The sequence below is a fragment of the Nicotiana tomentosiformis genome, chromosome 3 (genome assembly GCF_000390325.3).
Source record: "Nicotiana tomentosiformis chromosome 3, ASM39032v3, whole genome shotgun sequence".
Lineage (NCBI taxonomy): Eukaryota > Viridiplantae > Streptophyta > Magnoliopsida > Solanales > Solanaceae > Nicotiana > Nicotiana tomentosiformis.
Window position 1 is genome coordinate 105,357,474 of NC_090814.1, and position 72,089 is coordinate 105,429,562.

Genomic DNA, 72,089 nt, shown 5'->3' on the forward strand with positions numbered 1-72,089 from the left:
GTTGTGCCTTCTCTAGATTCTTCTTCAAAACTTTGATCAAATTTGTGTTGTGTCATAATTTGTCTTTCTTGTAGCCATTAATCAACTGCAGCAACTTTAGACTGAGACACCAGCTCAAATGTCAATTGAGGAGGGTCGTACCCACATAAAACCTTGAAGGGAGTCATCTGAGTGGTTGTATGATAATTAGAATTGTACTAGAACTCAACTAGAGAGAGCCATTTGTTCCAATCACTAGATATATGACTAGTCATGTACTTCAAGTAATTCTCTAGACATTGATTCACCCTCTCAAATTGTCCGTCTGTTTGGGGATGATATGCAGAACTGGACTTCAATTCAGCCTTTAATCCTTTAAAGAGTTCCTTCTAGAATACACTTAAGAATACCTTATCTCTATCACTGACAATACTGGTAGGTAATCCATGCAATTTGTAAACCTAATCCATGAAGACCCTAGCGACTTATATAACAGTAAAAGGATGTGCAAGAGATAAAAAATGCGCATACTTGTTGAATTTGTCTACTATGACAAAGATAGTGTTCTTTCCTTCGGACTTGGGTAGACCTTCAATAAAGTCCATTGTTATGTATTTCCAAGGTCTTGAGGGAAATGGTAGTGGTTGCAATAGCCCTATGTAGGCTACATGCTCTCCTTTACACCTCTGACAAGTATCACATTCTAAAACCACTTTCTTAACATCAATTATCATTGAAGGCCAATAGAAAATAGACTTAATCCTCTGCAAAGTAACAGTGACTCCAGAGTGACCTCCAAGCATGTGGTGTGAATTTGTTGTACTAGTTGTTGTCTCAACTTAGTACCACTTCCAACCCAAACCTTACCTTTATATTTCAATATCCCATTTTGCAAGGCCACATTCTCTACAACTACATGGTCAATAAGGATTTGAGTAAAAATCTGAGTTACTCCTAGATCTCCTTCGTAGCTGCTAATTATCTCCTCCACCCACTTAGGTTGTACTTCAAAAAGGATATTATAATCAACACTTGTCTCATGCATTCTAGAGAGTGCATCGGCTACCGTATATTCAGTACCCTTCTTATATTGTATGTTGTAATTAAGGCCCATCAATTTAGTCAAGCCTTTATTTTGCAGAGTAGTAGAGATCCCATGGTCCTTGAGGAACTTAAGACTAAAATGATTAGTCTTAATGATGAAGTGATTAGGGTGTAGATAATGTCTCCATTTATCAACTGCCATCAATAAGGCCATCAACTCTTTTCATAAGTTGATAAACCTTGGTGTTTCAGGATCAATACTTGGCTCAAATAAGCTATAGGTTGCTTATCTTGTAACAACACAACACCAATACCTGTACCACATTCATCCACTTCCCAAAATAAAAGTTTTACTGAAATTTGGCAATGCTAACAAAGGAGTAGAAGTCAATGCCCTCTTCAACTATTGAAAAGCCTTATCTGCTTCTTCACCCCCATTCAAAAATACCCCTTTATAAAGAGATGTCAAAGGTTTACTAAGCTGAACATAACCCTTAACAAACTTCATGTAATAGCCAGTGAGACCTAGAAATCCTCTCAGGTCCTTGATGGTTTTTGGCTGAGGCCAATCCAACACTGTAGCCACCTTGCTAGGATATGTCCCTACCCCTTCTCCAAATATAACATGCCCCAAGTACTCCACCTTATTCTGAGCAAAATCACATTTAGATCTCTTAGCAAATAACTGATTCTCCCTCAATAATTATAGAACAATTTGCAAATATTTCAAATGATCCTTCAAAGACACACTATAAATAAGTATGTCATCAAAGAACACAAGTATAAACTTTCTAAGATAAGAACCAAAAACTTGGTGCATCAGAGACTGAAAACTTACAGGTGCATTAGTGAGCCCAAAAGGCATTACCCTGAACTGCCATAAGCCATGGTGAGTTTTGAAAGCAGTTTTGTGCTCATCTTCTGTCTTCATCCGGACTTTGTGGTATCCTGATCTCAAATCCACCTTCGAAAATACTTTGGAACGATTTAGCTCATCCAATAGGTCTTCCACCATTGGAATATGGTATTTGTTCTTAACTGTCAATGAATTGAGTCTCCTGTAATCCACACATAGCCTCTAGGTATTGTCTTTCTTCTTTACTAGTAAGGTAGGAGAAGCAAAACATGAATGACTAGGAACAACAGTTTTGGATTTCAGCATCTCTTCAATGGTGTTTTCAATGGTATTGTTTTGATCAAATGAGTATCTATATGGCCTCAAATTGAAGGGTTGTGCTCCTGGGACTAATGGTATTGAATGATCACAAGTTCTTGGTAGAGATAGCCCTTTAGGTACAACAAACACATCCTGGTACTTCAGCAATACTGATTCCTCCCTCCTTAGGCAACTCAATCTTAGTTTTTGTTTCATGATTGGACTTCAAGATATGGATTGCAGCCACATTTCCACATAAGTTTTTACTAATAAGCTTTTCTAACTTATCTCCCTCATTGTGAACAAGAAAAGAATCTTCCTGGTGTCCCATCAAGGTGACTAATCTATCCTCCAAATAGAAGGACAAACTAGGTGTAACGACCCGGCCAGTATTTTGAGAATTGTAGCGTTGTTCCCCTACTTAGTACTCATTTTTTACTTTATAGATGTTATATGACTTGCCGGGGTAGTCAGTTCGAGTTCGGTGAGGTTTTAGAATGAATTGAGACACTTAGTCTCAAGGAGGAAAAACTTAAGTTGAAAAGGTTGATCGGATATTGACTTATGTGTAAACGACCACAAAATAGAGTTTTGATGATTACAATGGCTCTGTATGGTGATTTTGGACTTAGGAGAATTTTCAAAAAATTCTTTGGAAGTCCGTAGTTAAATTATGCTTGAAATGACAAAAATAAAAATTTAAGTTTGAAAGTTTGACCGGGGAGTTGACTTTTTAATATCGCGGTCGGAATTCGATTCTAAAAATTTGAATAGGTTTGTTATGGCATTTATGACTTGTGTGTAAAATTTGAGGTCAATCGGACTTGATTTGATAGGTTTCGACATTGAATGTAGAAATTGGAATTTCTTAGTTTCATTAGGCTTGAATTGAGGTATGATTCATGTTATTAGCATTGGTTGATGTGATTTTAGGCTTCGACTAACTTCGTATGATGTTTTAGGACTTGTTGGTGTATTTGGTTGTGGTCCCAGGGGCCTCTGGTGAGCTTTGGATGGTTAACGGATCGAAATTTGGACTTAGAATAAAGCTAGAAACTTTCTGTCATCTGATGCAATCGCACTTGCGAAATTTGGCTCGTAGGTGCGAGCTCGCAGAAGCGAGCGTGGGAGCATAGAAGCGAAAAAGGGAGAATGAAGCAGTGGCCGCAGGTGCAGAGGAAAATTCTGCATCTACGCTTGGGACTGCAGATCGACGAAGGATCGCAGGTGCGCTTGGGACCGCAGAAGCGGACGCTTCATCGCAGAAGCGGACTCCTTCTTCACAGAAGTGGACTCCTTCTCCACAGAAGCAAAAGCTGTCGCAGAAGTGGCAGATTTACCGCAAAAGCAGAACCGCATATGCGGTTAAAAATTCCGCAGAAGGGGAACCTCTGGGAAGTGTACAAAAACAGAGAGTTCTGAGTTTTTGTCATTTTTGGTCATTTCCAACACGGTTTTTGGGAGATTTTCAGAGAATTCATGAGAAAACTTGAGGTAAGTCACTTGTGATCATTGTTAGTCAATAATATTGGATTATCGTTGAGTATTTCGATTAGATTACGTATTTTTGAGGTGAAATTAGAGGATTTGGGCCTAGGGATTTCAAAATAAGAATTTGAGATTTGGAGGTCGAGTTGATGTCGTAATTTGGTAAAATTTATATGGTTGGACTCGTGGTTGAATGGGAGTTCATATTTTGTAACCTTTGTCGGGTTCCGAGACGTGGTCCCCATGGGCAATTTTTAAGTTAAATTTTGGATATTATTTTCATATGGAATTAATTCCTATAATTTGTATTGACTGAATCAAATTAATTGTGACTAGATTCGATCCGATCAGAGTCAAAAAATTGAGGGAAAGGCATTCCTATTGACTGATTGAGCTTGGCTTGAGGTAAGTGCCTTGTTTAACCCTGTGTGGGGAAAATCCCCTTAGGATTTGATACTGTTGTAACATTTTGTGATATGTGAGCGTCGTGTACGCGAAGTGACGAGTACGTACACGAGCTAAAATTTGGAAATATCGGTTCTTGCTGAGTAGTCTTATTTTAAATTCTTTAACTGAGTGGCTTTAGTATATGTAGTGATCATGTTTAGTCTAGTATCACATGTCTACGTGCCCTAACTCTTTCTTGCAATATGTGCAACATGCTTAGCTGAATTACCTGCATATTTGATTTGATTTAAATCTTTAACTGTGAGATTCTTGTTGTAAATTCGTTGTTTTCTTCGGATATCATATTTACTTAGGGACTACGAGGCGGTTCCTCGGGAGATCCCCCTGTATTGCATATTTACTTTTGGGACTACGAGGCGGTTCCTTGGGAGATCCCCTATACTGCATATTTACTTTTAGGACTACAAGACGGTTCCTCTGGATATCCGCATGTACTGCATATTTACTTTTGGGACTATGAGGCGGTACCTCGGGAGCGCCCCTGTTGTTTACCTCTATTTGCTGTGTTGTTCACTTCTCAGTCATTTTGCTATATTACTTCATCCTCTGTCATACTTTTCTATTATTTCCAGTAGGGCTTGACCTAATCTCGTCAATACTCTACCGAGGTTAGGCTTGGCACTTACTAGGTACTGCTGTGGTGTACTCATACTACACTTCTGCACATCTTTTTGTGCAAATCCAGGTACTTTTTACCAGCCCAGATATCAGTGAGCTACCTGTGTGCGGAGACTTCAAGGTACATCTGCCAGCGTCCGCAGACCTCGGAGTCCCCCTCTATCCTTATCATGTTGTTTTCCTTATTTTAGTAGACTCTGATGTATAGAGACATTAGTATTTCTCTTAGAAGTATGTGACTTATTTCTACCAGATTTTGTGAGATTGTAGTTCTTTGACTTGCAATTTTCATTTATTACAACTATTGAGGTTTGAGTTTCAGACTCTTTTTATGTTATTCCATAATTTGTTAGGCTTACTTAGTCTTAGAGACTAGGTGCTATCACGACATCCTACGGAGGGTGAATTGGGGTCGTGACAAGTTGGTATCAGAGCTGTAGGTTCATAGGTATTATGAGTCACAAGCAGGTTTAGTAGAGTCTCGCGGATCGGCACGGAGACGTCAGTACTTATCTTCGGGAGGCTATGGAACTATTAGAAAAATGTTCATTTCTTTGATTCCTTATTGTGAGCATTTCTTGACTTCGAAATTCTAAACTCTTGTCTTTCTATTCTCTTACTGATGGTGAGGATACGCACAACTGGATCCGATGATCAGATAACCCACGCCCCATGTTGGAGCCGTAAGAGGCCAGGGCCATGGCAAAGGCCGAGCAAGAGGCCGAGGAAGATCACGTGGTACAACCGGAGCACCCGAGATGCCTGTTACTACCCCTGCACTTCAGGAAACTCTTGCTCAGTTTTAGAATATTCGGCACTCTAACTCAAGCAGGGTTGATTCCACTTGCTCCTGCCAAATCTCAGGTCGGGGGAGGAGCACAGACTCCCGACACCCGTGCCCCAGAGCCACGGGCCTAGGTTGACCATGCCCCAGAGGTTATACTATTGCAACCAATTGTCCCAGTTCGGCCCGAGGTTAAGGCAGTAGTTTCAGAGGGGGAGCAGCTTAGGCTCGTGAGGTACAAGAAGTACCACCCTCCCACTTTCAGCGGCTTGGCTTCAGAAGATGCTCAGGGTTTTCTTGAGGAATGGCACCGTATCCTTCATGCTATGGGTATTGTGGATTCTAGTGGGGTTTCTTTCACGGCATTCCAGCTTAGAGGAGCAGCCTACCAGTGGTGGCGGGCATATGAGCTAGATAGTCCGGCTGAGGCAACTTCACTCACCTGGACTGAGTTTTCAGATATGTTCTTGAGGGAATATGTTCCTCAGAGTCTTAGAGATGCATGGCGTGCAGAGTTGGAGCAGTTGCGCCGGAGTTCTATGACCGTGTCAGAGTATGTGGTCCAATTCAGTGATTTGGCTAGGCATGCACCAGCCTTGGTTGCTACTGTTCGAGAGCGGGTTCGCCGATTTATTGAGGGGCTCCACCCTATTATCAGATTCAGTATGGCCCGAGAGTTGGAGATGGACATCGCATACCAGCAGGTGGTGTCAATTGCTATGAGATTGGAGGGTATGCGGATCCGGGAGAGAGAAGAGAGGGAAGCTAAGTGACCCAGAGATTCTGGCATGTATAACAGTTCTCGTGCCCCATCTACAACTTGTCAGGGTAGGGGTTATAGGAATCGTCCTGTTTATTCAGCACTTCCAGCCGCTAGCGGTACTCCGACAATTCCTAGGCCCCAGGATCCTTATTATGCACCGCCAGTATCTAATGTACGTCCTATATGGGGTGCTTCCAGCGGTCATTCCAGTCGATCATGCCTGAGCCAGTCACAACAGACAAGTCCTCCGAGAGCTTGTTTTGAGTGTGGTGACACTCGTCATATGGTGAGGGATTGGCCCAGATTCAGGAGGGGTGCACCTTCACAGATTTCTCAGGCCCGACTTATTCCACAGGGCCCTCAGATTTCTCAGGTCATGATTACTGCACCAGTTGCCACTCCACCTGCACAGCCAGCTAGAGGTGGAGGTCGGACAGGTAGAGGTCAAACTAGAGGGGAAGGCCAGGCCAGATATTATGCCCTTCCTGCTAGGACAGAGGCAGTCGCATCCTATTCTGTTATCACATGTATTGTTCCGGTCTGTCATAGAGATGCATATGTCTTATTTGATCCAGGCTCCACTTATTCTTATGTGTCATCTTATTTTGCCCCGTGTTTGGGCGCATCCCATAATTCTTTGAGTTCTTTTGTTTATGTATCTACACCCGTGGGTGATTCTATTATTGTTGACCGCGTGTATCGGTCGTTTTTGATTGCTATCAGCTATTTTGAGACCATAGCTGATTTATTATTACTCAATATGGTGGATTTCGATATTATTTTAGGCATGGACTGGTTGTCGCCCTATCACGCTATCCTTGATTGTTACACCAAGACGGTGATGTTGGCTATGCCAGATCTACTACGTCTAGAGTGGAGAGGTACCTTAGATTATGTTCCTAGTAGGGTTCTTTCATTTCTTAAGGCTCAACGAATAATTGAGAAGGGATGTGATACGTATCTGGCCTATGTGAGAGATGTTAGTGTTGATACTCCTACCGTGTAGTCAGTTCCAGTGGTAAGGGATTTTTCAGATGTATTCCCAGCGGATCTTCCGGGTATGCCACCCGACAGGGATATTGACTTTGGCATTGATTTGTTATCGGGCACTCAACCCATTTCTATTCTACCATATCGTATGGCCCCAACAGAATTGAAAAAATTAAAAGAGCAGTTACAGGAGCTGCTTGATAAGGATTTTGTTTGGCCCAGTGTATCGCCTTGAGGTGATCCTGTCTTATTTGTGAAGAAGAAGGATGGTTCTATGTGGATGTGTATTGATTACCGCCAGTTAAACAAGGTTACAGTGAAGAACAAGTATCCATTGCCACGTATTGATGACCTATTTGATCAGGTTCAGGGTGCCAGGGTGTTCTCTAAAATTGACTTGCGTTCAGGCTATCACCAGTTGAAGATTCGGGAGCCAGATATTCTGAAGACTGCTTTCAGGACTCGGTATGGTCATTACGATTTCCTTGTGATGTCTTATGGGCTGACCAATGCCCCAGCAACATTTATTCACTTGATGAATAGTGTATTTCAGCCCTATCTCGATTCTTTCATCATTGTGTTTATTGACGACATTTTGGTGTATTCCTGGAGTCGGGAGGATCATAAGCAGTACCTGAGGACTATGCTTCAGACTTTGAGAGAAAAGAGGTTATACACAAAATTTTCAAAGTGTGAATTCTGGCTTGATTCAGTGGGATTCTTGGGTCATATAGTTTCGTACGAAGGGATCAAGGTAGATTCGAAGAAGATTGAGGCAGTGCAGGGTTGGTCCAGGCCGTCCTCAATTACGGATATCCAGAGTTTTCCTTGGTTTGGCAGGGTATTATCGCTAATTTGTAGAGGGTTTCTATTCTATTGCTGCATCTATGACCAAATTGACCTAGAAGAGTGCTCCGTTCAGGTGGACCGAGGAATGTGAGGAGAGCTTTCAAAAGCTCAAGACAACTTTGACTACAACCCCAGTATTGGTGTTGCCTACACGTTCAGGGTCTTATACTGTGTATTATGATGCATCGCGTATTGGTCTCGATGCAGTGTTGATGCAAGACAGTAGGGTGATTGCCTATGTGTCCAGATAGTTAAAGGTACATGAGAAGAATTACCCTATCCACGACCTTAAGTGAGCAGCTATTGTTCATGCTTTAAAGATTTGGCGGCATTATTTGTACGGTGCCCATTGTGAGGTTTATACCGATCACTAGAGTCTATAACTTCTATTTAAACAGAAGGATCTTAATTTGTGGCAGCGGAGGTGGTTGGAGTTGCTTAAGGTTTATAATATCACCATTCTCTATCATCCCGGGAAGGCCAATGTGGTGGCCAGTGCCTTGAGTCATAAGCCGGAGAGTTTGGAAAGCTTAGCATATTTATCGGTAGCAGAAAGGCCTTTAGCCTTGGATGTTCAGGCCTTGGCCAACCAGCTTGTTAGATTGGATGTTTCCGAGCCGATCCGAGTTTTGGCTTGTCTGGTTTCTCAGTCTTCTCTTTATGATCATATCAGAGAGCGTCATTATGATGACCCCCATTTGCTAGTCCTTAAGGACACAGTTCAGCACGGTGATGCCAAGGAAGTCACTATTAGAGATAACGGTGTATTACGGATGCAAGTTAGGCTTTGTGTGCTCAATGTATATGGTTTGCATGAGTTGATTCTCCAGGAGGCTCACAGTTCGCGATACTCCATTCATCCGGGTGCTTCAAAGATGTATCAGGACTTGAGACAACACTATTGGTAGAGGCGGATGAAGAAAGACATAGTGGAATATATAGCTCGGTGCCTAAATTGCCAGCAGGTGAAGTATGAGCATCAGCGACCGGGTGAATTGCTTCAGAAGTTAGAGATTCCAGAATGGAAATGGGAGCGAATCACTATGGATTTCGCTGTTGGACTCCCACAGACTCAGAGGAAGTTCGATGCAGTTTGGGTGATTGTGGATAGATTGACAAAGTCAGCGCATTTCATCCATGTGGTTACTACTTACTCTTCGGAGCGACTGGCTCAGGTTTATTTTCACGAGATTGGCAGGTTTCATGGCGTACCGATATCTATTATCTCTGACTGGGGTACGTAGTTTACATCATGGTTCTGGAGGGTCGTGCAGTGTGAGCTAGATACTCGAGTAGAGTTGAGTACAACATTTCACCCTCAAACGAACGGACAGTCCGAGCGCACTATTCAAATATTGGAGGATATGCTTCGTGCGTGTGTGATAGATTTTGGGGGTGATTGGGATCAGTTCTTTCCACTTGCAGAGTTTGCTTACATGAACAACTATCAATCGAGCATTCAGATGGCTCCATACGAGGCTTTATATGGGAGACGGTGCCAATCTCCGGTGGGTTGGTTTGAGCTGGGTGAGGCTAGGCTATTGGGTACTGACTTGGTTCAGGATGCTTTGGAGAAGGTTAAATTGATTCAGAACGGCTTCACACGGTACAGTCTAGACATAAGAGTTATGCGGATCGGAAGGTTCGTGATGTTGCATTCATGGTTGGTGAGCGGGTCTTGCTCCGGGTTTCACCTATGAAGGGTGTTATGAGGTTCGGGAAGAAGGGCAAGTTGAGCCCTAGGTATATTGGGCCTTTTGAGATTCTTGAGAGAGTTGGAGAGGTGGCTTACAGACTTACACTACCACCTAGTCTCTCTGCAGTTCATCCAGTGTTCCATGTTTCCATGCTCCGGGAGTATCACGACAATTCGTCTCACATGTTAGACTTCAGCACAGTCCAGTTGGACAAGGATCTATCTTATGTTGAGGAACCAGTGGCCATTTTGGACAGACAAGTTAGAAAGTTGAGATCGAAGAGCATTGCTTCAGTGAAAGTATAGTAGAGGGGTCATCTGGTCGAGGAGGCGACCTAGGAGACCGATCATGATATGTGCAGTCGTTATCCGTTATCCTCATCTTTTCACCACTCCAGGTATAATTCTAAACCCGTTCGAGGACGAACATTTGTTTAAGAGGAGGAGGATGTAACGACCCGGTCGGTCGTTTTAAGAATTGTAGCCCCGTTCCCCCACTTACTACTCATTTTTGTACTTTATAGCTATTATATGACTTGTCGGGGTAGTCAGTTCTGGTCCGGTGAGGTTTAGGAATGAATTGAGACACTTAGTCTCAAGGAGGAAAAACTTAAGTTGAAAAGGTTGACCGGATATTTACTTATGTGTAAACGACTCCAGAATAGAGTTTTGATAATTACAATGGCTCTGTATGGTGATTTTGGACTTATAAGCGTGTCCGGAAAATTATTTGGAAGTCCGTAGTTAAATTATGCTTGAAATGGCAAAAATAAAAATTTAAGTTAAAAGTTTGACCGGGGAGTTGACTTTTTTATATCGAGGTCGGAATCCGATTCTGAAAATTTGAATAGGTCCGTTATGTCATTTATGACTTGTGTGCAAAATTTGAGGTCAATCGGACTTGATTTGATAGGTTTCGACATCGAATGTAGAAGTTGGAATTTCTTAGATTCATTAGGCTTGAATTGAGGTATGATTAGTGTTTTTAGCATTGGTTGATGTGATTTGAGGCTTCGACCAACTTCGTATTATGTTTTAGGACTTGTTGGTGTATTTGGTTGAGGTCCCGGGAGCCTCGGGTGAGTTTCGTATGGTTAACGGATCGAAATTTGGACTTAGAACAAAGTTGGAAACTTTCTGTCATCTGATGCAATCGCACTTGCGGAATTTGGCTCGCAGAAGCGAGTGTGGGAGCAGAGAAGCGGAAAAGGGAGAATGAAGCAGTGGCCGCAGGTGCAGAGGAAATTTTTGCATCTGCGCGACCGCAGATCGGACGAAGGATCGTAGGTGCGCTTGGGACCGCAGAAGCGGACGCTTCATCGCAGAAGCGGACTCCTTGTCCGCATAAGCGAAGGCTGTCACAGAAGCAGGAGACTTACCGCAAAGCAGAACCACAGATGCGGTTAAATATTCCGTAGAAGCGGAACCTCTAGGAAGTGTACAAAAACAGAGGGTTCCGAGTTTTTGTCATTTTTGGTCATTTCCAACACGGTTTTGGGGCGATTTTCAGAGAGAATTCACGGGAAAACTTGAGGTAAGTCACTTGTGATAATTGTTAGTCAATAATATTGGATTATCATTGAGTATTTCGATTAGATTACATGCTTTTTTAGGTGAAATTAGAGGATTTGGGCCTAGGGATTTCAAAATAAAAATTTGAGATTTGGAGGTCGAGTTGATGTCGGAATTTGATAAAATTGATATGGTTGGACTCATGGTTGAATGGGAGTTCATATTTTGTAACCTTTGTCGGGTTCCGATATGTGGGCCCCACGGGTGATTTTTGAGTTAAATTTTGGATTTTTATTGAAAAATCTGTATTTTCATATGGAATTAATTCCTATAATTTGTATTCACTGAATCGAATTAATTGTGACTTGATTCGAGCCGATCGGAGTCGGAAAATCGAGGGAAAGCCATTCTTATTGACTGAGTGAGCTTGACTTGAGGTAAGTGGCTTGTCTAACCCTGTGTGGAGAAAAGCCCCTTAGGATTTGAACCTGTTATAATATTTTATGATATGTACGTGCCATGTATGCGAGGTGACGAGTGCGTACACGGGCTAAATTTGAAAATATAGGTTCTTGCTGAGTAGTCTTCTTTTAAATTCTTTAACTGAGTTGCTTTAGTATATGTAGTGATCATGTTGAGTCTAGTATCATATGTCTACGTGCCCTAACTCTTACTTGCAATATGTGTAACATGCTTAGCTGAATTACCTGCTTATTTGATTTGATTTAAATCTTTAACTGTGAGATTCTTGCTGTAAATTTGTTATTTTCTTCGGATATCTGTTGCATATTTACTTTGGGACTATGAGGCGGTTCCTCGGGAGATTCCCATGTGCTACATATTTACTTTTGGGACTACGAGGCGGATCCTCAAGAGATCCCCCTATACTGCATATTTACTTTTGGGACTACGAGGCGGTTCCTCGGGAGATCCTCATGTACTGCATATTTACTTTTGGGACTACGAGACATTTTCTCGGGAGATTCACCTGTATTGCATATTTACTTTTGGGACTAAGAGGCGGTTCCTTGGGAGATCCCCCCGCACTGCATATTTACTTTTTGGGACTACGAGGCGGTACCTCGGGAGCGCCCCTGTTGTTTACCTTTATTTGCTGTGTTGTTCACTTCTCGGTCATTTAGTTATATTATTACGTCCTCTGCCTTACATTTCTATTATTTCCAGTAGGGCCTGACCTGACCTCGTCACTACTTTATCGATGTTAGGCTTGACACTTACTAGGTATCGTTGTGGTGTACTCATACTACGCTTATGCACATCGTTTTGGACAGATCCAGGTACTTCTTACCAGCCAGATATCAGTGAGCTACCTGTGTGCGGAGACTTCAAGGTACATCTGTCAGCGTCCGCAGACCTCGGAGTCCCGCTTTATCCTTATTATGTTGTTTTTCTTATTTTAGTAGACTCTAATGTATAGAGACATTAGTATTTCTCTTAGAAACTTGTGACTTGTTTCTACCAGATTTTGGGAGATTGTAGTTCTTTGACTTGCAGTTTTCATTTATTACAACTATTGAGGTTTGAGTTTCAGACTCTTATTATGTTATTCCGTAATTTGTTAGGCTTGCCTAGTCTTAGAGACTAGGTGCCATCACGACATCCTACGAAGGGTAAATTGGGATCGTGACATTAGGGGGCCTGGTATTTAGGATAAGAGGTGAAAACATATCCAACCAGTTCATCCCAAGAACCAAGCCACAACCTCCCACTCTCAGTACTCCCATATCAAAACAAAAATATTCATCTTGTATTTACCACCATAATTGAGGACAAACTTTATTACACTACATTGTTTTCTCATTTGCTACATTTACTTTCATAGCACAGGGCATCACCTCTAATTTGAGACTCTTAACCACTTGGGGATCTACAAAACTGTGAGTTAACCCGGAGTCGATCAAAATAGATAAGGGAATCTTCTTTCCATAACCTAAAATTTTGACTGTAGAGGGAGAACTGGGCCTCCCCATAGCCACACAAAGAGATATTTCAGCTTGCACTTCCTCCTGAACTTTCTCTCCTGCATATCATTCTTGTTTCTACTAGCTTCACACTCTTCTTGCAGAGCCTGCACTTATTCCATAACTTGCATCTGGGCCTCTGAAATCTCACCTTCCCAAGTGATGGTATTAACTGTTTTGGGCTTACATTGGTGGTCAGGGAAATACTTTTCATGACATTTATAGCAAAGACTTTTATCTCTAGTGGCATCAAAATAAGTGTTTGGTTTGAATGGAACTCTTGGTCTAGGAACAAGCGCCTTATTGTTGGATATTTTGAGGTTGGTTATAGGTTCCCTGGTAAGACACAATGGCTCTAAAATTAGTTTGAGGGTGATTTGGGTAATGAAAAATTCTAGGAGTAGTGTTTCTAGTCAAGGCTTCGAAAGATGCTTCATAGGATTTAGCTATTTCGTATGCATCCATTAGAGATGCAGGATTGGCTAAACCTACTAAGGGCTTATACTAAGGGTTTCAACTCAGGTTTTAATCCGCTAATGTAACTAGCAATAAAATGAGTTTTATTCAAAAGAGGGTTTACTAGTAATATGTAGGATTTGAGTTCATCAAACCTTTCTTGATAGCTATCCACACTTCCAGTTTGTTTGTTATTGTTGAACTTATCAACAATATCAATGGGTCTGACATTTCCAAATCTGTGACACACCTCACACAAAACATAGGCCAGTTGGTACCCCCTTTTCTCCAAGATGTAGCTCTGATTCACGAGCTGAGCTATAGAAGAGCTCAGTCATGAAGAAACATAATTTGAGAGAAGAGAAGAGAGGAAGAAAAAGATAGAGAAAAATTGGATAATATTTCTGATGATTCTGAAAATGAGTACATTGTCAACATATAACGAAGCCAACCTAGGATTCCCTATTCTAACGGCATACTAACCACGTGTCTCTAATATCCAGTAATTGCAAAAGGGACCAACTACAAATACAGAAATTAAAATGGACTGAATTAAAAATAGTACTAAACTTAGGACTTTAAAGTTTGCTTAACCCTTTGGGCGGTTTCGTAATGTTCAGCACCAACGATCCGAGGTTGAAGCATGGTTGGCGTTGAATCTAAAGGATCTACTGCTGGATAAATATCTTTGGCAGCCAATCCTCTTGATAGTATGGTAGTAACATCTAAATGTGCAAATGTCGTAGCAGGAACAGGGTCAGACGATTGCGGGTACATAAACTGCTTGAATAGAGGTTATGGACAACTAATTACAACATTAGCTATCTTAATTCTTGACAGAAATAGAGCTTTGGAATTGGAGAACTGGACAAGATTATATCACATGAATTTATACGACAGGAGCAGGGTCACACGATTGCGGGTACATAAACTGCTTGAATAGAGGTTATGGACAACTAATTACAATATTAGCTATCTTAATTCTTGACAGAAATAGAGCTTTGGAATTGGAGAATTGGACAAGATTATATCACATGAATTTATAGTCTTTCGCGCCGAAATAAGGCCAACTTGGAAATATAAATTTTTTACTCGTAGCCATATAAAGAACCAAGTTCGAGACAGCATTATTTGGCCTTTCTTCTGCTCAACATATTCATGATGTTACTCCTCTGGAAACTGCATTTTTTATATACTTCATTTTAAGAAAGAAAAAGAAATATTAGATTTATAGTGTAAATAGAATAGACGTACAGAAGAATGTATATAATTCCAATGCAACTGATTATAAGAAAGTAAAAGATTCACGGGTAAGACTTTTGTTGTCATGAATTCCCTACATTATAATATTCACTAGGAAATTTGCCGCGCTTTGCGCGACTATGAAAAACAACAATAAATAGATTTTTTTTAAAAATTTAGTCAATATTTTTCAGCTATTTTAAGAAATTAATTGTATATATTGATAAAATCACAATAAATGTTTTTATTATAATTAAGCTTAAACAAATTACATTTGTTTGGTCTAATATTCTTCAAAAATGGAAAATGAATCTTTTAGAAAAATTCTCATATTGTGGGGGTGGGGTTGGGGGTTTGGGGGAGGTTAAATACACATTCTCTTAGTGTAATATATTTATATATGTATCTAACGACTTGATTAACTTTTTCTACTTTAATTATATAGTTGTATTACTTTTTTTTAGGAAACCGAAAGAAGAAGTAATGAAACCAAAAATAAGAAAAAGGAAAAGGAAAAAAATTCCTTTCATTGTTTTCTATTTATTTCCTTAATTCTCAATTTCTGGTCATCTGAATAAACTGCTATTGCCTACTTCCTCTCTATCCTCCATTATTTCTTGCTCTAATTATTTCCTTCTTTTTGTTTGCTCTTCATTTGTTAATTTTCTTCCTTTTTTTTTTCTTCTCCGACGGTTACCTTTTAAAAAAAAAAAATCTAACCTTTCCTCTCTTCTTCAAATTTAGAAATCCCTTTGTCCTTCTCCTAATTCTCTCAAAATATACCATAAATTTTGCTTCTATTTTAATATTTGCGTCACTCATCTTATAAATAGAGAAAAGTAACTTTTAAAAAGAGGGAGGGAGAAGCAAACAGCAAAAAAAACAAAATTCTATTTAAGATAATTTTTTTTAGTTCCAGAAATGGACTAACAATAATCTTTTGGGAGCTTTTCCAAGAGCAATTGATTCTCACTGCTTTCCTGGGAGCAACAGAGACATAGTTAATATTTAAACCTTATGAGTTCGAGATTATAATCATTGTAAGTTATTGGATTTTAAATCAATAATTTATACAAATTCATTGGATTTTTTAATACAAATAAAGAGTTTGAACTAAAACTATTCGGTTCGCCGAATCCGCAACCAACATTGTGGGGAGCAATGCTATTTGACACCAAGATATTAAGTTTTTATGTTTTTTTATTTGGCATAGTGAGGTAAATTATTTAGAAATTATAATTATGTATTGTCTTCGCGGGTAATGAAACACGAAGTAATGAAAATTTAGAAAAGGAAGAAAGTAGATGAAAACCAAAGAAAGGGAGTTAGAAAACTGGACTAAGAATATCAATCCGAAGAAAGGAAGAAGATAATTATTGACTCTTATACTATTACTATGTCTCTTTGTTATCCTTATTTATTACAAATTTTTATAATGCTCACAGCTTTACATTGTCTTCTCTATCACGATTACAACAATATATAGACAATAGATAAATAGAAAAGAGCCATCAGTGAGATAAGAAACATAAAAGAAAATGAAAAAATAACTATTTGGTCTTAGAGATGTGCCAAACTTATTAACTCGACTCTTGTGGTAGTATAGTGTCAGCTTCCAACGACTTGTACGAATTTGTAACAATTTGGCTCCTTTAAAAGTGAATATTAGAAAATATGGGTAGACATACTGTTCTGATAAATCAAATGAATTAGGAAAATTTTGAAATAAAAAATTAGCCATCTAAATAAATAAGAAGTAATTAATCTATTTATTTACACACACATATACACACAAAGAAAAATATGGTGAGAGGCAACAAACATGCTTTGACCTAAAGAAAACTCAAACCCATTAGAGAACAGAATAGGAAGTTCCACTTCCAAAATTACAGGTTAAATTAAAGGACATAGTGGTTTGGTAGACGGGAAACCAATTTCAATATTGGTACAATACAAGCATTTATTCGATTAAACCAACTATTTAGAAGTTATATTTTCACATCAAAGTAAACGGATAATACCTGGATCTGCCTCTTGAACTCTGCCTAAATAAGCCAGGTAGAACTCCACACAAGAAAGATGCATCAAATTTTATAAGTTTTATAAATTTGATTTCCAGAATTAAGCACCTTTTCATTATTCTACCATATCTGCTGACTCTTTTGACATCATACATAAATATTTGACAAAATAATCTGTAAGAAAAGAATTCAACACGTGAGTAAGAAAATATAAGAAATCAGTATTAATATAAAACAAAGAAAAGAAACGGCGATGTACCATTTAGAGGATGCAAAGCTGAGATGTCACCCATTTATCTTTTAGTTAAGTTTTGTTGTGCAAGTATTCCTTTTATTTAAAATATAAGAGAAGAAAAGGAGAACTAAAAAGGAAAAGATTTAAAAATCAAAAGAAATCAGATCTCCTCTACTTCCTTTTCTATCGTTTTTGCTTTCTCCCTTTGTTGTTCTTCAGTAATTACTCTTTACTTTTCTGTTCATTTTGTTTTTCTTTATATTTCTTTTCATAATACTCCGTTTTCTTACCATCTGTCTTCCTACTTCTCTAATCAGAAAACAAATCCCTCCCTTTTCTCCTCATGATCTACTGCAAAATCTCAAAATATATGTTCTATGCTCCAAAGTTCATCCTACCATTTATATTCTCATACTCATTTCAATAAATTGAAAGATTTTTGTAAAGGAAAGATCCGACATATGGTTATATATAAAGAGATTCCGAAGTGCATCATAAAAGAAAAATCAGATGCTAAGTTTCTCCTTTGTAGACCAAAGGGGCGCGAAGTTTAAAAAAAAAAGGAAGATTTCAAGATGATATGTACCAAAATTATATCGAAGTAGCACTTCCAGGGAACACAATTGATACATGGTAACATCATAATTTCGCTGTGAAAGAAGAAAATATTACAAAGGAAACAATGAAGAGTAAAATAGAAAATAGATGAAAATAGTAGCATAAAAATTAATACACCTCATGACTCATGAGTAATGCGGAGCAGTTGTGAAAGATCCCATTGAAATTTTGAAGCAGAAAGCAGTATCTGAAAGCCTTGTGAGTAAGGACTTCTAGTAAGTAGAAAGGAACGTTTCTTTCTCTGATTGTGATGTGACTTTTGCATTCATGAAATGTTTTGTTGCTAAAGGACTTATAAGAATTAAAACGGATCGGTTATTCAGTATAACCTTTATAAGTGGGAAGGTGGCTTTTCAAAAAGGACGTCTAACAATTGATATAGGAGAAAAATTTTAATAAAATGAGAAAAAGATAAATGTGATTCCTAAGTATTGAGAAATGTCACGTCAGCCTGTCAAGTCCCTTATATATATATATATATATATATATATATATATATATATATATATATATATATATATATATATATATAGAGAGAGAGAGAGAGAGAGATTATCCCGTGACTCTTGTTGATAATAAAATAATGAACGAGATAGCTTGGCATCAGTAAAGACAAAACAAGATCTGAGAATTTCTTTTACAAATGTAGAGCTTATCAATCTCAGAAACTAAACTAGTCAATGCACACTTCTGCATAACAATACAAGTTCTTCAATTCCGGTCTAATTTGCCGTCACAACTTGTACATTCACATGTCTAAAGTTACAAACATTTCCCAAAAATCAAGGTTCTTGTAAAAAGCCAAACCATTTGGGGAAGCTCCAGATCTTTAAGAAATTAAACAAGGAAAACTATAGGAATTAAGCAGATTCTCTGAACCCTAAACTATTTTATCTACCTTATATCACATTGCTGACCAAAAAAAAAAAGTATGACATTACTAAAGGCTACTAAAACCTCTACTACATTTTCTTCTTTCTGGGGATTCAAGCGACGAATCTAGGAAGAACACGAACTATATGGACGTCAAAATCCACAAATAATATAACTAAACTTTTAAATACTCTTTTTTCAAATTTCAACCAAATATTGACCAAACGCCTAGTGAAGGGTTTGCTCGTTAACTAGTGATGGACTGAGGATCTAGTGGTGAGAGAGGACCTCATATCTACAATGGTAGACTCATCTGCTCCTAACTTAGTAGCTTCTTTGCTTGCACTAATAAATCTTGAAGCTGCACCTGTTACGTAATTATGAGCTTCTTTCACGTTCATTTTCTTCCCCATTTCATGTGGGAAACTGCTCAAGAAATGGTCTCCATTCAACACGGCTGCTAACTGTACTATTTCACTCTGAAACTCAGACAACCCTCGAGTTTCATCCGCTTTTGCGCTCCTCAATGGAGCTACATCAGGCAGAACCTCTGCAAATTTTTACACTATCAGATCATATACAGAACAATTACTAAGTAACTGTCCAAAAAAAAGCTAATAATAGTAACCTAAAAAATATGACAGATCACATTTAAGCTACAAAGTGTTAAAATACACTGAGAGTGTAACAGTTCTTCATGTTGCCATTGTAATGGAGTTAAAATCATATCAGTATACTTTAATTTGTTGTTGTTTTTAAGTTACAAATCTCACTGTTTACGATGATTACCTATAAACTATAGTAATCACTTAATAGTATAAAGTTATTTTACACTATTATAATATAAAAATCTAAAAAAGGAAAATCTTGGAGCAATGTCAAGCTGTCTTCATGTGACCTATAGGTCACGGGTTCGAACCTAAGCATCGGTCTGCCCCTTTTACTATATAAAATCTATTCTGAATTTGTAGTACTTCACGAAAACACTGGTTACATAAACTGAAGTGGAATGGAGGCGAATTGTTAAAATTAAAATAGCCAGCGAGGAAGCATTAAAAAAATGAACAAACCCTCGTGACAAGATTGATCATTTATGAATATTCTAAGACTATCTAAAGACTTCCTACAGTATATTAATACAATATATTCTCATAAATTAATTAAGAATATTTTTGTGGCTTTGTGCAAAATACTATAATCACTATAGTTATCTTACCAGGGCAATCAGACCTTGGAGATGACAATTGACCTACAACCTGCTCAAAAGTGCCAGCCCAAGCATCTCTATGAGTTAAAAAGCTGGATGTGAGATTGAATATTCTCTTTATAGTTGCAGGGATTGATGAGTGCTCGAACTCCGAATTTGGTTTTGGTCCCTTCGGTTTGCTTATCACTGTAATACAGAAACCAAAAGGGATAGTATTATATTATTACTTAATCACACTATCTACACAGAAAAATACAAACAAGAGTTAATTAATCCCGTGACTATCTTCGATAAGAGTACAGTACAGATAGATCTGCACATCTTGACGTATTGAAAAATATTTTAGTTTATCCCTCTGAAAGTAGCACGTAGAAATTTGGATCAATATTTTCTTACTCTATGACAACCTACTAAAAGAAGGTGCATCAACTATCAAAAATCAGTGGTGCAATGAGAATTTAAATTCTATGAGTTCTAAATTAGGATAACGACATTAGTTGTTAGTAATCAGGTTCAAAATCAAGGAGCATCACCATCGAAATTGGATCCTGGCAGCGCAGTACAAGTCAAGTTGTGCGCCCAAAATTGACCAATGTAACTACCTAAGATTTGAGTCTTAGGGTGCTAATAGAAATACATACATGTTAGTTAAGATATATACATATATCTTTTTTGAATTTACCAGAGGCCGGTCTGCCCTAAGGATAAGTCCGCCTCTGTTCAAAATAGTATAACTCGAGGCGGTCAAAATGCAACCCAAATCTAAACATATGAATTTAAATTTGAAGATCGAAAATTATGTAAATTTGAAAGAACTAAAGTTAATAATTTAAGTTGGGCCATATCAAAATGCAACCCACCTAAGCAGGCGAGTTGAGCAATAATCCATTTATTGATTCGATCAGTTTTGACCGTCCAAGTTTGACCCAACCCGCTCCTATAACAAAGCAAATAGTGAAAGAAAGTTGTAAGCTTACCGGTTCCTTTCTTGATCCAAGGAGAAACCATAATGGTTGGTACACGAACACCAAGCCTATCAAACTTAAAGAAATTAGGTGCAGGTCCAGTATTTCCATCTGGGTTTGGAACATCACCGTATGGAGTTTGGACATGATCATAAAATCCGCCATGTTCATCATATGTAATAATAAAAAGTGTCTCATTCCACTGTGGACTACTTCTTAATGTCTCATAAATCTCCTTCACTAATTTCTGCCCATTAGCAACATCATGTGATGGGTGATCATCATTTGCTGGATAACCCGTAATATCAAAATACCTTGGCTCAATCACTGTCAAATTCGGCAAATTCCCATTTTTAGCATCTTTCTTGAACTTCAAATCATATGAATGGTACTTGAATACATACTTCAACATCCTCAGATTTCTAAAGAACAGAGTTGCTGGTAATGTTTGGTGATATATGCCAAAATCTATTCCATTTTCGTGAAGTGAATCGAATATGGTCTTTTGTGGATATCCAGTAGCCAACAGCTTCTTTACATGGCTAGTGGAACCATGAGAAGTGGCAGAGTATAGAAATAACCTGTTTGGTTGAGTTGGACCAGGAATTGAACAGAACCATCTATCAAATACTGCAAATTCACGAACTAATGTCGCGTAAATTGGGACATTTTCTGGCTTAAATCCTCTCATGACTGTTCTTGATAGGTTCTGAGACATACTGAGTGCTTGTTCCACAAAGCCTGACATTGAAGGAATGGACCCTGAGCCGAATACCTGTTGAGACAACTTAAATTTTTAGACAGATAGTCACACAATTTAATATGGTATCAAAACGGACAAGAGGATCCTGAACCAAAAAGAAAAAAAGGTATTTCTACGTGTTTGGCTCATGAAAACGAATGTTAGTCATACGGGAAGGGGCGTGTTTTGAAACATAAAGTTAAAGCTTTTAGATGAGATCAATTCAATATAGTATCAGAATAGGCAAGAGACTCTGGATTCAAATCTCGTTGTGATCCAAAAAGCAAAAAAAATTAAAAAAAACCAAGTGCTTGGCATATGAAAAACAATCGGGGCCCACGTTAGTGAGTGGTGAGATGTGAGTTTAAGCTTTTTAGACGAGATGGTTACGGACATCAAACAATACCTGTTGCTCGACAGCTTCAAAGGAGTGACCAGGGTCTGGATCCACATACTGAGCATCATCAGTGAAGCATATTGTTTCAGTAAGTTGGGCTTTAGTTGACATTGGGTTGCACTCTTTGCCAGTGACACCATTAATATGTGGATTCACTGATTTTTTCATCCATCCAAGCAAGTGATCAAAAGATCTGTTCTCCAACACCAACACAACAACTGTTTTAATGGGTTGTTTTTGCTGTCCGTAAGTTTTCTGAGAAACCCATGAAAGGGTGAAAAAGAGCAAGAAAACAGTGGCAGATGGTGGAGCTTTGCTTCTCAAGTGGTCCATTCTTGAATCTGAATTGGTACTATACTATCTTTAAAGATATGGGGATGCAAGAATGAGTATAGTGGAGCAAAAGCAAATGAACAGTACTGTATTAAAGAGCCCCCTTTTTATTTTTACACTTTTTCTTAATGATTGATTTAATGCCAGTGAAATAAAATGGGAAGCTGCTAAATAAGCTACTAAAAAAAGAAGAGAGGTATGTGGTTAGGATGAACTAAAAAGAGGAAGGATCTGGTAGTATATTAGAGGTGTAATGAGACAGATGAATGAATGAAATTAAATGTATAGATGTAGTGAAAGCTTTAAATGGATCGGAGATTTGTCCTGATCTGATGTGGGTCTTAGTGGGGTGAATGATAAGTAAGCTGTAAAGTGGGAAAAGGGAGGAGTAAAAGAAGGGGCTTTGGTAGTCAAAATGTGAAATAGGAAAAAAGTTTTTTCACCCCTTATATATATATTTATAACAACTCAATAAATACATAATATTTGTTTTCATATACTAGTTAATTAAATATACATTTTCGCCTTAATTTACCACTATGACATGATCAGTTAATATGATTCGGTTAAATGCCAATTGCAATTAAATTTTTATGGTGAAGTGAGCATATGTTTCACCACCAAAACTTATAGTTTAATGGTACTGGTGGGAGTCTTTCTCATAATAATTGCGTCATTATCACTGTCCTGTCCCCCTTTCCCTCCCTTCTCCTTCCCTATGTAATAAAAAGTTGGCATATGTATCAGAAAATATGAAGTTTCCTTTTAGTACTGTTGCTTAACTTGTTTGTTACCACAGCCAACATGAGGCTTGATGCTTGTCAATTGGAACATATTCTGGGAATGGAACCTTCCTCACTGGTAATGTTTTTAACGTAACTCATAAAGTACCAATCATGATTCATGAGTAGAGGACATGCCATTTCTATTGAGATATCAATGTGTTAAACATTTGAATTGAAGTGGCTTCTGCTATCTACTAATTGGGTCTTCTATACTCCCTACAAGAGAAGACATTAAATCTTTTTATTTCCTTTAAATGTTGTGAACTTCTTCTTTTTCTTTCCAAAATATGGTCATTAGTCAAAGAAGGAAAGCAAACTGACGCAAAAAGATTGACAAAAGAAATCAATAATCTCCAATCTCGCTTGCTATTCTCACGTGAAATCATGCACCGACAAATCTAGAGTTATTCTCTTTCTTCTTTTCTTTTCCTTACTTTTCAAGGTTGGTTTTATTGCAGCCACGTTCTAGTTGGACCCTCTTTATCTTATTTCTCCCGTTGTGCCCCCCTTCTACCAGTAAAAGATTTTAATTTTGCCATTTCTAAAATTAGGTGTCTCAAAAACTAGTACTCCTATTATAATTGATACCAAAAGATTTCTTTGTATGAATTTATTTCAAGATAGTCTTCCAATTTGGTTAAAGAAAAGGAAGTCGGACGAGCAATTGCACAATATAAAAAGCTGAGAATTCACTTCTGGTTATACTGTTTAATTTAAACCATAATTTAGAGACTGCCAACGAATTTGAGTACTGCTATGTGCTGTAAACTTCAATTCAAAGGCCAAAACTTGAAGGTATTGATCTAGTAAACTTTTACCGTTCTATTCCGTTGGATTTCACCAACCCCTTTCTCATCCCAAAGTCCACTGACGTTGTACCCGAGAAAAAATTAATCAAAAGGAAACAAAAGTTTGGACACCGCACTTCAACCAATCTGTTTTGTTTTCTTTTCACTGACATGAACAATAAATGTAAATTTGTCATTACAAGCACAAACAAATTTGCTTCGCCAAATATCTGTATATAAATATCAATGCACATACGATCACCTGAATTCTGTCACTCTCCGGGAATTAAAATTTGCTTAGGTCAGAGAGCTAATTACAAAGGGTGTAGGGGACACAATTCTCAGCACTATAAACCAGTGACACCTGCAAATTCAGCTTCCAGGCAAAATATAAAATGGACTCCAATTTAGAGCTACCGATCCAAATCCTATAGCACAATACAAATCAAACTGACCCCAAACTGCTGCACCCATTGTTAAGGTATATCAAGTGGTGAAACTTCAAAGTGATCAGTCACTAGATCTCCTTAAGAAAGCAAATAAACCTAAACTCGCAGCTAATGCAGCACCAGCTGCTACAGCGGTATAGGCTGAAGCCCATGCTGTTTCTGGATGAGCATAATCCAAACTTTCTGACGTCGAACCTCTCCTACGGCCAGGCGTTCCTGAATAGTCTAAATGCAATCTTAATCCCTGTACAGGTCCATTTCTATTATCAGTCCTTAATTTGTAACATGAAAGACAAAGCAACATCTAATAATTAAAGATCTAAGTCAGTATTCTTTCCCTGTTATTACGTCTCTTATCATTCAAACCAGCAGAATAGAGCTGGTTTTGAACCAAGGACCAGAAAAAGCCAATCATACCTTCCAACCTGACAACCTTGCATGTTCAACTGCCGTTATAAGATCGCTATCTGATGCTAGAATAACCTTGTCATGGTCTTCATCTTCATACTGCAAGAGAGCGATTAAACATGAACATAGAAGTCAACTGGTTATTACAGCACAAGAGAGGACAAAGAGATGTGTACAAGGAAAAATTCATGCATCCTTACCAGAATCTGCGGAAGGTTGTTCCGGTCAATGTCATCGCCCATTCTCTGAATGATTGAAGTTATGAGATCTGTCATGCTCCGTATATCTGAATTATAGAAATATTAGGACCATATGGAAGTCAAATCATTAGCTGTTAATTTGGATGGAGAATAAAAAACGCACTGAGATGAAACCATATTTCATTAAGAGTTGGTTTTGTGGCATAATAGACTATAACATCCGAATTATCCCTAATAACTGGAGAACCACAGTTACAATATTTCTCAGACAACAAAAACTGACAAACTCTGTACTGCTAAATATACAATGCATGATGGAGATTTTCAAGAGTGCCAACACATAGGAAAAGTAAGCCAGCCTTATTAGTTCATCAACTCCCCTTAAGGATCATTCATGTAGAGCCAAAGAAGAAAAGGAGTAACATGGAGAAATCACATGTGAAATGCTACAGCAAAAATTGAAAGGAATCAAGAGCTTCAAGGAGAGCTATTATATCAGAAGTTAAGTCTCAAGATGCCAAAAAGAAGAATAAGGTTCAAAATTTTAGTTTGTGTGGCTGTAATTAACTGCAGATATATACTGCCATGTATGATGCATAGGTAAGATAAGTCAAGTGCTTAGTTTGTTCTTCTTCTTTTTTTCCTTTGGGATCATCAATAGCATACCACAGTTGAATCTGTGCATCCTTCCCTTTCGATCTTGTATCTTGAATGCAAAAGTAATTGGCAGGCTCGCCGGAGGATAGGGAATCGATCTTCCTGTTTCTGCACCTTCAGAAGCTAATTTTTGTGAACCCTCACTGAAATACATAGACAGATGTGAAAGATAAGTAAAAAGGAAAGGAAAATATGATTTAATAGAAAAATATGGAAAACGAGAACTGGAACCTCGGTGTCTCTTCATCATCATCTGGAGTCAATGCCATAGCTGAATCCCAAAATTTTTGCATCATAGTGTTTGCAGCTTCATTATTTGCTCCAGCAGCATTTCCCACCTGGTTAGTGAGGAACAGTTGAGGAATAATTATCTACAAACTTGGGGAACAAGAAAGCTTGGCCTACTAAATATAGAAACTGAGATCTTAAAGCTGTACAATGAAAATATTTCAGTACCCTGCAAGATTGTTAGCCTTATTTAACAATAACGATGTTCTCTAAAACTACTTTATATTCATATTTAAAGAGGGTTGTCGAAAAACAAAAAACAAAAAACAAAAAGAAAAAGAAAACAGAATCATATTATGCATAAGTCAGTTAGGAAACAACATAGATTTTCTTGTAAATCACAAATGTAAATAAAATGTAACTGTAAGTGCTTCCATCATCAATCAAATATGATTTCTAGAGTGAAAATTTCTAAGGACTGGAAGTCTAGACACATATAAAAGGAAACACAGTGCATGGAAGGAAGGTTTGAAACTTCACCAATATGAAAAGCTGAATTCTTAAAACTAGCACCAAGTCAGGAAAGGTCATAATGACGTTCAAGATTTATCATAACATCCTCAATCTGATTTCATTTGTGAATGCTGACCGAAATTTATTTCCAAAATCTAGAGCTGCCTTTCGCATATGGAAATACTGTTTGACCCTTCTGTTAAATGCATAAACTAACAGTCTTAGCAAAGAGACCCAATGATTCCAACTTGAAAGATCCATAAAAGGAATTTATACATTTAAAATGCAAATGGATACACAGGAAGCTCATCACCATGGTGAAGTGGAAACCAAGGAAGCTTCCTGACTTCAATGAGGATAGGTATAACCAAGAAAGCATTAAAAAGGTGATTTGACCAGTGACTTAACCTAAAAGTTTTCAATTACTTATGATGAGCTTCATAGAAAGTGCATATAGGAGATCCATAAAAGACTTGCAAGGAAGACTCTGAAACAAAGTAATTGCTCATTACAGTTCATAGTTGGACTATTTGAGGCTAGTTTTGTCACGATGAATGCCAGAAATAACGTTCAAAGTATTGCTCGTCACAATTCTTAGTTGAGCCGCTTAAGGCTAGTTTTGCCATGACAAGTGCAAGAGATATGCTTCTAAAACAAACTTAGAAAGCATATTTTAAATATTATATTTCTTTGACAAAAGCAATGTCGTCTAAAATCAGTCTATACTAAAGTTTGAATCTTCTCATTTTTCAATAAAATTGCATGATGATTGCTCATCAAGAACTGAAGAATTAAGTGTTCTTATTTACACTCTTTACACAATCGACAGCTGACATGGATGAATTACTGAAAGAATGGCTTGTCCATGATCTGTCAACAGCATCTGGTCCTTCACAAAATGGTCAAAGGAGCTCGGAGCACTACTTTCCTCTTAGGGCTGACAATTTCTTATTTTCTTTGATCAGGACTCTAATATGCAAACATTACTAGGAAGTCATTAATTTCAGAAGCTTGTCAACTTATGGAAAAAGCATGTATATGCATGATAACTAGTGAGTTCTGATAAGTCAATCTATTCAAAATTTAAACATCTGTGTGCATGCTTCATACCGTGGCTACAGCTGCATGAGTGATATGAAGAACATCAAGGACAGCAACTACCATTCCCTCTGCACCACATTAGAATTACAAAAGTTTAAAGGAAATCTGGAAAAGAAAATAGCAGATTCTAAAACTGCATTTAGGAAGATCAAATCTAACCTTTATCAACCACAGGAAGGTGTAAGAATTTGCCATCATGCATTGTATGTAAAGCATCAACAATAGGTGTATCTGTTGTAGCACATTCTGGACTGGGGGTCATTACCTGAACATTAGTGTGTATTAAAACAAAGGTTAACGAAAATAAAATGTCTGTTTTTCCTTAAATTCAATATAGGAAAGAAAATGAAAGAATTTGAGATCTCATTTACTTGCAGAACTATCAGATAACCATTTATTTGGAAATACAAGAAGAGACAGCTAACTTAAGGAGATAGAGATTTACCCTCTCAACGAGAAGGGACTCAGGGGAAAGATCTTGAGCTATGACTCTCATCAACATGTCTTTTGAACTGCAGCAACCACGAGGCAGATCTTTTCATGAGTTGATTAGTGTTCATTACACTATAGCTCATAACTACTGGGTGACATGTGGAAAAAAGGGGAGAAACCTTACGTTAAAATTCCTCGTGGTTTGTTGTCAACCATTACTATTGCAGAGCTTGTTCGAGATTCGAGCATCTTTTTTGCTGCGGCTAAAACAGTATCACTTGGTTCAACTATAACAACCCTGGAAACACAACAAGCAATAGTAATTACATAAAATTTATCTTACAGATTACAAGCTATGAATCACAGATTAAATATTATAAAAAAGTAAGGATATTACCTACTTTGAATTCTCAGAGATGATGGTTGACAGTGAAGGCCTGAACATCCGCTCCTGAAGTGTTTCAATGAATGTATTAGAACCTGAGACAAATAAGAGGGAAAAAAGAGGTTAACAAATGGCACATGCAATGGAAGATCAAATAATGTATTCAACCACAGGGAACTAGGAAAATCAACCCCAAGTAGTCCTAGAAGCCACAAGCTATATCAATGAAATATAGAAACAACGCAAAATTCTCTACCAACCAGAAACAGATGAGCCCCAGTGCTTTTCAACTCCCTCAACAGCAGCTGCAATGGCCTTTCCTTTCTCAGCTGCCCTTTCAAGTCGAGCGATAGCATCATAAAGACATTTTGCTATATCAAGCAAAGCAATGACCTCTCCATTTTCCACAACCGGCAAATGTCTAAATTTTCCTGTGGCCAGGCATGACAGTGAGATGTTGAACATGCTTGAAAGAATCAACCATTTGTGTTATTCAAATATACCAACCTAGCACCATTTTCTGCAAGGCTTCTACAGCTAGTGTATCAGAAAGCACAAAAACTGGATTTTTTGTCATAACCTTTGAAACTGGTGTTTCCTGAGTATTAACTTCACGAGCAATAACCCTTGTTGCTATATCCTTCATTTTTCCCAAAGAAAGAAAAGAAAAGGACGCAAAGAGAAGTCAGTCAAAGATACTCTTTTGGGGTCAAAGGAAAAATCTCGTAACTTGATTTTATTTGGTCAGATTATGATAGTTATGTAAGATTTAGTTAAACCTTATCTGTCAGGATACCGCATAGTAATGCATTTGAGTCAGTTAGCAATAAAGCATCAACTCTGCGAGCAGCCATCCTGCGGCAAGCTTCATAAATACTTGTAGTATCAGGTACTGTTAGGGCTTTAGACAGTCGCAGTCTCTTCACTGTCCGCTCTCCGGTCAATCCCCTGAAAAGAAAATGTTGGAGAACCAAATATTACTAGAAAGTAATGATACATAAATGAACATGTTGACTTGGAGTGATTGTTAACCCCACCCCTAACCTGAAATCATAATTTTAACATTCGGTATGTTCACTAGCAAAAGCATTTCCACCTATGATTGTAACTTAATACATTTGTCACTTTGTGGTCAAGAAGTTATGGATGAAGAGGTGGGTGAATTTTGATGGCTAAGCAAAAGTAGAGATAAGTTGCCCAAACGAAAGAACAGACTAAAGTCAATAAATTGAATAGGCAAGTAACTTAAGCAAACTTGTGCAGCCTAATGAACCACGTAACATGCACTCACTTTTAGTATTGAGCATGGATATGTAGCAGAGAAGGTACATTCAAATTAACACAGCTTTTCCATGTATTTTTAAGGATTGTTATGGACTCCCTACCCCCAGTTTAACATGGATGCATCGATACAGAGGAAATCCAGGTAAACGGGCTGTCACAACCATCTATATGCAACTGCAATTCACTCTATTCCAGCTCTTAATCCAGTTTGCTTTGACTTGGTGTAATATAAGATAGCGACCAATATTTGGATTTCGATTCCAAAAGCTTAATTTCCAGAATGCAAGTGCATTAGGCATGCACTATTCCATCTCCCATTTAGCTTTGGTCCTTGGAGAACCAGCACATAAGTCATAGATATTCCCGCCCCAGAACACAGTTCTAGTTCAAAATTTCCAATACTTAGAATTAGTGAAACAACTAACCAACGAGAGTATCTAGTACGGCAAAACCAACATCGTATCTCACACTTAATTGTTTTGAGTCAATGGCAGGATTGGAGCATATGCACCAAGAGCTCCCCAAAATTCAATCATATATACATTTTTTTTTTATGATGGTGGTGTCCGGGCCAACTTACTTGCACCTCGACTATTCCACCGATACCTGCTACCTCTCACCACCACATACCACATGTACCAGGTAATTCTATGTACCTATACTTGTGTAGACGAGAAGAAACCTAGTGTTTTTTCATCGTGATTTGCATTCCAAGATATTGAGTCTCAATGACAATTTTCGTAATTGATCCTAAGTTAAATCATCTATGTAACGAAAGAGAATGAAATAAGATATTTGTTTTCAAGTCTACAGAAACCATTGCAAGAGACCTTTATTTAATAAAGGATGACGATGATGAAAAAAAGGGAGGCGAACAAAAACGCACATGGAACGAGACGACTTTCGAGGAGCGGAATCAGACTGTCCTCCTCCACCATTAATATCAGCGGGTGGTTTCTTCTTCAAGTTGGATGTCGTGCTCGTCAACGACATCGAGCTCCTCCTCGACGACGGTCCTCCTCCTTGACTCGTTGTCATCTCCACTCCCAATTCCAATCAAAATTATCCACCGCAATTTTCAAATTGAACCTAAGAAAATCACGTAACTACTAAATACACAAAATAGTATCAACAACGATCAAGCAGTAGCAGTGGGCAGTAGCTAGATAATTTTGGAGATAAATGAATTGAGTAAACGATGAAGACGCCTTTTCTCCGGGAAAATTCTTCAGATGAATTTTCCGGGAAACGGCACGGAGGAGAGAGAAGGAACTGTTAGAAATGGGAGAAGAAAAGAGAGGAATGGCAATTGCAATTGAATGTTTTGGGAGGAAGCCGGGTTCTTAGACCAATAATATTATTCCACGTCGACGAATGTCCGCCTCCGGAATATGATCCCCATTTTACTGGAGACGTGCGGCGTTGAATTTTGGACAGTGAAACTCTTTCTGTTTTTTTTTTTTTGGATTTCACAACTTCGCCTTTTGTCTCTTTTATTTCTTTCCTTTTTCTTTTGGTTTTTTACCTTTGTCTTATTAACTCTTTCTTTTAGAGACGTTGAAAATTTCTATCTTCTGAGTTTGGCAGAAAGAAAGGTCAAGCGTATTGTAACTTAACGAATGCAAAATTCTTTAGAAAAAATATACGTATTATATTACTTAACTCAATAAAGAGAAAAAATTATAATCCATATATTTCACTTCACCTATAAACACTTCTTGAGCTTTAAAATTACAGAAGTAAGAATTATCTCACAATTAATAGCGATATACTATCTACTACTAATCAAAGTTTTGATCCAACCGTACCCTTGAAAATCATGAGTTGGACATATATTTCTAAAGTTTGTAACTTCTTTATTGCATTTTTTTAATTTATATATTTTCATTCCTAAACATAATTAATACTATTGATTTTTGGACATCTCTTATCATATTCATCTCTTTTTTTAATCAAATAGATCAAGGAAAGAAATTGAAGCAGAAACTTATTATTATGGCTGTTATTTATGAATACTAAACCAGCATACGCAAGGAGAAAAATTAAACCATATTTTAGCATATAACAAATAATGTAAGTTACTTCCATTTAGCACACATGATAAGTAGTCAATAATCATAAACAACACAAAAGCAAGGACATGCAAAAAAAAATATTGCACTTTTATATCTTTTTCAGTCAGAAACAACACCAAAAAATTATCCAACAAATCAATGTGCCTCTACATAGGCAGCACACACCGAAGGTAAACAAGAAAGGTGGGGCAAGGAGAAATAAAAGAAATAAATAGATTTTCATCCATATCCACCATAAAAAATTGATAATGAAGCACAAGAAAAAATTTCCAATGCAAATTTATACAAAAATAACTTGTGGCAGCATGAGTATGATTATGAAAATAATTTATTGCTTTTGTATATCACATTGAAATTGATTGCTGGAGTTAAAGTCATTTCCGAGGAGGTGCAACCCTGTAAATTTTTTTGCATCGTTTCACATACTTAGGAAAGAGTTTGCAGTTTCCCTTTTGTGTTTAGCCATGTGGCAATGATGAAAGCATTACACATAAAGAAATTCAAACTTCTTTAGATCAACAAAGCCGTTCATTTTGAAATTAAAACTCATGATTCATATTTTTTTCTTTGGACTCGTACACTGCTGCACTCAAAATGCTTGTAATACTGAAAGCCATCTATCCCATAATCATTTTCTGAGAGAATTTCCAACAATGTGCATGATACTTTTTCTACATATTAAAAATCAAGAATATGACAGTTGGACAACGTAAAGAAATATGTGTCCCTTTAACATTCTATTATACCACAAAGTCGTTATCTTGATATATTTTGCTTTTTGAAAAAATTAATAGCATTTATAGTTACTCTCTGAAATAACACAACTTTTAGAGGAGGCACTTTATTTAACTTTTTTTTCTTTTATTTTAATAATATTATATACCTAAATAAAACTATTAATTTAGAAGAGTATTTTAGTAATTCAACTTTTAATTTTTGAGTCTCCCACCTTTATAATAATTAGTTTCTCGATATGTGTGCCGCACGCATGTGTATGCCAAATTCACACAATATACTTGTTAGTTAATATTCATATGGCCATACAAAGCTTTGAATAGATAATTATAACTGAAAAATAAAATACAAGTTAATAATTATGCATGAAAAGAATAAAATATAAGTTTCTGTGAGTATTGATCAACATGAACATCGAATACTAACTTATTTGTCGAAATCAAAATGATTGAATATCGTCTAAATCTACGAACATAAACAATCAAAGTTTAATTAGATACATGTACTCTTTTTTTTTTTTTTTTACTTATTTACATTTTATGGTGTACAAACTATATCACTAATTGGCTGCCGAAGAAACTAATTATATATGATTTTTTTAATTAAATTTATGGTTGAGTAAATTTCAAAATTCAAAATTCAAAATTAATTAAGCGATCAATGATTGCAAGTTTTGGTTGATAGAATTCTTGCAACTGTAGTTTCTCGGCAATACAAATATGAAGATTACCAAACTATTTTCGAAATAATTCGTCTGTTAAAAAATTATGCATTTATAACAAAATATTCATGAATCTCAAACTTATGCACTATTGAAAATTTTTAAGGTAGTAGCATGACAAAGTACATATACTAACTTTTTTAATTTAACAACTTAGTGCTTAATACATATCAATATTATCATTCATAATATTTTTATTATTGTAAATGGCAGAATATTAAATAATTCATGAGTTTCCACAAATTTTAAGACGAATCACTCTAAAGCATAAATCAAACAAGAAATATATTAAAAGTCTTTATTCTATGTTTATCAATTAAATTGGAAATTGGAAGTTTGTTAACTCTGTCAATCTAAAAAGAATCTCAACAAGGTAGTATATACAGAGAAAGACATAAAGTTCATCAAAAAATACTTTATAAGTAAAAAATATAAATATAGGAAAGGTCCTTTTCCATTAGAGAAAGTTAATTAAAACTACAAGGACATTATTTGAATGAGAAAATCACAATACCATTGTAAATAATGAAACATGTCAAAATTTCTAATGATATTGGCATATATAAATTTTTGCGTTGAAAACTAATGAAATCTCCTTTACCTAAACACGTTGAAACTCCATCGTAAAATGTCTCATGACGTTGTTTTGTCGATAATGGTGTGAAGATCATTGTTACCTTCCATTTTCGGACGCAAAATTATAGAAATTTTACAAACTAATGTATGGCTATGGGCTTGTCATTTTTTTCCACTATGGATCTCATTTGTAAATGGCTTGTAGCTTTTCATCTCCATTTTGTGAATGGAATACAAAAATGAATGGTTATGACTGTTGACAAAGTACATGAAACGTTGGTGTGGTTGTTTCTTGGAGTAGAATATTATTTAGTTAGATGAGTTAGGTTTTTAAGAAGGGCATTTTGGTAATTCAACCTATAGGTTAAAGGGTTTTCACTTTTATAATAATAGAGATATAAATAATAATTGTCTCTAAGAGCCGGTCAAAATCTGTTTATTTTGAAAAGTATTTTTGTTTTAAAATATTTTTTGAAAAAAAGTACTTTTTGCAAAATAGTTTGTGTGGCTAATTTGTTTGAGTAGTGCTTTTTGCAAGCTCATTGTGTTTGGTCTTTTAAAAAAGTACTTTAAAATATAAAATTACGAAAAAGGACAATTCAATATGCGATTAGTATTATTTAGTAAAAAAAAAATTAAATATTTATTATAAAAGAATTCAATTAAAATATAAAATGTAAAATAAAAATTAAAAATTCCAATCAATATAAAATATATTTATTATAAAATAATAACATTGAGTGTTTGGTATTATTTATTATTTACATGATAATTTAAATATAACAAAATACATCATTCAATATAAATTTAAAATCTACTGGTAGGAATAGGAGAAAGAGAATAAAAATATGATTAAAATAAAAAAGAGAAGAAATGTATAGTAGAAATAAAAAAGAAAAATATTAAATTAATGAGGGATAATTTGAAAAATATAAATTTATCGTAAGGTTATTTTTGTACAAATTAATTTTCTTCTGTTACTTCTACTTCTTGGAAGAAGATAGAATTTGCAGTTTCTCCCCAAAAGCAGAAAATTACTTCTGCTACTATTCAAAAGTACTTTTTTATTTTGGTCAAATACTTTAAATTTTAAAAAAAATACTTTTAGCATCCCAGAAGTTTGGTCAAACAAGCTCTAAATTTGATGGATGTCATTACTCACTAGCTAGCCATAGAAATGTGTAATTTACTCCTACCACATTACAAGAACTTGAAAAATAACCTGTATATATTGTCGTGGAGTATAGTGGAATGAATAAATTTTTGTCCTTAACTAAAAATCTAGAATTCCAAGCTTCTGGATAGAAAATTTCTTGCAAAAAGAACGTCTTTTCCTTTTACGTAGCACAAATTTGAATTTATTGAGTCAATGAATTTTGGATATGCAACTGATAACCCCAAAAAGGAAATTGCGACATTCATGATCCAAATGGGAATTACTATGGAGTAGTATAATAAGAAATCCGGGAGGATTATCTTAAAATAAATAGAAATGTATTCAACACAAAAAGAAATGGACAACGAACAACGTGGTGACCTTTGTGCCTTTTTAAAATACATATATTAAATGGCTTATGCAAACGCACCAATCTTTCCCGATGACATATTGAAGCAGAACTATTCTTCCTTGCCTTTACACAACTACAAGGGGCCAGCATTTTCTTTCTTTTTGCAATCTTTAGACCAAATGCCTTTCGTTCCTTTTTAAGCTTTCGAATCTTCTCCCCTTAATCTACAAACAAATAAATTAAGATAAGTGTTATAAGAAATATTAAATTATGGTGGATGTCTACTCTTGTTCCATGATCTTCATCTCAAATGCTTAATGACATATTCAATGACATATTTTCTTCATTTTTCATGCCTATATATAGGCCTTGTAATATATAGGAAAATATACACAATTGAAGAAGAAATAAAAATCTCTCATCTCTTTCTCTCTATATCTCTTAGCTTGTTTTTCCTTATTCCATATTGTTACTTTGAGTTATATTTTATAACACGTTATCAGCACGAAATTCTAGCCAACTGAGTTGTTATGATGCGGCCAGTGCCAGTAGCGTCATTTAATGTTAATAATATGATAAGAACGATGATGGTATAAGGTGTACAACGCCAGCATATATTCGGCCATCACGGTTAGCCTTTTCTAATTAGTTTTCAAGTTTCTTTACACTTTACTATTTATGTTTCCATACATGAACAAACTTGCTTTACAAAAAAGTTTTTCTTGAAAGTTCATCAAATCATGTAAAAAAAATTTGGTGTAAAGAACGATAAATATTTTTCCTATAACAAGTATTATGTTCCTATGTGTTAATATTAAGAAACACGAAGTAAAGACTTTTGAGAACACATATCATTCCTTTGTATTTTATCACATATCTCTTCCATCTTAAAGTGGGATAATCACAAAGGACACGTAGATTTTAATTGATTATGTGTTTTTCTATATTTTCTAGATACTTTTTATTTGATTGAGTTCAGTTAATGAAAGGTCGCATATGCAAATTAAATTCAATCGCCACCAATAGTAGAAACCCATCTCATAAGTCTAAAATAAGACATGATGTTACAGTGGAGGTATGAATGGATGTGGACGTGGTAATGGACGAAATTATAATCGTCATCATTATGGTAATAAGAACAATAATGGCTCTCAAAATAATCCTTCACTTTGTGAAAGTGATGTTTACTATTGATATGGCATGAGATTTTATAAAGCACACATGAATTATTATGTTTTATTCCATAAATGAATGTGAAAACAATTAATGTGATAATCATTATGAATACATATTCGTTCTTGCAAAAATATGAACGTGCTAGTGGTAGTAAATATACCACACTCACCTCGAGAAGGGGGTTTGAGATGAATTAAGAAAATAATGTCATTATTATGGCATGAATGGTCATTGGTCACATACCTATTATACGCCAAAATATTTTGGCAATGTGATTATTAAAGGACAACAATAATGCAAGAAACATATCTTGCATCTAATTTTGACCATGACCATAATGGTATAACTTTCTCTTTAAAAGAGATATTTACCATATAAATGTTGATGAATATATAGTAGTACAAATTAATTGAAGGCTCTAGAAGAGCTACTATAACTCTGCCTAAGGGAATAATACTTATCATAGAGAATGCAATGTTCTCCTCTAAGTCCAAGAGGAATTTGTTGAGTTTTAAAGATATCCGCCGAAATGGATTTCATATTGAGACAATAGATGAGAATAATCTCGAATATCTCATCGTTACCAAGAATGTCTCTGGCCAGAAAAGGGTTATTGAGAAGTTCCCATCTTTATCTTGTGGCTTGTATTGGACAAGAGTTAGTGCAATTGAGGTACATTATATCGTAAACCAAAATGTTACTAATTCCAATACTTTTGTACTTTGGCATGACCGATTGGGACATCTCAGGTCAATTATGATGAGACGAATTATAGAGAACTCAAATGGGCATCCATTAAAGAATTTAAAGATTCTTTTAAATAATAAATTTTCTTGCACTTCTTGTTATCAAGGCAAGTTGATTATTAGACCATCACCAATAAAGGTTGGGATTGAGTCCCCTGCGTTTTTGGAACGTATACAAAGGGATATTTATGAACCTATTCACCCCCCTAGTGGGTCGTTTAGATATTTTATGGTCTTAATAGATGCATCTTCTAGATAGTCTCGTGTATGCCTATTGTCATCTCGCAACCTGTTAAGTATATTAGACTTGACAATGCCACTGAGTTTTCATCCCAAGCATTTAATGATTATTGTTTATCAATTAGGATAAAAGTGAAACATTTTATAGCTCATGTTCACACTCAAAATGGCCTTGTAGAATCTTTGATTAAACGTCTGCAATTGATAGCAAAACCATTACTCATGAAAATCAAGTTACCCACTTTAGTTTGGGGTCATGCCATTTTGCATGCAGCAATGCTAATTCATTTCAGACCGATAAATTATCATAAATATTCCCTGTTGCAATTAGTTTTGGGTTATGAACCTAATATATCCTATCTAAGAATTTTTGGATGCACTGTATATGTGCCTGTAGCAGCGTCATATCGCACCAAGATGGGTCCCCAAAGAAGGTTAGGAATATATGTTGGATTTAATTTTTCCTCTATTATTCGCTACCTCGAAACATTAACGGGAGATTTGTTCACTACTCGATTTGCAGATTGTCATTTCGATGAGGCATTTTTCCCAAAATTAGAGGGAGTTGGTGAAATCAAACGGAAAATTTCGTGAAAAAATTCATCATTATTTCATCTTGATCCACGTGCCTCTATTTGTAAAAAAGATGTGCAAAAGATTATCCATTTGTAGAAAATAGCAAATCAAATGCCAGATGCATTTACGGATCTGAAAAGGATAACGAAACCACATATCCCTTCAGAGAATGTTCAAATCCGTATTGATGTCCCTGTTGGATAATCTTCTAGTGTCATAGCTAATGAGTCAGAAGCACGCCTAAAACGTGGCAAACCATTGGGTTCTAAGGATCGAAATCCTAGAAAAAGGAAAATAAATGATCAAGATGACACTAAAAAAGAGTCTCATAAATAAACCCATGATTTAACCAATCCTGAGATTCATGAGGATATCGATGAGCCCGAGACTCAAGAAAATAAGGAACTATCAATAAATCCAATCGATATTGAGACAAATTTAAATCGATTGAATATAGTGGTGGATTATGTCTTTACATACAATATTGCATCTAGCATTATGCAAGATAATGAGGATCTTGAACCCCAATCCGTTGGAGAATGTCGATAAAGACGTGATTGGCAAAAATGGCAAGAAGTAATCCAATCTGAGTTCGATTCACTTGCGAAACGTAAAATTTTTGGGCCTGTAGTCCAAACACCTAATGGTATTAAGCATGTTGGCTATAAATGGGTCTTTGTACGTAAGAGGATTGAGAAAAATGAGGTACAAAGATATAAGGCACGCCTTGTTGTACAAGAAGTTTCACAAAGGCTTGGTGCCGATTATGAAGAGACGCATTCTCCTGTTATGGATGCATAACGTTCTGTTATCTCATTAGTTTTGCTGTCCATGAAAAGCTTGACATGTATTTAATGGATGTGATTACAACCTACCTTTACGACTTACTTGATAATGAGATATACATGAAACTTTTCGAGGGATTTAAAATGCCTAATGCAAATAATTCAAAGTCCAGAGAAATATTTTCAATCAAATTGCAAAGATATTTGTATGGTCTAAAGCAATTAGGAAGAATGTGGTATAACCGCCTTAGTGAATATTTATTAAAGGAAGGTTATATAAATGATGCCATTTGTCCATGTGTTTTTATAAAGAAAATAATATCGGAGTTTGTTGTACTTGTCGTATATGTTGATGACATAAACCTTATTGAAACTCCTACACAACTCCAAAAGGCAATTGATTATTTAAACAAGGAATTCGAGATGAAAGATCTCGGAAAGACAAAATTATGTCTCGGTTTGCAAATTGAACATTTGGCAAACGAGATTTTTGTTCATCAATCTTCCTATATAGAAAAGGGTGAATTGCTTCAGAAGTTAGAGATTCCAGAATGGAAATGGGAGCGAATCACTATGGATTTCGCTGTTGGACTCCCACAGACTCAGAGGAAGTTCGATGCAGTTTGGGTGATTGTGGATAGATTGACAAAGTCAGCGCATTTCATCCATGTGGTTACTACTTACTCTTCGGAGCGACTGGCTCAGGTTTATTTTCACGAGATTGGCAGGTTTCATGGCATACCGATATCTATTATCTCTGACTGGGGTACGTAGTTTACATCATGGTTCTGGAGGGTCGTGCAGTGTGAGCTAGATACTCGAGTAGAGTTGAGTACAACATTTCACCCTCAAACGAACGGACAGTCCGAGCGCACTATTCAAATATTGGAGGATATGCTTCGTGCGTGTGTGATAGATTTTGGGGGTGATTGGGATCAGTTCTTTCCACTTGCAGAGTTTGCTTACATGAACAACTATCAATCGAGCATTCAGATGGCTCCATACGAGGCTTTATATGGGAGACGGTGCCAATCTCCGGTGGGTTGGTTTGAGCTGGGTGAGGCTAGGCTATTGGGTACTGACTTGGTTCAGGATGCTTTGGAGAAGGTTAAATTGATTCAGAACGGCTTCGCACGGTACAGTCTAGACATAAGAGTTATGCGGATCGGAAGGTTCGTGATGTTGCATTCATGGTTGGTGAGCGGGTCTTGCTCCGGGTTTCACCTATGAAGGGTGTTATGAGGTTCGGGAAGAAGGGCAAGTTGAGCCCTAGGTATATTGGGCCTTTTGAGATTCTTGAGAGAGTTGGAGAGGTGGCTTACAGACTTACACTACCACCTAGTCTCTCTGCAGTTCATCCAGTGTTCCATGTTTCCATGCTCCGGGAGTATCACGACAATTCGTCTCACATGTTAGACTTCAGCTCAGTCCAGTTGGACAAGGATCTATCTTATGTTGAGGAACCAGTGGCCATTTTGGACAGACAAGTTAGAAAGTTGAGATCGAAGAGCATTGCTTCAGTGAAAGTATAGTAGAGGGGTCATCTGGTCGAGGAGGCGACCTAGGAGACCGATCATGATATGTTCAGTCGTTATCCGTTATCCTCATCTTTTCACCACTCCAGGTATAATTCTAAACCCGTTCGAGGACGAACATTTGTTTAAGAGGAGGAGGATGTAACGACCCGGTCGGTCGTTTTAAGAATTGTAGCCCCGTTCCCCCACTTACTACTCATTTTTGTACTTTATAGCTATTATATGACTTGTCGGGGTAGTCAGTTCTGGTCCGGTGAGGTTTAGGAATGAATTGAGACACTTAGTCTCAAGGAGGAAAAACTTAAGTTGAAAAGGTTGACCGGATATTTACTTATGTGTAAACGACTCCAGAATAGAGTTTTGATAATTACAATGGCTCTGTATGGTGATTTTGGACTTATAAGCGTGTCCGGAAAATTATTTGGAAGTCCGTAGTTAAATTATGCTTGAAATGGCAAAAATAAAAATTTAAGTTAAAAGTTTGACCGGGGAGTTGACTTTTTTATATCGAGGTCGGAATCCGATTCTGAAAATTTGAATAGGTCCGTTATGTCATTTATGACTTGTGTGCAAAATTTGAGGTCAATCGGACTTGATTTGATAGGTTTCGACATCGAATGTAGAAGTTGGAATTTCTTAGATTCATTAGGCTTGAATTGAGGTATGATTAGTGTTTTTAGCATTGGTTGATGTGATTTGAGGCTTCGACCAACTTCGTATTATGTTTTAGGACTTGTTGGTGTATTTGGTTGAGGTCCCGGGAGCCTCGGGTGAGTTTCGTATGGTTAACGGATCGAAATTTGGACTTAGAACAAAGTTGGAAACTTTCTGTCATCTGATGCAATCGCACTTGCGGAATTTGGCTCGCAGAAGCGAGTGTGGGAGCAGAGAAGCGGAAAAGGGAGAATGAAGCAGTGGCCGCAGGTGCAGAGAAAATTTTTGCATCTGCGCGACCGCAGATCGGACGAAGGATCGTAGGTGCGCTTGGGACCGCAGAAGCGGACGCTTCATCGCAGAAGCGGACTCCTTGTCCGCATAAGCGAAGGCTGTCACAGAAGCAGGAGACTTACCGCAAAGCAGAACCACAGATGCGGTTAAATATTCCGTAGAAGCGGAACCTCTAGGAAGTGTACAAAAACAGAGGGTTCCGAGTTTTTGTCATTTTTGGTCATTTCCAACACGGTTTTGGGGCGATTTTCAGAGAGAATTCACGGGAAAACTTGAGGTAAGTCACTTGTGATAATTGTTAGTCAATAATATTGGATTATCATTGAGTATTTCGATTAGATTACATGCTTTTTTAGGTGAAATTAGAGGATTTGGGCCTAGGGATTTCAAAATAAAAATTTGAGATTTGGAGGTCGAGTTGATGTCGGAATTTGATAAAATTGATATGGTTGGACTCATGGTTGAATGGGAGTTCATATTTTGTAACCTTTGTCGGGTTCCGATATGTGGGCCCCACGGGTGATTTTTGAGTTAAATTTTGGATTTTTATTGAAAAATCTGTATTTTCATATGGAATTAATTCCTATAATTTGTATTCACTGAATCGAATTAATTGTGACTTGATTCGAGCCGATCGGAGTCGGAAAATCGAGGGAAAGCCATTCTTATTGACTGAGTGAGCTTGACTTGAGGTAAGTGGCTTGTCTAACCCTGTGTGGAGAAAAGCCCCTTAGGATTTGAACCTGTTATAATATTTTATGATATGTACGTGCCATGTATGCGAGGTGACGAGTGCGTACACGGGCTAAATTTGAAAATATAGGTTCTTGCTGAGTAGTCTTCTTTTAAATTCTTTAACTGAGTTGCTTTAGTATATGTAGTGATCATGTTGAGTCTAGTATCATATGTCTACGTGCCCTAACTCTTACTTGCAATATGTGTAACATGCTTAGCTGAATTACCTGCTTATTTGATTTGATTTAAATCTTTAACTGTGAGATTCTTGCTGTAAATTTGTTATTTTCTTCGGATATCTGTTGCATATTTACTTTGGGACTATGAGGCGGTTCCTCGGGAGATTCCCATGTGCTACATATTTACTTTTGGGACTACGAGGCGGATCCTCAAGAGATCCCCCTATACTGCATATTTACTTTTGGGACTACGAGGCGGTTCCTCGGGAGATCCTCATGTACTGCATATTTACTTTTGGGACTACGAGACATTTTCTCGGGAGATTCACCTGTATTGCATATTTACTTTTGGGACTAAGAGGCGGTTCCTTGGGAGATCCCCCCGCACTGCATATTTACTTTTTGGGACTACGAGGCGGTACCTCGGGAGCGCCCCTGTTGTTTACCTTTATTTGCTGTGTTGTTCACTTCTCGGTCATTTAGTTATATTATTACGTCCTCTGCCTTACATTTCTATTATTTCCAGTAGGGCCTGACCTGACCTCGTCACTACTTTATCGATGTTAGGCTTGACACTTACTAGGTATCGTTGTGGTGTACTCATACTACGCTTATGCACATCGTTTTGGACAGATCCAGGTACTTCTTACCAGCCAGATATCAGTGAGCTACCTGTGTGCGGAGACTTCAAGGTACATCTGTCAGCGTCCGCAGACCTCGGAGTCCCGCTTTATCCTTATTATGTTGTTTTTCTTATTTTAGTAGACTCTAATGTATAGAGACATTAGTATTTCTCTTAGAAACTTGTGACTTGTTTCTACCGGATTTTGGGAGATTGTAGTTCTTTGACTTGCAGTTTTCATTTATTACAACTATTGAGGTTTGAGTTTCAGACTCTTATTATGTTATTCCGTAATTTGTTAGGCTTGCCTAGTCTTAGAGACTAGGTGCCATCACGACATCCTACGGAGGGTAAATTGGGATCGTGACATTAGGGGGCCTGGTATTTAGGATAAGAGGTGAAAACATATCCAACCAGTTCATCCCAAGAACCAAGCCACAACCTCCCACTCTCAGTACTCCCATATCAAAACAAAAATATTCATCTTGTATTTACCACCATAATTGAGGACAAACTTTATTACACTACATTGTTTTCTCATTTGCTACATTTACTTTCATAGCACAGGGCATCACCTCTAATTTGAGACTCTTAACCACTTGGGGATCTACAAAACTGTGAGTTAACCCGGAGTCGATCAAAATAGATAAGGGAATCTTCTTTCCATAACCTAAAATTTTGACTGTAGAGGGAGAACTGGGCCTCCCCATAGCCACACAAAGAGATATTTCAGCTTGCACTTCCTCCTGAACTTTCTCTCCTGCATATCATTCTTGTTTCTACTAGCTTCACACTCTTCTTGCAGAGCCTGCACTTATTCCATAACTTGCATCTGGGCCTCTGAAATCTCACCTTCCCAAGTGATGGTATTAACTGTTTTGGGCTTACATTGGTGGTCAGGGAAATACTTTTCATGACATTTATAGCAAAGACTTTTATCTCTAGTGGCATCAAAATAAGTGTTTGGTTTGAAGGGAACTCTTGGTCTAGGAACAAGCGCCTTATTGTTGGATATTTTGAGGTTGGTTATAGGTTCCCTGGTAAGACACAATGGCTCTAAAATTAGTTTGAGGGTGATTTGGGTAATGAAAAATTCTAGGAGTAGTGTTTCTAGTCAAGGCTTCGAAAGATGCTTCATAGGATTTAGCTATTTCGTATGCATCCATTAGAGATGCAGGATTGGCTAAACCTACTAAGGGCTTATACTAAGGGTTTCAACTCAGGTTTTAATCCGCTAATGTAACTAGCAATAAAATGAGTTTTATTCAAAAGAGGGTTTACTAGTAATATGTAGGATTTGAGTTCATCAAACCTTTCTTGATAGCTATCCACACTTCCAGTTTGTTTGTTATTGTTGAACTTATCAACAATATCAATGGGTCTGACATTTCCAAATCTGTGACACACCTCACACAAAACATAGGCCAGTTGGTACCCCCTTTTCTCCAAGATGTAGCTCTGATTCACGAGCTGAGCTATAGAAGAGCTCAGTCATGAAGAAACATAATTTGAGAGAAGAGAAGAGAGGAAGAAAAAGATAGAGAAAAATTGGATAATATTTCTGATGATTCTGAAAATGAGTACATTGTCAACATATAACGAAGCCAACCTAGGATTCCCTATTCTAACGGCATACTAACCACGTGTCTCTAATATCCAGTAATTGCAAAAGGGACCAACTACAAATACAGAAATTAAAATGGACTGAATTAAAAATAGTACTAAACTTAGGACTTTAAAGTTTGCTTAACCCTTTGGGCGGTTTTGTAATGTTCAGCACCAACGATCCGAGGTTGAAGCATGGTTGGCGTTGAATCTAAAGGATCTACTGCTGGATAAATATCTTTGGCAGCCAATCCTCTTGATAGTATGGTAGTAACATCTAAATGTGCAAATGTCGTAGCAGGAACAGGGTCAGACGATTGCGGGTACATAAACTGCTTGAATAGAGGTTATGGACAACTAATTACAACATTAGCTATCTTAATTCTTGACAGAAATAGAGCTTTGGAATTGGAGAACTGGACAAGATTATATCACATGAATTTATACGACAGGAGCAGGGTCACACGATTGCGGGTACATAAACTGCTTGAATAGAGGTTATGGACAACTAATTACAATATTAGCTATCTTAATTCTTGACAGAAATAGAGCTTTGGAATTGGAGAATTGGACAAGATTATATCACATGAATTTATAGTCTTTCGCGCCGAAATAAGGCCAACTTGGAAATATAAATTTTTTACTCGTAGCCATATAAAGAACCAAGTTCGAGACAGCATTATTTGGCCTTTCTTCTGCTCAACATATTCATGATGTTACTCCTCTGGAAACTGCATTCGAGATGGAAGATCTCGGAAAGACAAAATTATGTCTCGGTTTGCAAATTGAACATTTGGCAAACGAGATTTTTGTTCATCAATCTTCCTATATAGAAAAGGTACAGTTTTACACGGATGGAGTACATCCATTAAGTACTCTGATAGTTGTTCGATCACTTGATGTGAATAAGGACCCATTTCGACCTCAAGAAAAGAATGAAGAGCTTCTTAGTCCTGAAGTACCAATCTTAGTGCAATTGGTGCACTAATGTATCTTGCTAACACTATAAGTTCTAACATAACTTTTTCAGTTAATGTCTTAGCAAGATATAGCTCCGCTCCTACAAGGAGATATTAGAATGGAATCAAACATATATTGCGGTATCTAAAAGGGACTACCGATATGGGCTTATTTTATGGCAATGATTACAATCCCGATCTTGTTGGTTATGCCGATGCTGGATATTTATCTAACCCGCACAAGGCTCGATCTCAAACAGGCTATGTGTTTATATGTGGAGGCACTGTCATATCTTGGCGATCGACTAAGCAATCAATCGTGACTTCTTCTTCTAATCATGCCGAGATAATTGCTATTCATGAAGCAAGTCGAGAATGTGTTTGGTTGAGGTCTATAATACATCTTATTCGAAACAAATGTGGTTTGAAGTGTGACAAACTATCCATAATTTTGTATGAAGACAATGCAGCATGCATAGCTCAACTGAAGGGAGGATTCATAAAAGGATATAGAACAAAACACATTTTACCAAAGTTATTTTTCACACATGATTTTCAAAAGAATGGTGATATCAATGTGCAACAGATTCATTCAAGTGATAATATGGCTGATTTGTTCACCAAATATCTACCGACGTCAACCTTAAAGAAACTAGTGTACAAAATTAGGATGCAAAGGATTAAGGATGTGAATTGATGCTCTCATCAGGGGGAGTTAATACGCGTTGTACTCGTTTTTCCTTATAAGGTTTTATCCCACTGGGTTTTCCTTGCAAGGTTTTTAATGAGACAACCAAAAAGCGTATTTCTAAACATGTGTACTCTTTTTCCTTCACTAGAATTTTTTTTTTCTAATAAGGTTTTAACGAGGCACATTATCTATGGACATCCAAGGGGGAGTGTTATAAGAAATATCAAATTATGGTGAATGTTTACTCTTCCTCCATGATCTTCATCTCAAATGCTTAATGACATATTCAATGACATATTTTCTATGTTTAATGCCATATTCAATGACATATTTTTTTCACTTTTCATGCCTATATAAAGGCTTTGTAATAGATAGGAAAATATAAACAATTGAAGAAGAAATAAGAATCTCTCCTATCTTTCTCTCTATATCTCTTAACTTGTTTTTCCTTGTTCCATATTGTTACTTTGAGTTATATTTTATAACAATAACTTTGCTCATCGTTTTTATATTCTGAAAATTTAAGCATTATGAATACCTAAATAATGTTTACAGTTAACGAAGGTCACAACTCACAAAGGAGTGAAAAGAGGGACTAAATGGCTAAGTGACGCAAAGTAAATGGTTGTCCAATACATAGTACAGTGAAATAATTAAGAGACTAGTTGAGTAGTAGTAGTAGTTTTTTCTTTTCTAAGCTGAGTTGTACTTCAATAAAATAGAAATGGTAATACACAGATTATATTATTGCAATACAATCTTTTTCTTATTGATACCTTTTTGGCTTTCTTATTAATTAGTGGTGAAACCTATGAGTGACAGGGCACGCATACGACAAATTTGAGACACGTTTGATGTCTCCACCAGTATTCATGCCTTTTTAACAGGCACCTCTTGTTGAGATTCACTACTTTTATCTTTTATTTTATAAAATTTTCTATAAGAATTTTGGAATAACGGTGAAGTTATTTCTGTATAATCTATAAGTCAGAAGTTCGAGTCGTAAAAACAGTTATTAATGCTTGCATTGGGTAGACTGTCTACATGGATGTGATTGTTGTTTTATACTTCAATGCTACACAAGAGAGAGAGTGATTTGTGTGGTGTCCAATTTTTGCGTGCACTGATTATAGAAGGACCTGGTTCTTCTATGTGTTCCTTACACTACTGTTGCGGAAATAGTAAATGCGAAAAGTAAAGAACACAAGTATTTTTACGTGGAAAATACCCGGCTCAAAAGGTGAAAAAGCCGCGACCTACTACTCAGTAGGATTTTTTCCAACACTTCACTAAATCACTGAGCCAAAACAGCATTTACAAAACTCTTTGTAAACCTAAGGATTAACTCTAATCCCGTTGTGGCAACCAGCCTCTAACTGTTACGACAACTTCAAGCTAACTCTAACTTGAATACTTAGAGTACCTAATACAAATGCTTCTAGATAAAGCTGAAAGGTACAATTTGAAAAGCCCTACTACAATTGAACTAGAATAAAAGACCGACACTTGGAACTGGTTTTTCTATCTAGTTCATGTAGTTTCAAGTTCGCACACTTGAATCACACAAGAATTGCTTGCAGAATGCCTTGCTATTTTGCTCTCAACTCACGTTTAACGCGTTTAACTTCAGCGTTTGTGCGTACATGTACAATGAAAATATCCTGCAATTTATAGAGTTAGTAGAGTAGGAAATAACTAGAGTTCTAATTCTATATTCTTCGTTGGTGGAAGAGTTCTGGTTATCTTCAACCTCTAACTCCTCCCTTATCTAGGATAGAGTTCTCTCGAGTAAGGAATCTTTCTCCTTATCACTTATGCAACCTTTTCCTTCAGGAGATATGAGATATAATCACTTAAGCTTATCTCCTTCACGTGCATGTCGTGTGCTTGAATCTGCCTGTGTCTGTGTACACTGTGTATGGACCTGGTTCATGCTTGAGTTCCTTTGTCAATCATCAAAACAAAACTTCCCTCGGGCCAACAAATTCCCCATTTTTAATGATGACAAACATTGTGCTTTTCAAAAGCATAAGCCCTGTGACAACTCAGCTCAACATCAACACAGTGTTACAACATTTTTCATTTTTAAAGTCACTAATCATCAAGGACCAGGTTCATTAGGTTATAAACATCACAGTCCAAAGTAAAAGCACAACCTATCTTTCCCCTTTTGGCATGATCGAAAAGTTGCATAATTATGTTAGATAATCATATTTTAATAGAAATTACTCATGGCCACTGGGGCTACTTCAAATGCAATCATGGAGTCAAGCATCATATATCAATCTAATAATATTAGCCATCGAAGAAGCATCAACAAACAGTTAGAGCACAAAAACAGTTGATTATCATTGATACTAGTGATCCACAAAGCATAAAGAGAGATAAAAATATTAGATCATGAGCAAGAAGAACACAAAGAAATCTCATCTGGGTCACTGGTTTGTCTAACTAGGCTAGGAAGGTCTTAAGGCTGGGAAGGACCAAGTTCTTGGTTCTTGGCTTGAAGCAATTTTAACATATCATGAAGAATGCCATCATTCTTCTCCTTCTCCTTTGCAAGCTCGGTTCTGAGAGCATCTATCTCAGTTTCTACTTCTGCCAACCTCTTCTTCAGCCTTTCAATTTCAGCATCATTAGTCCCACTTTCTTGCACCAAGGCTTGCATTTTGCTATTCACAGGTACCTTTTTGGATGAACCGGGTTCTTTGGGAGTGGTGTGGACTTCATAGTCACAAGCAGTCAAAGTGTTTGCCCCAAAGTGATCCTTGATTATACCAACTTTACATTTCTTGATGGGTACCATGAAGTGTGCAAGTACAGCCGTGAGAATAAAACCATAGGGTATGGCATGAGTTTAGGTGCTAGTCAGAACCCTATCGAGAAGCTGAATGATAAATCCAGGCCAATTAATTTGCCTCCCATTGTCTAGACATTCCATAAGGACTATGTCCATGAATGTGGCAATGTGCCTCCTTTCCTGCCTAGGCAGTACAACTTTGTTAACAAATTCGAACAACACTTTGTGGAGTGACTTCATCTCACTTTTGTATATAGCCTTGGGCTAAAGCTCTTCTTCATTGTCACCAAACATCTTTGTAATGGCAAGGGTAGTAGGGAGATTCTTTAGACTTGGCAATTTGAGTTTCTTGTAATCATTGTACCCTGCAGCAGGTATACCTAAGATCTCTCCAGGTTCCTAATCATCAAAACTCACTGTCACCCTCTTCACCACACTGGTGACTAGATCATTTTTTATCTCACAATGTGCCATGAACTCCACAATCTTAGTTCTGGCATGCTTTCCATCCATCTGAAGCATGTCCTTCCAACTTTGCAGTTGTAATTTTTCCAGCAGCATCACCATGCCATCCTCCTCCAAGTTCCTGAGGAGTCTGCCTTTCAAGATGGTTCTTTTCCCAAACTTAACCATCTTGTCATTCTCTGCATCAGATTCTTCTTCTTCTCCACTCCATTCTTCTTCTTCCACTATTTTCACTTTTCTGGACTTCAAGGCAGACCTAGTTCTTTTAGCCAAGGTAGATGGCCCTGCAAACTTTGTCTTTGAAACAGACTTCTTTATGGAAGTCTTGATCTTCTTTGCCTTTGGAGTCACAACCTCCAGTTATTCTGCCTCCTCTTCATCACGAAGAACCAGGTCCATCTCCTCAATTTCAACTGCCTCAACAAGCTCTACCACCTTCTTCTTTCCCTTAGCAACAGATTTTCTCTTACTTTCTTCTAAGGCCTTTTCCAGTTCAGCCTCACTCTGCTTTTTCTAATTACTTGTAGCCCTTCCTCTTGTAGGAGAAGTCTCTACAGGGATAGACGAGGCAACCTTTCTTTTCTTGTTTGCCATAGTAGTATAGGGACTTTAACTGCTAAACTCCTTTTTTAGGATTGTAATTGTCAGACACTTTTCTTAGTAGGTCCTCGAGGGGTTCCTGCACATATGGAACAAGTTCTTGGAACCTCTTCCTCAACCTAACCAGCCCCTCAGTTGCTTCTCCAAACCCACTTCCCCCTTTTTCTTTCACACTTTCTTCTTCTCTCCTAGCACATTCCTCACTCCATACTGCCATAGCTCATGTTTCTTCAGTCAAACCAATAGGCGTGGGTGAAGAGTCAGCCACTCCGTTTCCCATTCCCCTCACATCGCCTTGAGCATCCTAACTATCCTTTTCTTTTCTCTTTTTATTTTTACCATCAATTTTCCCAGACTCAGCGATCTCTACCCCAGCCACCGTTCCTACTAGAACAAACCTATTTTCCAGATTTGCAGCAACCTCAGAGATGATTTCAGAAGTAATTTTCGGACCAGAAGTTACCTGCTCTGTTTCAGAAGAAACAATTTTTTCCCCCTCAGTAGCATACTTGAATGATTCATCAGATTTCTGGGATTGTTCTTCCTGACTCGCTTTTAATTATTCATTAATTTTCTTGATTTATTCTCCTCCAGCGACAACCTTACGAGCCATCATCTTGAACCGTCTTGTCTTAGAGGTGGGTATGGTTGAAAGTGTGATGGATTGTGCTGGTGTAGTTTTCTTGGGTGGTGATGAGGGATTCTCAGGAAGGTTTACCATTTCTGTGTTTGGGTATGAGAGAAAACGGGTTTGCGTGTGTTTGGAATATGAGAGAAGATAGATAGAATTTTTTGCCGACTTAGAAATTAGAAGTGAAGAAACAACTAAGGCCTAATCAATTTAAAGAGGTAAAGTTTAATTGGGTAACAACTACTTTTTCAGAAGTTCAGAGGTCTAATCAAACTGGGAGTCAGTTTGAAGAGACATTTATAACTCTCCCTAGAATCTAGGCACTTATTGTATTTTTGGGACTCTTTTGAATGAAACTGGTTCATTTCTGTCATGACCCAAACCGATGGGCCATGATGAGTGCCTGAGTTCTACCTGTCGAACACCATTAAGCATACGTCTAAGATATAAACATGAATAACATCTGCTGAGTTACGAGAATAACATGCCTGAGGGAAACCTGTCAAGAAGACATATATAAATATACGTGCGGAATGCGTAGGGCGAGCCGACAAGGTTGCCATAGACAACTATATATCCAACTATACATACTATCTACAGACCTCTAATAGAATATATAACTATACAAGGACAGGACTGGGCCCTGTCATACCCATATATGTATACAAACATATCGTACCAAAATCAAGAGCAGCTCCAGATCAAATGGAGCACACCAACTCTCGCTGATCAAGGATCCTAAGAAGGGGGACCGTCAGCTTGTCTACCTACACCTGCGGGCATGAAACGCAGGCCCCAGGAAATAGGGCATCAGTATAATGTACTGAGTATGTAAGGTATGAAAATCAGTACATAAAAGACATAGATGAAGCATGGAATAAAGAATTTCGCCTATAAGTCTAAATAACTTTGTAAATCCTGAAACATTTATAATGTCATGCATGTGCGTATAAATGTCATGTCATGCATAGGTATAGGTGTACATAATATCATCAAGCCTCTGAAGGCATCCCATCATATCATCTCGGCCACTGTGGGCAAAATCATTTACATATACCAACTGATCATGTGGTGGTGCGTATATAATGCCGTAACATTTTTTCATATCCCATATACGTATGATATGCTTGTATATAACGACATCTGGTCATGGGTCAATGTATATGTATAAATGAGTGAAACGCATAAAAATACATTAATAAGATCACTATATCTTTCGGATAAACTTTATCACTATGTATTTTTCTGAGACTCATGAACAGAAGATATAATAATAATTCACATGGGAAATGAAGAACATAGACACCCCTAGTAATTCTATGAATAGAGTCATTTATGAAAGCTGTGCATTTGCTCGTTTCATTTGTATTGTATGAACCACGCCAAAAAGAAAGAAGGGATAGCCTTAACATACCTTAACCGATTCTCTTGACAATCCCTCTAATCCACGACAATCGCGATAAAACACGTGACGGCAAGATCGGGGTAGGAAAAACTCCGTATGATATTCTTGAGAAAGATTATACCGGGCTTCCTTAGAATTGAAAAAATGTCACGTTGCTAAGTTGCTAAGGAATTTTTGTTTGAATTATTGAAGATGCTATGAAATCTCACGTTTTGAATTCTTGAAGATCCGTACTTTAGCATTTGGTATATGCTACAGTAGAGAGGCCTTTTTTGAATTAGAGAGGCCTTATATTGAATGGGTGTGAGCCCCACTTCATGTGGTAGTTTAGCCACATAACCCTTACTCTTACCACCTTATCATAATGACTTTAAGAGTCATAAATGGGGGTGAGGTGCTGCCACGTTGGGGGGGGGGGGGGTAGTATTATCCAACAATTTCTTAATTAATTAGGTAATCTCCCATTACCCAATAATTAACCAATTACCCACATAATTAAGAATTGTGTTAAATTACTTATAATACTATTTACTTTTAATACACTTTATGTACTCTATAATCGTGGTCATGGGGTACCTTGTATGGTAATAGTCCATAAATACCGGGTATTATTGCTTGAATCGTATTATATCCCAAATTGATAACCTTCAACGAAACTCATTTTCTTTGATTCGTTTACCCTTTAACCTTCACGGCACTTACTTATCGCATGTTATAAATAGTATAAATGCTTATAACCTCAAGATAATCTCATCCCCTAGTCTACGTCGATTATCTGAAGACAAAACTTTAACGTACGAAAACGCGAGATGTAACATCCTTCCCCCCTTAAAAACATTCGTCCTCGAATGTTTAACTTCTTGGGATCCATATAAATTTTGGCAGGGTCGCCTTTGTAAAAGTACTACTATCAATCCTTCATGTAGAGAACTCAATAATTCAACGCTACATATTTCCACAATCATCACTCATGACAATGGCCTTACACGACCAATGATAATAACTAGTATAAGAATCCATACACGAACCTTAAGGCTGTGATATCTCAGTCGGATCCTTCTATGGAAGAGGAAATAAGTGAGGATACCTAGACTTCATGTCTTCTTCTACTTCCCAAGTCATTTCTTCCACATTATTGTTTCTCCAAAGTACTTTCACCGAAGCTATGTCTTTAGTCCTCAATCTCTGAACCTGTCTGTCTAATATAGCAATAGGAGTTTCCTCATATGATAGCTACTCTGTGACCTGAATATCATCAACTGACATGACTCTAGAAGGATCTCCGATACATTTACGAAGCATAGACACGTGAAAGACTGGATGTACAGACTCTAAGTCAGAAGGCAAGTCTAGCTCATATGCTACCTGGCCTACCTTGCGTATGATCTTATATGGTCCAATGTATCGAGGGCTAAGTTTTCCTTTATTTACGAACCTCATAACGCCTTTCATCGGTGATACCTTTAGGAATACCCAATCGTTAACCTGAAACTCCAAGTCTCGTCGTCGATTATCCGCATAAGACTTCTGACAGCTTTGAGCTGCTAATAGCCTTTTTTGTATAAGCTTAATCTTCTCGATTGCCTGTTGTACCAATTCTGGTCCTACTAACTTAATTTCTCCAACATCGAACTATCCTATAAGAGACCTACACTTCCGTCAGTAAAGAGCTTCGTATGAAGCCATCTGAACACTAGATTGATAGCTATTATTATATGCGGACTCAATAAGCGGCAGATGATCATCCCAGATCCCCCTAAAGTCTATCACACAAGCCCGTAATATATCCTCAAGTGTCTGAATAGTACGCTCAGCTTGTCTATCTTTCTGGGATGAAATGTTATACTAAGACTTACCTGAGTCCCCAATACTTTTTGGAAGTACCTCCAAAAATTAGCTGTAAACTGATCTCCTCTATCCGAGACAATAGATATAGGGACACCATGAAGTCGTACTATCTCCTTAATGTAAAGCCTTGCATAATCCTTTGCAGAATATGTAGTCCTAACAGGCAGAAAATGGGCTGATTTTGTAAGTCTATCAATAATCACCCATATAGAATCGAACTTACGCTGGGTACGAGGTAAACCTACGATGAAATCCATATTGATTACTTCCTACTTCCAAGCTGGAATCTCTACTGCAATAATCCACCGGGTTTTTGATGCTCAATCTTAACCTGCTGACAGTTAGGGCACTGAGCAATAAACTCCACTATATCGTTTTTCATTCCGTCCCACCAATATATTTCCCTGATATCATGATATATTTTTGTTGCTCCTGGATGGATAGAATAACGAGAATAGTTAGTTTCTCCCATAACCTGTCGGCGCAGCCCTGCAATATTAGGGACACATAATCGTCTTCGATATATGAGGACCCCATCTCTTGTAATTTCAAATAGTGTCTTCTCCTTCAGAGGGGTTGTATCTCTATAATGAGCTAACACAGGATCCTCATACTGGCGTTCCTTCACTTCAGTTACTAAAAAGGATGTTGTCGTGTCCTAAATAGTAATTCTGGTATCACCTTAATCCAATAATAGAACTCCAAGACTAGCTAGCTGATGAATCTCATGGGCTATTCCCCTCTTCTTTGGTTGTAAACATGACAGGCTATCCATTGATCTACGGCTGAGGGTGTCGGCTACTACATTCGCCTTCCCCGGATGGTATAAAATATCAACGTCATAGTCTTTAAGTAGATCCAACCATCTCCTTTGACGTAAATTCAATTCCTTTTGCTTGAAGATATACTGGAGGCTCTTATGATCCGTATAGATATTAACATGAATTCCATATAAGTAGTGCCTCCACATCTTTAGTGCATGAATCACTGCGACTAACTCTAAATCGTGGGTCGGGTAATTCTTCTCGTGCTTTCTTAGTTGTCTAAAAGCATAAGCTACAATCTTATCATGCTGCATCAGTACACAACCCAATCTAACACCTGAAGTGTCACAATAAATAACATAACCATCGGTCCCTTCTGGGAGCGTTAGAACCGGTGCTGAAGTTAATCTGTCCTTCAATGCCTGGAAAATCAGTTCGCAAGCATCAGTCCATTGAAACTTTACTTCCTTTTGAGTCAACCTTGTCAAAAGTGTTGAAAGAGAAGAAAATCCATCTACAAATCTCTTGTAATAACCTGCCAAATCGAGAAAGCTACGAACCTCCGTCGGTATTGTGGGTCTAGGCCAAGTCTTTACTGCCTCAATCTTTTGTGTATCAACCAGGATACCCTCACCCGAAATGATATGCCCAAGGAAAGCTACCTAGTTCAACCAGAATTCACATTTAGAGACTTTGGTGTACAATTTCTCTTTTTGTAGAACTCTGAGCACCGTACGCAAATGATATGCATGCTCAACCTCTGAACGAGAGTAAACCAATATATCATCAATAAATACAATTACGAACATATCTAAAAAGGGTATGAATACACGGTTCATCAAATCCATGAATAATGTTGGGGCATTAGTCAAACCAAATGACATAACATGAAACTCAAAATGCCCATATCTAGTCCTGAATGCTGTCTTTGGAATATCTTTCTCCTTAACCCTTACCTGATGGTACCCGGACCTCAAGTCTATCTTCGAGAAACACTTGACACCTTGCAACTGATCAAATAAATCATCAATCCTCGGGAGTAGGTACTTATTCTTGATCGTCACCTTATTTAACTGTCTATAATCAATACACATCCGCAAGGAACCATCTTTCTTCCTCACAAATAACACAGGTGCTCCCCACGGTGATGTACTAGGTCTAATAAAGCCTTTTTCAAGCAAGTCCCTTAGTTGTTCCTTCAACTCTTTCAGCTCTGCGGGTGCCATTTCATAAGGCGGAATAGATATTGGTTTCAACAGCAAACTCAATTTCTCGCTCTGGCGGAAGACCCAGAAGCTCATCGGGAAAAACATCGGGAAACTCATTAACCACGGGGATAGATTGAATGGTTGGTGACTCTACTTTCACATCCTGTAATCGAACTAAGTGATAAATATAGCCCTTTCTGATCATCTTCCTTGCCTTGAGATAGGAAATAAATCTACCTCTTGGCGATGCTGTATTACCTCTCCATTCCAAAACAGGCTCCCCTGGAAATTGAAATCGGACCATCTTTGATCTACAATCAATGTTGGCATGACAAGAAGCCAACCAATCCATACCCATTATAACATCAAATTCTACCATATCTAACTCGATTTGGTCTGCTACTATAGATCGACTATGAACTACTATTATACAATTTTTATATACCCCGCCTAGCTGTCACTGGATCCCCAACATGTGTGGACACCTCAAAAGGTTTAACCAACTCAGGTTTTATTCCAAACTTACTAGCAACCAATGGAGTAACATATGATAAGGTGGAACCGGGGTCAATCAGTGCATATACATCATATGAGAAGACTAATAATATACTTGTAACAACATCAGGTGATGACTCATGATCCTGTCGTCCTGCTAACGCATAAATGCGGTTCTAAGGACCGTCGAGCTAGATGTTCCACCTCTGCCTCTACCACGACCGATTAGTGCTTGTGAACCTTGCCTATGGGGGAGTACTAATGATGATGAACCAGCTACAGATCCCGCTAGCTAAACTATGCTTGCATCACCTCTCGTTGAACTATCCCTCATAACGTGGCCTGGATAACCACAAGTATAACAAACACCCAACCCCATACGGCACTGCCCGACATGCTGCTTACCACGCAGAGCACATCGTGGCAAGGGCGGCCTCATCTGACTTGACTCACCCCTACACTGAAAACTTGAGGCCCTGGAATTCGGACCAGACCCTAAATATGTGGAATGATCAAATCTCTTACCGGCAAACTGAGGGGGTGCGCTAGCCGATGGCTGGGATGGATACCTCGGGTATTGTTGTCTCTGACCACCTCGAAACTCACCAGAAGGACCCCGAAGACCTCGCTCTCTTATTCTGGGCTCTATCATGCTCACGATTAGCCTTTTACTTCTGCTTACGTTCCTCTACACCCTGAGCATTTGCCTGAATACGAGAAATATCCATGTCTGCCTGAAGTGAGACCGACATACAATCATTAAGCAAGTGGGTCTCCAACCCCATCACGAACCGGTGAACTTGATCCTCCATCTTAGATACAATAGTGGGAGCATACCTAGCCAACGAATCAAACTTAAGATTGTGCTCTCGAACACTCATGTTACCCTGCCGAAGGGTCAAGAACCTATCAACTTTGTCCCATCTAAGCTCTGGTGGCAGATAATGACAAAGAAAAGCTTCTGTAAACTCCTGCCATACTGTTGGAGGGGTATCCTCACCTCTAGACAACTCCCACGACTCGTCCCAATTAACTGCAACATCCTAAAGTCTATAGGAAGCTAGCTCAACTGACTCAGTCGTAGTGTCCTTCATTACCCTCAAAGTCCTCTGTATTTTATCAATAAATACCTGAGGGTCTTCATTTGGATTTGCTCCAGTGAATACCGGAGGGTCCAAATTAATGAAATCATGAACTCTCGCACTGATGGACCTATCTGCATGACCAATACCTACTTCCTGACGCCGAGCCTGAGCGACTACTAATTGAGTTAATAGCTGAATAGCATCTCTCATCTCCTGAACCGATGCATCTGGCTGAGGAGCTGGACGTACAGGGGCGAGCGCTGGAGCCGGTGCCCCTCGGAGCTCCTATGGAGAGGGCGGGGTATGTGAGATTTGAGATGGAATCTCACTATGAGACTCTCCCCGAGCCCTGGTAACTCGTGGCGCTCGACTAGTAGTCTCATCCGCCACAGACTTCCCCTTTTGGGTGGTTGTAGCCTTCTTCGGCATTTGATGAAAGCATAACACATCGTTAGGAAAATGAATTCTTATATCGCACGATCTAAGATAAGAAGGGAGGATAACATCCTCAATGTCTTGTAGCCTCCTGTCTATAAGTGTGGTGCACAACACACTCATAAATAACACTCTACCGGACACGGCCTGTAGACAAGCCTAGCACACAACTGCTCTGATACCACTTTTGTTACGACCCAAACCGATAGGCCATGACTAGTACCCGAGTCTTACCTGTCGAACACCCTTAAGCATACGTCTAAGATATAAACATGAATAATTTCTACTGAATTACGAGAATAACATGCGTGAGGGAAACCTGTCCAGAAGATATATATACATATACGTGCGGAATGCGTGGGGCGAGCCGACAAGGCTGCCATAGACAACTATATATCTAACTGTACATACTGTCTACAGACCTCTAATATAATATATAACTGTACAAGGACGGGACTGGGCCCCTTCATACCCATATATGTATACAAACATATCATACCAAAATCAAGAGCAGCTTCTGATCAAATGGAGCACACCAACTCTCGTTGATAAAGGATCCTAAGAAGGGGGATCGTCAGTTGGTCTACCTGCACCTGCGGGCATGAAACGCAGGCCCCGGGAAATAGGGCGTCAGTACGAATAATGTGCTGAGTATGTAAGGCATGAAAATCTATACATAAAAGACATAGATGAAGCATGGAATAAAGAATTCCGCCTGTAAGTCTAAATAACTTTGTAAATCCTGAAACATTTATAATGTCATGCGTGTGCATATAAATATCGTGTCATGCATAGGTATAGGTGTACATAATATCATCAAGCCTCTGAGGGCATCCCATCGTATCATCTCGGCCACTGTAGGCAAAATCATCAACATATACCAACTGATCAGGTGGTGGTGCGTATATAACACCGTAACCTTTTTCCATATCCCATATACGTATAATATACGCGTATATAATGCCATCTGGCCATGAGTCAATGTACATGTATAAATGAGTGAGATGCATAAAAATACGTTAATAAGATCACTATACCTTTTCGATAAACTTTATCACTACGCATTTATCTTATACCTATGAACAGAAGATCTAATAATAATTCACATGGGAAATCAAGAACATAGGCACCCCTAGTAATTCTATGAATAGAGTCATTTATGAAAGTTGTGCATTTGCTCGTTTCGTTTGTATTGTATGAACCACGCCAAAAAGAAAGAAGGGATATCCTTAACATACCTGAACCGATTCTCTTGACAATCCCTCTAACCCACGATAATCGCGACAAAATACGTGACGGCAAGATCGGGGTAGGAAAAATCCATATGATATTCTTGAGAAAGATTATACCGGACTTTCTTAGAATTGCAAAAATGTCACATTGCTAAGATGCTAAGGAATTTTTGTTTGAATTGTTGAAGAATCTATGAAATCTCACGTTTTGAATTCTTAAAGATTTATACTTTAGCATTTGGTATATGCTACATTAGAGAGGCCTTATATTAGAGAGGCCTTTTTTGAATTAGAGAGGCCTTATATTGAATGGGTGTGAGCCCCACTTCATGTGGTGGTTTAGCCACATAACCCTTACTCTTGCCACCTTATCATAATGACTTTAAGAGTCATAAATGGGGATGGAGGTGCTGCCACGTTGGGGAAGGGGGGGTTTAGTATTATCCAACAATTCTTTAATTAATTAGGTAATCTCCCATTACTCAATAATTAATCAATTACCCACATAATTAAGAATTATCTCAAATTACTTAAAAATACTACTCACTTTTAACACACTTTATATACTCTATTATCGTGGTCATGGGGTACCTTGTATGGTACTAGTCCATAAATACCGGGTATTATGGCCCGGATCGTATTATATTCCAAATTGACAACCTTCAACGAAACTCATTTTCTTTGATTCGTTTACCCTTTAACCTTCACAGCACTTACTTATCGCCTGTTATAAATATCATAAATTCTTATAACCTCAAGATAATCCCATCCCCGAGTTTACGTCGATTATCTGAAGATGAAACTATAACGTACGAAAACGCTAGATGTAATAATTTCGTAACGGATATGCTCAAGAAGGTTGGGATTAAATGGGACTCTCCTCTTGATCATAATCCAATTATAATTATTCCAAAATATGCAGAGCAAAGAGTACGTACCAAGTAATCTTGATGAACCAGGTTCTTCACTAAGAAATCTCGTGTGTAAGTCTGAACTTTTCAAGAAAATAGAGATAATATTATTAGAGATTAATGAGTCATTTTAGTACATGGAACAAGAGTATACTAATGAAAGTATGAGACTGAGCAAATCTAATCTAATTATGTACAAAAATTCACAAATTTTCTAACCAATTTTTGAGTTAGAACTGGTTCCTTTTAGGTGAGTGATCTTAATCATCCTTAATTTTAACATGTTCCTTTCAAAGTGATATCTACTTAGAGCTTTTGTGTAGATGTCAGCTATTTGCTTGTTAGTAGCATAAAATTCTACAGTGATCAAACCCTTCTGATATTTTTCCCTCAAAAAATGATGCCTAACATCTATGTGCTTAGTTCTCTTATAATGCACCGGGTTCTTGGTCATACTAATTAAACTAGTGTTATCACAAAAGATGGGGATACAACCTACATCAATTCCAAAGTCCATTAATTGTAGTTTGATCCATAACAATTGAGCACAACATGAGGCAGCAACAACATACTCAACTTCAGCAGTAGATAAGGCCACATAATTTTGCTTTTTGGTGTCCCAAGACACAAGACATGAGACAAAAAAGTATGCCATGCCTGAGGTGCTCTTTCTATCCACAAGAAAACCTGCATAATCAGTATCAACATATCCCACTAAGTTGAAATTACTACCTTTTGGATACCATAAACAAAGGTCAGTGGTGCCTTTTAGGTATCTGAAGATCCTCTTGACAGCAGTCAAGTGAGACTCCTTTGGACTTGCCTGAAATCTAGCACAAAGGCCTACACTGAAAACAATGCCAGGTTTGCTAGCAGTGAGATATAACAAGGAGCCAATCATTCCCCTATACAACTTCTGATCAATAGATGAACTAGGTTCATCTACATCCAATTATGTAGTTGTTGCTATTGGAGTGTCAATTTCTTTGGAATCTTCCATTTTAAACCTTTTAAGCAACTCTTTCACATACTTCTACTGATGGATCATAGTTGTGATGACCCGATAGGTCATCTTATATTTTAGAACCTTATCCTACGCTTTGAAGCCTTAAATACGCCATTTTATCCTTTCTCAATTTGTGTGCACAGTCCGAGTATTTTTCCGGAAAGTTTTTATGTTAAAAACTGAGAAAATATAAAAATTTTGCCTTAAGATCTATTTGTGATGACTTCGGTCAACGTTTTACGAAAACAGACCCGGATTTGTATTTTGATGGTCCCGGTGGGTCCGTATCGTAATTTAGGACTTGGGCGTGTGCCTGAAATCGAATTCGGAAGTCCCTAGTCCGAGTTATTGCACTTTGTTGAAATTTGAAAGTTTGAAAGCTTAATGACTTTGAACGTTTGACCAATGTTTGACTTTATTAATATCGGGTTCGTATTTTGGTTCCAGAATACGGTATAGGTCCAATACTACATTTATAACTTGTCTGTCAAATTTGGTGAGAAACGGAGTTGCTTTGACGTGATTCGGACGTCCGATTGTGAAATTAGAAGTTCATGAGTTTTCTTGAAAATTTCCTTTGATTTGATGCTAAATTCGTATTCTATGTGTTATTTTGGGGGTTTGATCGCGCGAGCAAGTTCGTATGATATTTTTAGACTTGTGTGCATAGTTGATTTAGAGCCCCGAGGGCTCAGAGTGAGTTTCAGATAAGATATGAAATGAAATGGACTTAAAAAACATGGCTGATGCATTTTGTTTCTGGTGTCTAGTGCAGATCTCGCATTTGCGAAGAGACTATCGCATTTGCGAGCCAGGGCCTGGCGAGGGGTACTCGTATTTGTGAGGCTAAAGTTCGCATTTGCGAACTTGTCTATTTCGCTTTTGTGAAAGCGGAGTCGCATTTGCAACTCAGCACTATTTTGAGAATCTTCGCATTTGTGAAGGTAGGGCCGCATTTGCGAGGGTTGCAGGGTTCGCATTTGCGGCTATTTTATCACATTTGCGATCACTGGGATTTCTGAAGCAGTTCGCAATTGCGACCTCTTCCTCGCAATTGCGATGTTCGCAATTGCGAACATGATATCATAATTGCGAACATGATATCGCAATTGCGACATCTGCAGTTGGGTAAAACTTGACTTAGACGGGATTTTTGCTCATTCTTCAAATTTTCAAAACAAGAAAACCCTAAAGGCGATTTTTCAAAGAACTCTTCTTCCCCAATCCATTGGTAAGTGATTCTAACCTAATTTCCTTCAATCTTTCATTACATTTCATAAGTTTTTAACCTAAAATCTAGTATTTTCATGATGAAAATTGGGGGTTTGGGTAGAATTAGGGATTTTTATAAAATGAGGATTTAGACCTCAAATTGAGGTCAGATTCCAAAATAAATTACATAATCGGGTTCGGGGGTGAATGGGTAATCAGGTTTTGGTTCGAATTTCGGGATTGGACCAAGCGGGCCCGGGGGTTGACTTTGTTGACCTTTTTCAATAATGGCCTAAATTGAATCCTTTGCAATCGTGGGTAGTTCCTAAGACTTAATTTGAATCGTTTATTGGTAATTTGCTAGATTCTATTGGTTCGGTGGCTCGTTTGAAAGGCAAAGTTGTGATTGAGCTTTGAGTGGACCTTTGGAGCAAGGTAAATGTCGTGGTTAACCCTGACTTGAGGGATTAGGAATTGTTTGTCTATTTACTACATGTTTAGATGTTGGGTACAACGTATATGTGAGGGGATAAGTACTTATGCGTTGTGGTCGGGTTAAAGCATGCGGGTGGGACTTGTTCCTTGTAGTTTATTATTTACTTTGACCTTGTTATCCATGCTTAGACTAGTTACTTACTAAATTGATCATTTTTATCGTGTTTACGAGCTTCTGTGTTAATTGATTACTGATTCCAAAGTTGAGATTTGTATTGTGGGACCATTGTTGAAGTAAGGCTTGTTCTTGTTGATTTTATCTCCCTACTATTACTTGTTTATTGATATGTGGTAAGGGAGAGTGTTATGCACGAAGGGTGATGTCGTGCCATATTGTGAGTGTTAATGCATGAAGGGTGATGCCGTACCGTATTGTGAGTGTTAATGCATGAAGGGTGATGACGTGCCATATTGTGAGTGTTAATGCACGAAGGCTGATACCGTGCCATATTGTGAGTGTTAATGCACTAAAGGTGATGTCGTGCCGTATCTATTGATTTTCATTGTGAGGTTCAGAGTAAAAGCATGAAGGGTAATGCCGTGCAATTTTCTTCACTGTGTTTAGTTGTTTTCACTGGTTAAAAGCATGTTGACTGTTCCGGTTATCATTTCCGATGTATCTCTTATATTTTGTGCCCCTTTAGCATGTCCCTCTCCCAATAGTACATGTTTAGCCGTTATTGTTGTTTTCTTGTACATATACTGTTATCTACACAGGTTTATTGTGTGGGTGTCTTGTCATAGCCTCGTCACTACTTCGTCGAGGTTAGGCTCGACACTTACGAGTACATGGGGTCGGTTGTACTCATACTACACTCCGCACTTCTTGTGCAGATTTTGGTATCGGCCCTAGCTGATTGTGAGGCTTACCAGCTTGGACTTTCTTATTGGAGACTCAAGGTAGATCTGCTCACGTTCGCAGATCTTGGAGTACCCTTCTATCTCCCCTGTTTTACTATTTCTTTTCATTCAGAATGGTTGTATTTCTTTCAGACTCTGTTTGTAGCAAATCTTAGAAACTCGTGAGTTGTGACTCCAGATCCAAATTGTATTAGATATTATGGGGTTTATGTTATTCCGCACTCGATTTTATTTTATTTTTGTTTAATTGACTGTGTCTATTGAATTGAATAATAATTGACTTAACGGTTCTCTAATGTTGGCTTGCCTAGCAAGTGAAATGTTAGGCGCCATCACGGTCCCGAAGGTAGGAATTCCGGGTCGTGACAGTTGGTATCAGAGCTCTAGTTTGCTAGGTCTCACAATTCACGAGCAGTCTTAGTAGAGTCTAGAGGATCAGTACGGAGATGTCTGTACTTATCTTCCAGAGTCTATGAAGTTTAGGAACAAATTTCACTTCTATTCTTCTCTGTCATGAGATTTTGTTCTCTCGTTGCTAATTGAACTCTTCTACTCTTGTTCTCTCGCAAATGGCGAGAACACGTACTGCATCTTCAGCTGAGTAGCAGCTAGAGCCCCCAGTGGCAGTTCCTACGAGGGGCAGAGGTCTAGGCCTAGGTCTAGGCCGAGGCCGTGCCAGAGGCCGAGGCAGGGATAGAGCTCAGCCCAGAGCTCGAGCAGCAGCAGCAGCACCAGAAGTGGAGGCTTAGGTAGACTTTGACGAGGAGGTTCAAGCCCAGACTATTCCTGTCAGACCAGCTCAGGTCCCGGAGGCGTTCATCGCCACCCCAGTGCTTCAGGATGCTTTGGTCTGTTTTGTGGGCCTTGTGGAGAGTGTGGCCCAGACTGGTACATTTCCCATGGCACCAGCCGTCTCTCAGACTGGAGGAGGAGCACAGACTCTTGCTACTCATACTCCGGAGTAGATGGCTCCCCAGTATCAGACTCCAGCAGCTGAGTTAGTCGGAGTAGTTCAGCCTATCAAGTTGCAGATGGACAAGGAGACCGGGAGTGAGATTTCTTTTGAGACGGCTGCTGATGTTGCCAGGCGAGTTGAGATGGTTCTTGCACAGGGGTGAGGTCAGGGGTTTAACAAGAGGCCTCGTCATTCCGGTGGGTTTAGCGATGCTTCGTCTCAAGGTAGGGGTACTTTTGGTAGACGCCATCCTTCCAGGCCATTTCATTTAGCACTCCATGCATCCCATGGTGCTTCAGGTGGTCGTGGCCCTCATATGCCTTATTTCGACCAGCTAGCCTATAGTGCACCACCAACTCCTATTAGTGCACCTCCGCTCCAGAGTTTTTAGGGTGGTTACTCAGGTCGACATGGCCAGTTTCACGGTCAGCAGTCATAGTATCCGAGGTCCTGTTATACTTGTGGTGATCCGAGGCACATTTCTAGATTTTTTCCTCATGCATCGAGCAGTTCACATCATCAGGGTTCTCGTGTCATGGTCCCGGCACCGGGTGCTTTACCGCCTGCTCAGCCAGCTAGAGGTAGGGGTCAGGCAACCAGAGGCAGTGGTCAGGCCATTAGGGTGGAGCTCAGGCCGCTAGAGGTGGAGGCCAACCAGCTAGGACCCGTCCTAGAGATATAGTTCAGAGTGGTGGGGCCCAGCCCCGATGTTATGCTTTTCCAGCCAGGCCCGAGGCTGAGTCATCTGACGCTGTTATCACAGGTACTGTTTCAGTTTGCAGTAGAGATGCTTCAGTTCTATTGGATCCGGGTTCTACATACTCCTATGTGTCATCCTATTTTGCTTCATATTTGGTTATGCCTCGTGATTCTTTGAGTGCTCCTGTGTATGTGTCCACACCTGTGGGAGATGCTATTATTGTAGATCGTGTTTATCGCTCGTGTGTGGTTACCATTGGGAGTCTTGATACTAGTGTAGATCTTCTACTTCTCGATATGGTAGATTTTGATGTTATCTTGAGTATGGATTGTCAAGCCAAGACGGTGACCTTAGCCTTGTCGGGGTTGCCTCGATTAGAGTGGAGAGGGACTCCTGGACATTCTACCAGTAGGGTTATCTCTTACATGAAGGCTCGGTGTATGGTCGAGAAGGGGTGTCTAGCTTATTTGGCTTATGTCTGCGATTCTAGTGCAGAGGTTCCTTCCATGGATTCAGTACCAGTTGTCCGTGAGTTTCTAGAGGTGTTTCATGCAGACCTGTCGGGGATGCCACCCGACAGGGATATTGACTTCTGTAATAATTTGGCTCCGGGCACTCAACCTATTTCTATTTTGCCATGCCGTATGGCCCCGCCAGAGTTGAAAGAGTTCAAGAAGCAGTTGCAAGATTTGCTTGATAAGGGCTTCATTAAACCTAGTGTCTCGCCCTGGGGTGCGCCCGTGTTGTTTGTGAAGAAGAAAGATGGATCGATGAGGATGTGCATAGATTACCGGCAATTGAACAGAGTCACTATCAAGAACAAGTATCCATTGCCGAGGATTGAAGTCTTATTTGACCAGCTTCAGGGTGCCAAGGTGTTTTCAAAGATCGATTTGAGGTCTGGCTACCATCAGTTGAGGATTAGGGCATCTGATATCCCTAAGACAACTTTTTGGACTCGGTACGGACATTATGAGTTTCTAGTGATGTCATTTGGGCTGACAAATGCCCCAGCAGTATTTATGGATTTGACTAACCGGGTGTTCAAGCCCTATCTGGATTCCTTTGTGATTGTGTTTATTGATGATATCTTGATCTACTCCCGCATGCGAGAGGAGCATGAGCAGCATCTTCAGATTGTACTTCAGAATCTGAGAGACAGCCAGTTATATGCTAAGTTTTCGAAATGCGAGTTTTAGTTGGACTCAGTCGCCTTCTTGGGGCACGTTATATCAGCAGAGGGTATTCGGGTGGATACCAAGAAGATTGAGGCAGTTCAGAATTAGCCTAGGCCCACTTCAGCCACGGAGATCCGGAGTTTCTTGGGATTGAAGGGTTATTACCGTTGGTTTGTGGAGGGTTTTTCATCTATATAGCCTCATTGACCAGGTTAACCCAGAAGGGTGCTCTGTTTGGATGGTCAGACGGGTGTGAGGCGAGCTTTCAGAAGCTCAAGACTGCTTTGACTACGGCGCCGGTGTTGGTGTTGCCCATAGGTTCAGGATCTTATACGGTATATTATGATACATCTTGTATTGGACTTGGTGTAGTATTGATGCAGGATGGCAGGGTGATTGGATATGCGTCGCGGCAGTTGAAGGTTCATGAGAAGAATTACCCTGTCCATGACCTAGAGTTGGCAGCCATTGTTCATGCGCTGAAGATTTGGAGGCACTATCTTTACAACATGTCATGTGAGGTATTCACGGATCATCTAAGCTTGCAGTATTTGTTCAAACAAAAGAAAACTCAATTTGAGGCAGAGGAGGTGGTTGGAGCTATTGAAAGACTATGATATCACCATCTTGTATCATCCCGGGAAGGTCAATATGGTGGACGATGCCTTGAGTAGAAAGTCAGCAAGTATGGGCAGCCTTGCGTACATTCCAGTCCGTGAGAGACCGCTTGCATTAGATGTTCAGACCTTGGATAATCAGTTTGTGAGATTGGATGTTTTCGAGCCCAGTCGTGTTCTAGCTTGTACAGTCGCTCGGTCTTCATTGTTTGAGCGTATCAGGGAGCGACAGTATGATGACCCTCATTTGTTTGTCCTTAGGGACACAGTGCAGCACAGTGGTGCCAAGCAAGTTACTGTTGAAAATGATAGAGTTTTAAGGATGCAGGGTCGTGTTTGTGTGCCTAATATGGATGGACTTAGTGAGTTGATTCTTGAGGAGGCTCACAGTTCCCGGTATTCTATTCATTCGGGTGCCGCCAAGATGTATCAGGACTTGCGGCAGCATTATTTGTGGAGGAGGATGAAGAAAGATATAGTTGCATATATAGCTCGGTGTCTAAATTGTCAGCAGGTAAAGTATGAGCATCAGAGACCTGGTGGTTTGCTTCAGAAGTTAGAGATTCCTGAGTGGAAGTGGGAGCGTGTCACTATGGATTTCATTGTTGGACTCCCACAGGCTCAGAAGAAGTTCGATGTAGTTTGGGTCATTATGGACAGGCTGACCAAGTCAGCGCACTTCATTCCTGTGGCAGTTGCCTATTCTTCTGAGCGGTTGGCAGAGATTTACATCCGCAAGATCGTCCGTCTTCACGGTGTGCCCGTGTCTATCATTTCTGATCGAGGTACGTAGTTCACCTCGTACTTTTAGAGAGCAGTACAACATGAGTTGGGCACGCAGGTGGAGCTTAGCACAGCATTTCATCCTCAGACGGACGGACAGTCCGAGCGCACTATTCAGATATTGGAGGATATGCTCCGCGCTTGTGTTATAGATTTCATAGGTGCTTGGGATCAGTTCTTGCCGCTCGTGGAGTTTGCCTACAACAATAACTACCAGTCGAGCATTCAGATAGCTCCCTATGAGGCATTATACAGTAGGCGGTGCCGATCACCAGTTGGATGGTTCGAACCGGGGGGGGGCTCGATTGTTGGGTACAAATTTAGTATAGGATGCCTTGGATAAGGTAAAGATTATTCAGGATCAACTTCGCACAGCTCAGTCCAGGCAGAAGAATTATGCCGACGTAGAGTTCGTGATGTTGCATTCATGGTCGAAGAGAGAGTGTTACTCCGGGTATCACCCATGAAGGGTACGATGAGGTTCGGGAAAAAGAGAAAGTTGCGACCTCGGCATATCGGGCCTTTCGAGATTCTTGAGAGAGTGGGAGTGGTGGCTTGCACGCTTGTGTTTCCACTGGGCTTATCAGCAGTTCATCCAGTGTTTCATGTGTCCATGCTCTGGAAGTATCACGACGATCCGTCCCACGTGTTAGATTTCAGCTCTGTCCAGTTAGACAAGGATTTGACTTACGAGGAGGAGTCAGTGGCTGTTCTGGCCCGGAAGGTTCGTCAGTTAAGGTCGAAGAGTTATCCTTCAGTCCGAGTGTAGTGGAGAGGTCAGCCCATCTAGGTAGCTACTTGGGAGTCCGAGTCGAAAATGCGGAGTCCCCACCTTTTCACCAGCCCATGTACTTTTCTATGTCCGTTCGAGGATAAACGATTATTTTAGATGTGGAGAACGTCATGACCTGATAGGTCATCTTATGTTTTAGAACCTAATTCTGCGCTTTGAAGCCTTAAATACCTCATTTTAGCCTTCCTCGATTTGCGTGCGTAGTCCGAGTGTTTTTCTGGAAAGCCTTTATGTTAAAAACTGAGAAAATATGAAATTTTTGCCTTAAGATCCATTTGAGTTGACTTTGGCCAATATTTTCAGCAAACGGATCCGAATTCGTGTTTTGACGGTCCCGGTGGGTCCGTATCATGATTTGGGACTTGGGCGTATGCCCAGAATCGAATTCGAAAGTCCCTAGCCCGAGTTATCGGACTTTGTTGAAATTTGAAAGTTTGAAAGCTTAATGATTTTAAAAGTTTGACCAATGTTTGACTTTATTGATATCGGGTCTGTATTTTAGTTCTGAAACCCGATATAGGTCCAGTACTATGTTTATGACTTGTCTGTCAAATTTGGTGAGAAACAGAGTTGATTTGACGTGATTCAGACGTCTGGTTGTGAAATTAGAAGTTCATGAGTTTTCTTCAAAATTTCCTTTGATTTGATGCTAAATTCGTAGTTCTAGATGTTATTTTGGCGATTTGATCGCGCGAGCAAGTTCGTATGATGTTTTTAGACTTGTGTGCATAGTTGGTTTAGAGCCCCGAGGGCTCACGCGAGTTTCGAATAGGCTACGGAGTGAAATGGACTTAGAAAACATAGCTGATGCATTTTGTTTTTGGTGTGTACTGCAGATCTCGCATTTGCGAGCCTCGCATTTGCGAAGAGACTATCGCATTTGCGAGCCAGGGCATGGAAGGGGGGTACTCGCATTTGCAAGGCTAAAGTTCGCATTTGCGAACTTGTCTATTCCGCTTTTGTGAAGGCAGTGTCGTATTTGCAACTCAGTACTGTTTTTCAGAATCTTCGAATTTGCGAAGGTAAGGCCGCATTTGTGAGGGTTGCAGAGTTCGCATTTGCGGTTGTTTTATCGTATTTGCGATCACTAGGATTTCTGAAGCAGTTCGCAATTACGACCTCTTCCTCGCAATTGCGAACATGATATCGCAATTACGACATCTGCAGTTGGGTAAAACTTGACTTAGACGGGATTTTTGCTCATTCTTCAAATTTTCAAAATAAGAAAACCCTAGAGGCGATTTTTCAAAGAACTCTTCTTCCCCAATCCATTGGTATGTGATTCTAACCTAATTTCCTTCAATCTTTCATTACATTTCATAAGTTTTTAACCTAAAATCTAGTGTTTTCATGGTGGAAATTGGGGGTTTGGGTAGAATTAGGGATTTTTATAAAATGAGGATTTAGACCTCAAATTGAGGTCGGATTCCAAAACAAATTATATAACCGGGCTCGGGGGTGAATGGGTAATCGGGTTTTGGTCCAAAATTCGGGATTGGACCAAGCGGTCTTGAGGGTTGACTTTTTTCAATAATGGCCTAAATTGAATCCTTTGCAATCGTGGATAGTACCTAAGGCTTGATTTGAATCGTTTGGTTAGTAATTTGCTAGATTCTATTGGTTCGGAGGCTCGTTTGAAAGGCAAAGCTCTGATTGAGCTTTGAGTGGACCTTTAGAACGAGGTAAGTGTCGTGGTTAACCCTGACTTGAGGGATTAGAAATTGTTTGTCTATTTGCTACATGTTTAGATGTTGGGTACAATGTATATGTGAGGTGACGAGTACTTATGCGTTGTGGTCGGGTTAAAGTATGCGGGTGGGACTTGTTCCTTGTAGTTTATTGCTTACTTTGACCTTGTTATCCATGCTTAGACTAGTTACTTACTAAATTGATCGTTCTTATCGTATTTACGGGCTTCTGTGATAATTGAGAACTGATTCCAAAGTTGAGATTTGTATTGTGGGACCATTGTTGAAGTAAGGCTTATTCTTGTTGATTCTATCTCCCTGCTATTACTTGTTCATTGATATGTGGTAAGGGAGAGTGTTAAAGCACGAAGGGTGATGTCGTGCCATATTGTGAGTGTTAATGTACGAAGGGTGATGCCGTGCCATATTTTGAGTGTTAATGCACGACGGGTGATGCTGTGTCATATTGTGAGTGTTAATGCACGATCTGTGATGTCGTGCCATATTGTGAGTGTTAATGCACGAAGGGTGATGCCGTGCCGTATCTGTTGATTTTCATTGTGAGGTTGAGAGTAAAAGAACGAAGGGTGATGCCGTGAAATTTTCTTCATTGTGTTTAGTTGTTTTCACTGGTTAAAAGCATATTGACTGTTCTGGTTATCATTTCCGATGTATCTCTTATATTTTGTGCCCCTTTAGCATGTCCCCCTCCCAAAAGTACATGTTTAGTCGTTATTGTTATTTTCTTGTACATATACTGTTATCTGCACAGGTTTATTGTGTGGGTGTCTTGTTATAGCCTCGTCACTACTTCGTCGAGGTTAGGCTCGACACTTACGAGTGCATGGGGTCGGTTGTACTCATACTACACTTTGCACTTTTTGTGCAGATTTTGGTACCGGCCCTAGCTGATCGTGAGGCTTAGCAGCTTAGACTTGCTTATTGGAGACTCAAGGTAGATCTTCTCACGTCCGCAGATCTTGGAGTACCCTTCTATCTCCCCTGTTTTACTATTTCTTTTCATTCAGAATGGTTGTATTTCTTTCAGACTCTATTTGTAGCAAATCTTAGAAACTCGTGAGTTGTGACTCCAGATCCAAATTGTATTAGATATTATGGGGTTTATGTTATTCCGCACTCGGTTTTATTTTATTTTTGTTTAATTGACTGTGTCTATTGAATTGAATAATAATTGACTTAACGGTTCTCTAATGTTGGCTTGCCTAGCAAGTGAAATGTTAGGCACCATCACGGTCCCGAAGGTGGGAATTCCGGGTCGTGAAAATAGTTCCATTTGAATTTTGTTTAATTTGTAAGCCTAAAAAGAAATTAAGCTCACCCATCATACTCATTTCAAATTCACTCCCCATTAGTTTAGCAAATTCTTTACTTCACTTATCAGTAGTTGCTCCAAAGATTATATCATCAACATATATCTGAACTACCAAGAGATCTTTACCTTTTTCTTTCTAGAATAAAGTATTGTCAATTTTACCTCTCTTGTAGCCATGCTCAAGCAGGAATTTTTATAATCTTTCATATCATGCTCTTGGAACCTACTTGAGCCCATAAAGTGCCTTGTCAAGCTTGTACACATAATCAGGATATTCCTTGCTTTCAAAGCCCGGAGGTTGCTTGGCAAACACTTATTCCTTTAGACAGCCATCGAGGAAGGCACTCTTGATATCCATCTGATGGAGAGTGAATTCCATATAAGCAGCAAAGGTGATAAGGAGTCTAATTGCCTCCAATCTTGCAACTGGAGCAAAAGTCTTATTATAGTCTATGCCCTCCTTTTGACTATATCCTTGAACCACCAATCTTGCCATGTTCTTTGAAATTGTTCCATATTTGTCAAGTTT

General features: G+C 38.5%; 4 protein-coding genes and 1 long non-coding RNA gene across 5 annotated transcripts in view; 1 reads left to right on the forward strand and 4 right to left on the reverse strand.

The window, feature by feature from the left end:
* Positions 1–5,863: 5,863 nt before the first annotated feature.
* Positions 5,864–7,306, forward strand: LOC138908291 (uncharacterized). The gene is made up of 2 exons (XM_070198949.1): positions 5,864–6,136; positions 6,365–7,306. Exons 1-2 carry the CDS (start codon positions 5,864–5,866, stop codon positions 7,304–7,306), a joined length of 1,215 nt encoding a protein of 404 aa, XP_070055050.1.
* A 7,335-nt stretch (positions 7,307–14,641) lies between these two features.
* LOC138907138 (uncharacterized) lies at positions 14,642–18,347 on the reverse strand. Its single transcript, XR_011414897.1, has 2 exons — positions 17,049–18,347; positions 14,642–14,980 (listed from the first exon to the last, which is right to left on the reverse strand). It is a non-coding gene; the product is annotated as an uncharacterized lncRNA (long non-coding RNA).
* Positions 18,348–18,634: 287 nt separating this feature from the next.
* LOC104112696 (non-specific phospholipase C6) lies at positions 18,635–22,568 on the reverse strand. Its single transcript, XM_009622691.4, has 4 exons — positions 22,095–22,568; positions 20,959–21,721; positions 19,991–20,167; positions 18,635–19,324 (listed from the first exon to the last, which is right to left on the reverse strand). The coding sequence occupies exons 1-4, from the start codon at positions 22,416–22,418 to the stop codon at positions 19,026–19,028; spliced, it is 1,563 nt and encodes a 520-aa protein (XP_009620986.1). The 5' UTR covers positions 22,419–22,568; the 3' UTR covers positions 18,635–19,025.
* A 1,560-nt stretch (positions 22,569–24,128) lies between these two features.
* Positions 24,129–30,930, reverse strand: LOC104112695 (CBS domain-containing protein CBSCBSPB5-like). Its single transcript, XM_009622689.4, has 14 exons — positions 30,535–30,930; positions 29,144–29,312; positions 28,872–29,004; positions 28,625–28,795; positions 28,381–28,459; positions 28,164–28,277; positions 27,993–28,059; positions 27,707–27,812; positions 27,557–27,615; positions 25,937–26,043; positions 25,715–25,848; positions 25,049–25,134; positions 24,858–24,947; positions 24,129–24,684 (listed from the first exon to the last, which is right to left on the reverse strand). The coding sequence occupies exons 1-14, from the start codon at positions 30,684–30,686 to the stop codon at positions 24,502–24,504; spliced, it is 1,650 nt and encodes a 549-aa protein (XP_009620984.1). The 5' UTR covers positions 30,687–30,930; the 3' UTR covers positions 24,129–24,501.
* Positions 30,931–54,098: 23,168 nt separating this feature from the next.
* Positions 54,099–72,089, reverse strand: part of LOC138908292 (uncharacterized) — an 18,276-nt gene continuing 285 nt past the window's right edge. Inside the window, exons 1-6 of the mRNA XM_070198950.1 lie at positions 71,988–72,089; positions 57,407–57,646; positions 56,959–57,319; positions 56,040–56,092; positions 54,750–55,235; positions 54,099–54,467 (exon numbers count right to left, since the gene is read on the reverse strand). The exon at positions 71,988–72,089 is cut by the window's right edge and continues 285 nt beyond it. Coding sequence (XP_070055051.1) covers positions 54,099–54,467; positions 54,750–55,235; positions 56,040–56,092; positions 56,959–57,319; positions 57,407–57,646; positions 71,988–72,089 — 1,611 coding nt within the window. The remainder of the gene's footprint in view (positions 54,468–54,749; positions 55,236–56,039; positions 56,093–56,958; positions 57,320–57,406; positions 57,647–71,987) is intronic.

Excerpts from the sequence above, each read along its gene's own strand:
- LOC104112695 (XM_009622689.4), bottom strand. The coding sequence starts at position 30,686 with ATGACAACGAGTCAAGGAGGAGGACCGTCGTCGAGGAGGAGCTCGATG. Across the intron at positions 27,813-27,992 it reads AGTCCCTTCTCGTTGAGAGG|GTAATGACCCCCAGTCCAGA; the intron begins GTAAATCTCTAT and ends ACTAATGTTCAG. Across the intron at positions 24,948-25,048 it reads ACAACCTTCCGCAGATTCTG|TATGAAGATGAAGACCATGA; the intron begins GTAAGGATGCAT and ends GCTCTCTTGCAG.
- LOC104112696 (XM_009622691.4), bottom strand. The coding sequence starts at position 22,418 with ATGGACCACTTGAGAAGCAAAGCTCCACCATCTGCCACTGTTTTCTTG. Across the intron at positions 20,168-20,958 it reads TTGGATCAAGAAAGGAACCG|TGATAAGCAAACCGAAGGGA; the intron begins GTAAGCTTACAA and ends TCTGTATTACAG. Across the intron at positions 19,325-19,990 it reads TCCAAGGTCTGATTGCCCTG|AGGTTCTGCCTGATGTAGCT; the intron begins GTAAGATAACTA and ends AAAAATTTGCAG.
- LOC138908291 (XM_070198949.1), top strand. The coding sequence starts at position 5,864 with ATGGGTATTGTGGATTCTAGTGGGGTTTCTTTCACGGCATTCCAGCTT. Across the intron at positions 6,137-6,364 it reads CTAGGCATGCACCAGCCTTG|GGTAGGGGTTATAGGAATCG; the intron begins GTTGCTACTGTT and ends ACAACTTGTCAG.